The 72,089-nt window shown below is 40.0% G+C and overlaps 1 protein-coding gene across 1 annotated transcript; it reads left to right on the top strand.

Moving 5' to 3' along the window:
• Window positions 1-20,703: 20,703 nt before the first annotated feature.
• CRACR2A (calcium release activated channel regulator 2A) lies at window positions 20,704-71,407 on the top strand (the record flags this gene model as incomplete). The annotated part of the gene is made up of 17 exons (XM_080363419.1): window positions 20,704-20,871; window positions 25,315-25,426; window positions 35,302-35,470; window positions 37,040-37,186; window positions 41,281-41,371; window positions 44,142-44,237; window positions 47,999-48,186; window positions 50,137-50,208; window positions 52,403-52,448; window positions 53,262-53,353; window positions 54,852-55,176; window positions 59,037-59,250; window positions 61,634-61,715; window positions 63,340-63,454; window positions 65,179-65,280; window positions 70,351-70,427; window positions 71,317-71,407. 17 exons carry the CDS (start codon window positions 20,704-20,706, stop codon window positions 71,405-71,407), a joined length of 2,187 nt encoding a protein of 728 aa, XP_080219545.1.
• Between the last annotated feature and the right edge of the window lie 682 nt (window positions 71,408-72,089).

The following is a 72,089-nucleotide window of genomic DNA, read 5'->3' as shown; positions in this document are numbered from 1 at the left end:
CCAAGGGAAGCCTGTCGATGTGATATTTTGGTATTTCAGTAAAGCCTTTGATACTGTCTCTCACAGTATACTCCTGGACAAGATGCCCAGCGTACACCCGGATAAACACACAATATAGTGGGTAAGCAATTGGCTGATGGGCCAGGCTCAAAGCGTTCTAGTAAACTGGGTTATGTTGGGCTGGTGACCAGTCACTAGTGGGGTTCTGCAGGGATCCGTCCTAAGATGGATCAAGACAATTAAATTAAACAGTATTCCCAGAAACTAAAACAAACAGTTTCAGAACAAATATGAGGCCTTGGTACTTATTTAAAAAATGTTCTTTAAGCTCCAGTGACTGTTTGCTGCTACCCTTATCTAGAGTCATGCTGAATAAAGCTATAGCTAAATAGAAAGTTAAATGTATTCACGAGGTGTTAATGTCTACATCCTATTATTTGCAGTCTCTCAGAGAAAGCGAAAGTAACTACAAATAACGCTATGCCAGAAACTGGTTTCTTGACCAAAAATATTGCTTCAGCATGCAATGAACTGGTTCATTCTAAAGTGGTCACAGTTGTTGACGACAAGAGGCTTTGTATTTGAATATGGCATGTCTTTTGGTCCATGTGAAAACAAGTTCGAATGTTAAATATTTTCTGACATTTTGGAGTTACTGTTGCTCTTCCATTTTCTTTAGGTCAACATATGGTTCATGGCAATACTGTACAGCACTCTTCAGTGTCTTCATAAATGACTTGGACACAGGACTTGGGGGAATACTAAGTAAGTTAGCTGATGACACTAAATTGGGAGGAACTGTTGACATTCTTGAGGGCAGAGAGGCCCTGCAGAGGGATCTGGACAAATTGGATACTTGGGCAATCACCAACCACATGAAGTTCAACAATGGCAAGTACCAGATTTTGCGCCTGGGACATGGCAACCCTGGCTGTACATACAGACTGGGAGATGGGATGCTGGAAAGCAGCTCTGCAGAGAGGGACTGGGGGGTTCTGGTCAATGGCAAGTTGACCATGAGCCAGCAGTGTGCCCTGGCACCCAAGAGGGCCAACCATGTCCTGGACACATTAAGCACAGCATAGCCAGCCAGGTGAGGGAGGTGATTGACCCACTCTGCTCTGCACTGATGCGGCCTCACCTGGAGCACTGTGTGCAGTTCTGGGTGCCACTCCTGGAGAGTGCCTGAAGAGGGCTGCAAAGTTGGTTAAAGGTTTGGGGAGGAAGCCATATGAGAAGCAACTAAACTCACTTGGTTTGTTCAACCTGGAGAAGACTGAAGGGAGACCTCATTGTGGTCTACAGCTTCCTCACAAAGGGAGGAGGAAGGGTAGGTTTCAATCTCTTCTTTTTGGTGACCAAGGACAGAATCCAAGAGAATGGCAGAAAGATGTGCCGGGGAGGTTCAGGTTGGACATTAGGAAAAGATTCTTCACCCAGAGGGTGCTGGAGCACTGGAACAGGCTCCCCAGAGAGGTAGTCGTGGCCCCAAGCCTGACAGTATTCGAGAAGATACTGGACAATGCCCTCAGACACATGGTGTAAACTGGGGAGCTGTCATATGCAGGGACAGGAGTTGAACTCAAGGATCCTTGTGGGTTCTTTCCAACTCCGGACATTCTATGATTCTATTATTTAAGTCCATGGACCAGATAGAATGCAGCCAAGGATGCTTTAGGAGCAGGCTGATGCCATTGCAAGGTTGCTCTCTTGCCATTTTCAGAAAGGTCATAGCAATTGTGTTAGCTTTCTGATGCTTAGAAAAAGCATGTCAGACCCATTTTCAACAGGGCAAAAAGGAGAATCCAGGGAACTACAAATACATGGAGTGTTATGGAGCAAATCCCCTTTGAAGACATTTTAAACACAAGAAAAATAAGGTAATAGGAAACAGACAACATGGATTTACTAAGGGCAAATTATGCCTGAGCAACTATGTTACTTTTAGTGATGAAGTTTACTGGTACTATGGACAAAGGGAAATGACCTCCGGAGGTCTCTAACAGCCGAAACAACTCTGTATTTCTATATATTTTTGCTAATAGGTTGGTCATGATGTTTTAAAGTTTTTTTAATTATTCCAGATTGCATACCAGCTGGGGCTGCTGACAAATTTGTCAATTTCTTCTAGTATCTCCTCTTATCAATCTCTGATGTGGTATTATCAGAAGAGAGGAAGTCTCTGGTAGAAAGACTTTCATGCTGAGTGGGAAATATTTGGGGTTAGAAAGGCATGCATGGTGCTCTTGAGGCCCTAAAGTTCATTGTCTGCATGGAAGTGTGATCAAAATAGAGATAATTAAAAAAAAAAAAAAAGGAAAAAAATCAAGAAAAAATAGAAAAAAAAAGAACGTTTCTTCATTGTCCCAAGTATTTCTAGATAAAGCATGAGCCACATCCTGAGCATTTGAGCCATACACTCACATCAACAGAGCAGAATTTAGCACACAAATGAAGTTTTAAATATACACAATACCTACTCTTAAGATTGAATTTGTTTTGTCTGTGAATGCATCCAAACTGCATACGAACCTCAGTATGACGACTGTGTAGCCCTGTATCCTATCTGACAAAGGCTGGTAGCAAATGAATTTAAGAAATGCAACTAGAAACTGACATTTCCTCTTCTGCAATGTGTTGACAGTAAATACTTTCAGGACTTACTATATCCTGAGTTTGCATTTCACATTTAATACATCTTGGTGGACCTTTCTTCCATGAACTTCACTAAACACTTCATAGTATGTTACCAATGAATTCCATAACTTATGTGTCTTCAGAAGCTTCCTAATGTTGGCAGACTGTCTGATTATATTCCTTCTATTCACAGTTTTGGTGAGAATCGTAGTGAAATCAAATGATGGTTCCTTTCTCATAAGAGAAAACATAGTAGGGGAGAGGCGTCATGGGCTATATTGTGAAAAATAAACAACAGGCATTCCTGGTTTGACTTCTCAGTGCTTCTTGGTGATGCTGAATCATTCCTTTGCTAGCGTGAGGGTTCCTAATCTCCTAATTTTTATTTATAAAGAAACTATTTAATTGCCTTTTTAGTCTTTTTCTGTGTCCCTTCTAGTTCTTGCACACTTTCTGAATTGCAATGTCCACTTTATTACTGTGGGAGGTTAGCTAAAATTGAGTTAATTTTCTTCAGGCAATTAGAAACTTCTCATTTAAATAGCTTGCATGGTCTTTGTTTTAGATTTAGTATGAGAATAATGTGATAACACACTGGACAGCTAGGTTGTGTTTTGGAGTTAGTATGTTATATGACTGATACTTTGGCTGTTGCTAAAGAGATCAATGTTTTTTTCAACTTTCCAGCTGCATAGCAGCTGGGAGGGGACACAAACTGGACAGTACCTACATTGGCATCCAGCTTGGTCAATGAAAATAATCCCTACCATTAGCGTTATGCTGTGTACATAACTAAGAGTTGGCTTTTCCCACTCATTAGTTCCATTTGAGAGTTTCATGTTACTTCAATTTTTGGGGTTTTTTTGCTTTTTGACCTTTTGCCTTTTTGCTCTCTCACTGAGGCTGGCTGTTTGGGCCCATGGGCACTCTCTTTTCCAGGACTGGCTGTTCACCATGTCCAGAATTTGTGAGCAATTGCATTGAGTATATTTTATTATATGTATAGTAGTAGTAGTGGTATATATAGTCTTATTAAACTGTTCTTATCTCAAACCATGAGTTTCTCCCTTCCCTTTGATTCTCTCCCCTTTCCCACTTTGGGGAGCCATGGAGGTTGTGAGAGAACAGCCGTAATGGTCTTGGTTGTTAGCTGGGGTTAAACCTCAACAATTACTTAATTAAGTAAGTAGATGCTTATTTCTGTAAGAAGGTACTACTTATCGTACTCCTGTAGGGTTTCATAGTCAATGTAGTTTCTTAATGTATAATTTCGGGAGGCAGATTTTTTGAAGGCAGGCTGTTGCATAGCCTTTTCTGGCTATGTATGTACACTGAACAGGTAATATAATAACTTTAATCATTATATGGCTAGCATGTTATATGCTTTTTTTTTTTTTTTCCACAGAATGTTAGGGATTGGAAGGCACCTTGAAAGATCATCTAGTCCAATCCTCCTGCCAGAGCAGGAACACCTAAATGAGGTCACACGGGAAGGTGTCCAGGCGGCTTTTGAATGTCTCCAGAGGAGGAGACTCCACAACCCCCCTGGGCAGCCTGTTCCAGTGTTCTGTTACCCTTACTGAGAAGAAGTTTCTTCTCAAATTTAAGTGGAACCTCTTGTGTTCCAGTTTGAACCTATTACCCCTTGTCCTACTGTCGGTTGTCACCAAGAAGAGCCTGGCTCCATCCTCATGACACTCACCCTTTTTATATTTGTAAACATTAATAAGGTCACCCCTCAGTCTCCTCCAGGCTAAAGAGACCCAGCTCCCTCAGCTTTTCCTCATAAGGGAGATGCTCCGCTCCCTTAATCATCTTTGTGGCTCTCCACTGGACTCTCTCCAGCAGTTTCCTGTCCTTCTTGAACTGAGGGGCCCAGAACTGGACACAATATTCCAGATGCGGTCTCACCAGGGCAGAGTAGAGGGGAAGGAGAACCTCTCTCAACCTACTAGCCACTCCCCTTCTAATACACCCCAGGATGCCATTGGCCTTGTTGGCCACAAGGGCACAGAGCTGGCTCATGGTCATCCTGCTGTCCACCACGACACCAGGTCCCTCTCCCCTATACTGCTCTCCAATGGGTCCTTCCCCAACTTATATTGGAACCTGGGGTTGTTCCTGCCCAGGAGCAAGACTCTACACTTGCACCTGTTATATTTCACTAAATGTTTCACTGCCCAGCTCTCCAGCCTGTCCAGGTCTTGCTGGATGGCAGCACAGCCTTCTGGCCTGTCAGCCACTCCTTCCAGTTTTGTGTCATCAGCAAACTTGCTGACTCTACTTTATTCCCTCATCCAAGTTGTTGACGAATATATTGAATAATACTGGTCCCAGTATTGACCCTTGAGGCACTCCACTAGATACAGGCCTCCAACTAGACTCTGCCCCATTGACCACAACTCTCTGGCTTCTTTTCTTCAGCCAGTTCACAGTCCACATCACTACCTGATCATGCAGTCCACACTTCCTCAGTTTATCAGTGAGGATGCTGTGGGAGACTGTGTCAAATGCTTTACTGAAATCAAGATAGACTGCTTTGCCATCATCTATCCACCTTATTATGTCTTCATAAAAGTCTATGAGGTTGGTGAAGCATGACTTCCTGTGGTGAAGCCATGTTGACTGCCCCTAATGACCCCCTTATCCTTGATATTTCTTGAGATGGCACCAAGGATAAGTTATTCCATCACCTTTCAAGGGATGGCGGTGAGGCTGACCACTCTATAGTTACCCTGGTCCTCCTTCTTGCCCTTTTTGAAGACTGGATTGACATTTGCTTTCCTCCAGTCCTCAGACACCTCTCCCATTTCCCATGACTTAGCAAAGATGATGGAGAGTGGCTTAGCAATGACGTCAGCCAGCTCCCTCAGCACCCATGGGTGCATCTCATCTGGATCCATGGATTTATGGATGTCCAGATTGCTTAATTGGTCCCTAACCCAATCTTCATCAACCGAGGCAAACTCCTCCATTGTCCTGACTTCCTCTGGGGCCTCAGCAGCACAGGGCTCCTCCAGACAGTCTCTGGCAGTGTAGAAAGAGACAAATAAGGCATTCAGTAACTCTGCCTTCTCTGTATCTTCTGTCATCAGGCCTACATTGCCTCTGGTGTTGGTTTTATCTGCCCTGTATTTGAAGAAGCTCTTTCTGTTGTCCTTGACCCCTGTCACCAGGTTTAATTCTAAGGAGGCCTTAGCTTTCCTAGTTGCCTCCCCACATCCTCTAACAACAGCTTTATACTCTTCCCAAGTGGACAGCCCCTCCTTCCATGATCTGTAAACTCTCTTCTTCCACTTGAGCTTGCTCAGCGGTTCCCTATTTAACCAAGCAGGTCTCCTGGCTCCCTTCCTTGACTTCCTATACATTGGGATGCTCTGATCTTGAGCTTGGAAGAAGCAGCCCCAGAATGCTAACCGACTATCTTGGGCACCTTTAACTTCAAGTACCCTTGCCCATGGGATTTCCCCTAACAATTGTTTGAAAAGGCCGAAGCTGGACCTAGTGATGTCCAGGGTTGCAATTCTGCTTGGTATTCTGTTCCTGCCACATGAGATCCTGAACTCTACAATCTCATGGTCACTGCAACCAAGCCAGCCCTCAACCTTTACCATTTCTACCAGACCCTCCTTGTTACTGAGAATGAGATCCAGCAGGGCTTCTCTCCTAGTTGGCTCATCCACCATTTGCATCAGAAAGTTATCATCAGTGCACTGGAGGAACCTCCTGGACTGTGGATGGCTGGCTGAGCAGACCTTCCAGCAAACATCAGGTTAGTTAAAATCCCCCACAACAACCAGAGCCTGTGACCGCAAGGCCACTCTCAGCTGTCTGTAGAAGGTCTCATCAAATTCCTCATCCTAATCTGGTGGCCTGTAACAGATGCCCACAACAGTGTCACCCCTGCCAGCCTGCCCCTTAATTCTCACCCACCGACTTTCAACTTGCTCCTTATCTGCCCCTGGACAGTACTCAATACATTGTAGTTGCCCTCTCACATAGAGAGCAACTCCACCACCACGCCTGGCTGACCTGTCTTTCCTGAGAAGCACATAGCCATCCATGACCACATTCCACTCATGTGAGCTGTCCCACCATGTCTCTGTAATTGCCACCAGATCATAATCTCCTGACCAAACACAGGTTTCTAACTCCTCCTGCTTATTCCACATGCTGCGTGCATTGGTGTACAGGCATTTCAGGGAGCCAGCTGAGCACACTGATTTCACTCTAGGGGGATGGGAGGCCTCCCAGTCTTTATCAATTCTAGAGTGCTGTCCCACTGGTGCAAGCCCAGCTACAACCCCATCCTCCTTCAAATCTAGTTTAAAGCTCTCCAAATGAGTCCTGCTAATTCCTGTCGCAGCATTCTTTTGCTCCTGTGAGATAAACCTTTCCCACATATCACTGTCTGGACTGGTGTCTTACAAAACCAGCCGTTATGAAAGATTACAAAGCCCTGCCTGTAGCACCGGTCTCGTAGTCAATAATTTATGGAATTTTTCTATTCCATCCCACATTGTCACCCGAAAATGGAAGGAGGGAAGAGAAAATCACTTGCACCTCAGACCCTTCACCAAGACTTTGAAATCTTTCTTCGTTCCCCTCAGACTACTGGATGCAACTTCCTCCTCACCTGTCTAGAAGATCAGCAGTTGGTAGTAGTCTGTTTGGTGCACCAGGCTGGGGAGTGCCCTGGTGATATCCCTGATCTGGGCTCCCGGTATACTACATACTTCCCTACAATGGGGGTCAACTCTGCATATTGGGCCCTCTGTCCCTCTCAGAAGGGAACTGCCTACTACAATTACCCTTCTTTCTTACTTTCTTATCAGAGGCAGTCTTGAGGTGTGGAGTCAACCACCTTTTCCTATGTGACCTTGTAGGTGGGCCTTGCACCACATCCTCACCTACCTCTCCTTTTTGATCCAGGGCCTCAAACCTATTATGGAGGGGCACCTGGGGAAGCAAAGCAGGTAGGGAGGGGGGTTGACCATCACTCCAAACTGAAACTCACTTCCAACCCTCCTCATCGTTTTGGTCCCCTACCTCTGCTCAACAACAACAGGGCAGGGGCTGTCTTGGGTCTCCCCCCTCTGCCTGACAGGGCGCGGGGTTCATCACTTTTAGGGGGTATCTCCCTGGGACCTTTCTTTCTGACTTTGTGCCACTTGTCATTGTATTGTTATTTTGGCTGTCCCTTTAAATTGTCTTCTAATTATTTTTCATCTTGTGAAGACGTGTATTTTGAGGTCAAACACAACTGGATAGATTTGCTCATGGAATATCATGAGCACCATGCCTTAAGAGCTCTCCCACAACTGGGAGTTCTTATAATGATGAACACTATGATGAGGGTTTTTCTCTTACTGTGGGACTACACAGAACCTGATCCCAGATGCAGATATTTATGCATTTTTTCAAAATATACTTTGGGCTAAGTGAAATCTCTGAATCAAATAAATGTGAAATCACTTCTGTCTCCCATTGCCATCTTATGTAACACGTGTAACTAGACTTGGGACAGTTTGAGACAACAAGGCATGGAAAATCCTAGTTGGGCCCTTCTGAATGGTCGCCTCCTTAAGACCTTGCTTCGGCTGAGTGTTCCTGCACCCTTCCAAACCGTTCCGCCTGTAGGAAACAATCATCTTGCCAATATAATAGGCTCAGACAGAATCTCTCAGCAAATAATATTTTATTAACAATTTTGCAAACCTGGTTGTTCTACCTAAAGGTAGGCACACAAAAAGGGCAAAAAGCCCCTGCTTATATCCCCTGAAAATCCCGGCCGCAAATTCCCTCCTCTGTTCCCCATTGGTTGGGTACTTCGGGGTTTACTGATTACCCAGTGCATGCCTCTGTTTACATGATTCATTAATCTAATTCTAACCATCCCCCTTCCCCTTATCGATTTATTTAAAATATGGGTTCCTGGCTCTTTGGCTACCCTTCCCCCATCTTAATTTTTTTTAAATACAGGAATTAGTATGCATTCCGGGATTAGTTTGAAGACACTTTGTTGGACATTAAGGATTCATAGTTTGACATCTCTCGGTCCTTCCCCGCCTCGCTGGAGTCAGGTGCCAGATCAGTTCTAAAAATGTTCCTCCCTCAATGGCTCCTTATATGCCCTGTGCCGTTTAGGTTACAGGGATAACAGCTCCATGCCCACACCCTAAAAAGCCATCGTGCATGTAGTCCCGGCTGCAAGAAGGACCAAGGAAAGCAGTACCTCTTCGACTTCCCTTGGCTCTCCGACCTGACTTGCCGCCGCCGCCAAGTTGGTTCTGCCAAGAGTGAGGAGCGACCCAGCAGTTGCGCCCAAGCTCCGACTGCACTCAGGAGGGAAGGAGGAGGAGGCTGGCCTGGACGGGCTCCCCGTCCCGCCCCCGGGGTGCAGCCCGCCTCTCCCGATGATGCGGTCCGTGTACGAAACAAAGTTTATAAAATTAATTCACTTTTTTTGCGGTCTGCTTTCTCTATCCTGACGTATGGGCAGGCGGACAAGAGCCGCACTGGCCAGCGTGCAGGGCTCATATCGCGCCTTCGCCTGGGCGCCTGCAGAAAACGTCGGGAGGTGAGTCGGAGAAAAGTACTGTGGGCCAAAAGAGTAAGGGGAGGAAAAAGCCTGTGCACAGCCAGATCATTATACTAGCGAAGCTGCTGGAGGAAAGGCACCCACGGCCGCTGCTTCACCCTTTGCAGAGCCCCGATGTCTCTAGAGTTCTTTCCCTGCGCTCCGACTGTTGCAAGCTTTGCTTCCTGCGATGGCTCGTCTGCAAGAGAACATCGCCTTTGCATGCTCTGAGGCGCCGGGCAGTGGCTTAGCAGGTTCGGGGCAGCCGGCAAGGGATAGCCATTACTAACCCATCTCCTGTCCCCACCTGCCAATCGGCATCGCTGGCCTCCTTTTGGAGCGGTGGGCTGCACCCCGCGGCAGGGACTGCGCTGGCAGGAGGGACGGGCGGTGTCTGCCGGAAGGGAGCTTGGAGAAGTTGCTGCGGGTGGAGGAGCACCTCGGTTTCTGGCAGATGCGGGGCTTCCCCGTTGCCAGCGGCGCTTCCCCGTTTCCAGCGGCACTTCCCAGTTTCCAGCGGCGCCGGGTTGGCACAGGAGTGCTTCCGAAGCTGCTGTGGGGGACGCACACTGCATTCGTAGCTCCAGGCTCTTTCGTTAACCCTTAGCTCGCTCTCAGGCTGGAAGGCAGCAGGATTAGAACCGCAGCGGTTGCCAAACAGGCTCTTCCTGCTTCCATGTCACCTGCCTGCCATTGTGAACATGATGAAGTTGCTTAAGCCCACTCTATCTTGTTTCCTTTATTTGTATGGCATTTATACAAGCACTGGAGCAACATGGGTTGAGAAGGTTGCATTCAGAACAACAGCTGAGTGTGCTGGAGTGTGAGGTGTCGTGGCTCCTCCTACACAGAGGATATTTCATAAAGGTCGTGCCCTGAGGTGCTGTTGTTTCTTAGTCTTCACATTTCCACTTCTGCATTCCTCACGTAGCTACATGCTAAGTCTGATAGACAGTCACAGAGAGATCACTTGTGTCCTGGTTACTTCAGGAGCTGCGTGGTTGGTTTCACTGTACAGTTTCCTGCAAATAAAAAAGATAATTGTGTGGCTGGCGTCTGCCTTCAGGGTGGGAGCAGGCCCACCAAGTACTTGGTGAAGATGAAGGCAGTGCTGCTGCTTGTAAAAATGATTCTTGTGTTCCTCTGCAATAGATTGGTGTTGGTTTTACACTACAGTAGCACTAATGTGGTATCTGATTTAGTTCTCTGTTGTTCTTGATACTGAATGCTTATTATGACTGTAAGTGACAGTTATAAAAGAAATTTGCTGCTACCAGGATAGTAGATTTCTTAATATATACCTATAGAACAGATTATGACTGCTTGTAATGAAACTTGGGTAATGCCACAACTGGGACAAATCCTTCCAGAACACCTTGGCTAATTTAACATATTTTTCTATTTTCTTAGTTGCAACTTTGTGGTTTTCAACAATAGTTTCCGTGTTAGTTTAACTTTTCTTTTTATATGGGATGTATGAATTATTATGATGTACTGATAAAACTGTATTGGTTGTCTGTGGGATGTCCTAAGGACTTGGATATCTGGTCCCCAAATTTATCATTAGGGACTTCAGTATTTTACAACTTGAAAGGTAACACATCCAAAAGAGCAAAAATTAAATGTCAGTATTCTCTATACTGAATACTCATCTTTCTTGATATCAAGAAAAGAAATCAAAAGGCAGTGTTTCAAGTACAAAGAGCAGATGCCACTTTCGATTATCTGTCAGCAATCCTGGCTACCTGGGGAGGTGCCAGTTGACTGGAAGTTGGCAAAAGTGATGCCCATCTACAAGAAGGGCCAGAAGGAGGATCCAGAAAACTACAGGCCTGTCAGTCTGACCTTGGTGGCAGGGAAGGTCATGGAGTAGATCATCCTGAGTGACATCACATGGCACGTACAAGAAAACGAAGTGATCAGGCCCAGTCTACATGGGTTTATGAAAGGCAGGTCCTGTTTGACGAACCTGATCTCCTTCTACGACAAGGTGACGCACCTAGTAGATGAGGGAAAAGCTGTGGATGTTATCTACTTAGACTTTGGTAAGGCCTTTGACACCGTATTCCACAGCATTCTCCTGGAGAAGCCGGCAGCTCAGGGCCTGGACGGGTGTGCTCTTCGATGGATAAAGAACTGGCTGGAGGGCCGGACCCAAAGAGTTGTGAATGGAGCCAAATCCAGCTGGCACCCGGTCGTGAGTGGTGTTCCTCAGGGCTCAGTATTTGGGCCAGTTCTGTTTAATCTCTTTATCGATGATCTGGATGAGGGGATTGAGTGCACCCTAAATTTGCAGATGACACCAAGTTGGGTGGAAATGTTCATCTGCTGGAGGGTATGAAGGCCATACAGAGGGTCCTGGACCAGCTGGATCATTGGGCTGAGGCCAATTGTATGAGGTTTAACAAGGCCAAGTGCCAGGTCCTGCACCTGAGTCACAACAACCCCAGGCAGAGCTACAGGCTTGGGGAAGAGTGGCTGAAAAGCTGCCTAGGCGAAAAGGATCTTGTGGTGTTGATTGACAGCCAGCTGAATATGAGCCAGCAGTGTGCCCAGGTGGCCAAAAAGTCCAACATCATCCTGGCTTGTATCAGGAATAGTTTGGCCAGCAGGACTAGCAAAGTGATTGGCACTGGTGAGGCCCTACCTTGAATACTGTGTTCAGTTTTGGGCCCCTCATCATAAGACGGACATTGAGGTACCAGAGAGAGTTCAGAGCAGGATGATGAAGCTGTTGAGGGGCCTGGAGTACAAGTCTTATGAGGAGCGGTTGAGGGAACTGGGGTTGGTTAGACTGGAGAAAAGGAAGCTGAGAGAAGACCTTGCTGTCTACAACTATCTGAAAGGAGGTTGTAGCATGGAGGGTGTTGGTCTCTTCTCCCAAGTAGCAAGTGACAGGACAAGAGGAAATGTCCTCAAATTGCGCCAGGGGAGATTTAGATTGGATATTAGGAAAAATTTCTTCACGGTAAGAGTTGTCAGTCATTAGAACAGGCTGCCCAGGGAAGTGGTGGAGTCACTATCCCTGGAGGTGTTTAAAAGGTGTGTAGACAAGGTTCTTAGGGACATGGTTTAGTCCTAGAGTAGGTTATGGTTGGACTCAATGATCCTGAGTGTCTCTTTCAACCAAAATGATTCTATGATTCGATTCTATGGATTACTCTGAATGGATTAAGTAACAAACAAGATTTAGGGCCATAATAGTTTAGAGTCTCCTGGTCTGTCAGCCCTTGGAGACTTCAGTTCACTGCTGCTAGAATGAAAGAGGTATATTTGGGTCTGTGTGAGACACCTCTCCCTGCCTTTTTCTTACTGTCTTGTGATGGACTAGAAGAGAACTGTAAAGTATGGTGCAGAAGGACCTTGACAAGCTTGAGAGGTGGGCCTTTATGAACCTCATGAAGTTCAACAAGGCCAAAGTGCAAGGTCCCTTTCATGGGCTGAGGCAATCCCAAGCACAAATACAGGATGGGTGGAGAATTGATTGAGAGCAGCGCTGAGGAGAAGGACTTGGAGGTGGTGGTTAGTGAGTTCAACACGATCAGGCAATGTGTGTTTTGAACCCAGAAAGCCAACCATATCCTGGGCTGCATCCAAAGAAGTGTGACCAATAGGTCAAGGGAGATAATTCTCTCCTCTGCTCTCATGCGATGCCATCTGGAGTACTGTGTTCAGCTTTGGCGCCCCCGACATAAAGGGGACCTACAAGAAAGCTGGAGAGGGACTTTTTACAAGGGCGTATAGTGATAGGACAAGGGGTAATGGCTTTAAACTGAAAAAGGATAGGTTTACATTCCATTTAGGGAAGAAACTCTTCACTATGAGGGTGGTGAGGAACAGGTTGCCCTGAGAAGCTGTGGATGCCCCATCCCTGGAAGTGCTCAAGACCAGGTTGGATGGAGCTTTGAGCCACCTGGCCTAGTGGAAGGCGTCCCTGCTGATGGCAATAGGGTTGGAACTAGACAGTCTTTAAGGTCCCTTCCAACCCAAACCATTCTTTAATTCTGTGATAAATTAATGCACTGAAGAGCATTACTCTGTAAGGTTTTCATGTGATCTCTTCAGCCCACAAGATGCATGTGCTGCTTCTAACAGCTCTCTTTTCTTCCTCCTGTTTCTGTTCACTGACAAATGATACACTGTCATGATTTTGTAGATGGGTAAATGGTGGCCATATGAAGGAGTAAAGAATATAGTGGAGGGGTAAAGAATATAGTGGTCTTCCCAGATTCCCTCTCCATTGCTTGCTAATTTGCAGTGTAAGTGTATATGAATGTACATATATATGAGGGAGTAATACATCTTCATGATTTTATTTCTCTTGTTAAAAATCCAGATTTAATCTGTCTAGGTTTAACCTGATATAAAGACATAATTGATTCCACTGTCCATGACCTATCCATGCAGAAGCACCAGGATGCTTATGTCAAGAAGCTCAGTTAAAGACTTGGGAGCTCTCTCCAGACAAAGATCTAACCAGGTCAGGCCTAGAGTTTTCACTCTGAATTTGATTTATTTTTTATCCTAAGAGAAAACAAAAAAATTGGTGATAAATATTTGCCTCAATTTCTAGGCTCCAGTGCCCTTTTCTTGGGTAGCTCTTCCCCGTATTTAGTAAGCTGAACCACCACAGGGTCAGGGTAAGCAAAGTAAAGGATAGCCTACTGGAAGTCTTGTCCAATCTGCCTCATTAGTTGCTATCAGATTTATTGTGTGTTGTGCCTCAGTCTCCTTCTGCTATGCTTCTGTATCTTGTTTGTGCTGTTCTGTCCCAAACTACCCCTTGCTCTGATTTTTGCCAGACAGAAATGATGATACCTGTTGCACAGTGAAAAGTCACCACATTTCTGAGCTGTGGTTAGAATATGTGCCCATTTGAAGAGTCTGTGACCTCCTGAGAGCCACACAAGAAGATATTCTCCCTGTTTGCAGTATCATGCAATAGCCCCTTTTTCCTCACAATGGCTCATCTTATCCCTTAGTCTCACAGACAGGTGACAAGAAAAGTGAACAGTGTTGTTGGGGAACTTCTGTTTGTTAGAGAGCAGCGTAAATGGAGACAGGGTTCCTATACAATTGCAAGAAATTATTGTTGATTTTCAGGCAGATAAAAGGTTTTTATTTTTATTTTTTGTTTTTTTAGAAGTTACATTTTTAGCAAGGACTTTTGGAGGAAGCATGAAATTTCAAGGGTTTTTTTTTGTGAAAATGGTGTACTTTAAAGATGTTCTTGTCAACTAGATTTTACCAGCTGAAAGTAGCTCCATTTAGCAGTGAGTCATTAGGAAACACTGAAAGATAAGACAATTAAAATGAACATATACTGTTTTACTTAAACTTTTCCAGGTCTTTACTTCCTGGGGGGGGGTTGTCTGTTTCCAAAGCAAAAAATTTGTCAAAAATTGAATAGTTCATATGAATTGACAGTACCTTCTACCAGAACATTATGTTTCAGGTTACACCACTTAGTAATATAATGCTGTTATTAATACAGTTATTTTCATTTAATTTCAGTGCTTGGGACAATGCAACACATTAAATCAATGAAGACAGATGGAGTGAGCTCAGTTTAGACTTTGCCATGCTTCGAGTGTGTTGCATATATTGTAAGATACTCCTGTTTAAAAATAGCTTTTACTTTTTGAACTAACATTTTATGTTTTGGAAAGAAGTCAAAATAATGGTGAAATAATTCTTTATAGTTCTATAATAGTTCTGATACAAGTTCTATAACTGTTAATGTCACTACTGTTTACATGGTAACATTTATAAAAACTAATGCTGCAGCCACAAATATTAGTCACAGTTATTGCTCAGAATACATAACTGGCCAAATTGTATTTGTATACAGTAAGGATTTTTTTATAAGTTGGAGAAATAGAGACAGAATTTGTGGGGAAAACACACACTCAGATACACATTCACACTTATACCACCATCCTGCTCAGGTGTTAGATAGGTCAACAGTTTCTCGAAGACTCAAGGTTCTTGAGTTTTCCAGCAACCAGCAGGCAGGTAAGGAATGAGAGGGAGAACAGGTCTTCCTGGAGACAGTGTCCTTGAATAAGGAAGAAGAGCAGGTTGAAGGAGGGAAGGAGAGTGGCTCCTTGAAGCATGGAGAGACTACAGGCAGGGTGCTCTCACGGCTCTGATGATCCTGTGATTATTCTGCAACACTGATTTCTGTGATTATAGTTTCCCCTAAATTCAGTGTCCTTTTATAAGAAGTTTGCATTTCCAGACAGTTCTTAGCCTTTAGTTTCTTAAATACATTAAAAAAGAAGCATCCAAAGCAGTGAAGCAAGAGGAAAAGATGCCTTTCCACTAAAATCCTAACTACTTAGAGTACTACTTCTCAAGGAGCCTAGTAGCACTAAGCAAGTCAATTTAACTTCACCCTACCTTTTCAGTATGATTCCCTTAGAACTGCTAATATTTAGGCAATAGAAATCAGAGAAGATAGTAGTGGAAGGAAAGTCAGAGGTTCTGTGATTCTCGTTGCCTACACATTAGTTGTTTTTCGTTAGTGTTTCCATATTGAAGGAGAAGGATGGGAATACATGAATCTGCCTGCTTGCTTTGCTCTTCTGTTACCTTTGGAAATCTGAATTTTAATACATGGATGATTTTATTTACTACTTCTGTAGAGGCCAGCAAGAAGCCAGACAGGCAATTTTGTTCTTCACCTGTGTGGGAAGCTAGCCTTTGGGAAAGGCTAATTTTCTTACAAACCCAGTGAAAACTAGTTGTTTGGGTGGAAATGCTAAAAATAAAAAAAATTAATGAGGACATGTTCAGCATAGTGTTGGGATCCTGCATCGTTGTGCACGGAAGTGACATAGTTTGGTTTTTTTCCCCAACATTTGCATTTGTGCATTTATCTAGGTACCAATGCCACGTGGGGAGTGAATGATCTCTCTCTGAAGTCTTTGGTACCCTGTTTTGGAATAGTTAATGCTGTCACTTTAAGCATTTCTGTTGTTGTTTGTTTGTTTTCCTGTTTCATATTTTGGAGACTATGCTTCTGGTATATGACCTGTTGTTTTTTTTTTTTTTTTCCTTCTTCTTTAGTTTCAGGTATGTTTTTCTCCTTAAGCAGTCATCTGCTGAAAATAAGGAATTTCATTTATACAATCATGATATTTTCATAACCCACAACACCTTCTCCCAGGTCTTTTCCCTCTTTGATGTCTGCTCAACTCCCTTACCTTGAAATAAATTGGAAGTAATTTTATTAAAATCTGAAAACTTGTTGTGGTATCTAGGAAGCTTTGAGCTTGCATTATGTAGAATATCAAAGGACATGATCCTAATAGTTCTCTTAATCTTTAAAAGCTGTGTTCAGGGCTGGTTGGAGAGTTTCTGTTAAGACTGTTTTTAAACAGAATTTGGTTCTCCCACACAAATATACTCACAGGAAAAAATTTCTACATAATTTAAAGTTTAGGTTTTCCTTTTTTTTTTTAAAAAAAAAAAAAAAAAATCGTGTATGCAGGCTTCCTTTGTTGCCTGCCTTTGCAGTTGCCCTGAAATTATTTTCTTATTATTTCAGACTATCCTGTTGTGGTCCCTCATAGGAACTCCAACCTGCCTCAGATCTCTTTTTCTCCACAGGTAAACTCCTCACACCCACCCCATTGTGCACTGTCTCCTAAGATGAAGAATCATGAGAGACTGTGTGCATCACGAGAGAAGTTACCTAGCCAGTGAATTCAGACTGTGTGGAAGAAAAGAGGCTGTTATGATACATTTTGGTGCCTTTCTGAAGCAAAATCATGAGTGTTGCATGTTTGTACTTGAGAAGTCAAAATTGGAGGAATGGAAGTCCCATTTTTCATCTGGTTCAGTCCAGCTGTTAATATTTTTAGGTCAGACTTTATAAGGTTTCCATGAGAGCTTGAAGGGTAATTGTCTCAGCAGAGGTTTTTTTGGGGGTGCACAACTTTGTATCTCTGATAGTTGCTTTAAATGTGGGACCTGAATTTTTACCTGTCATAAAATCTCTAAAAAAATGTCTAAAAGAAACATTGACTTCCACTGACCTATACATTTTTCTTAAGGAAGGATCATCTATGACTTTATTTATAGATTTGTGTTTGGTCTGTTCTTCCATGATGGCAGTTGCGCTACCTTAGCAGTCAGTGATTGAGTTCTCTACTTTCTTTATCATTGCATGTTTTTTTACATTTAGCACGTCTACCACATTACAACACAAGAGTGTTACTTCTTGTGTATTGCATTATGTGTATGGGGAATATATTTCTCCAATCCTGTATCTAGCAAACTTCTGTGGACTTGAGGATGGTTATTGTGCTCTCTTTGGTCTTAGCAGTCCTATTCCTCTTTCATTCTCTGTAGGTCCTGCTTTTATTGTTTATTCTTGATTTTTCATAAGTGGGTCACTTGGCCTTCATTGAGCTAAATGAATTACAACTTTCCAGATGAATTTGAAAGGATTCTAACAACAGGGTTCACTCCCTGCCTGGATGAACACTTGTCCAAGGATAGGGCACAGTAATAGGGGAGAGAATGACTTATTTCAGCAGGCTTTTGCCAACTTAAAAGAATTGTGGTGGTGTATTTTAGCAGCTTCAGAACCTTTTTAGCATAATGCTAAAAGATAACTAACTCTGACACAAAGTTAGTTCTGAAGAAATCCCTGTTCATGTGTCAGGCATACTACAGCTGTAGGTTATTTTAACAAAGATAATTTGGTTGTAGGAAAAAATATCTCTTGTAGCAAAAGTATGCAGTTTAATTTTTCTTTTCCAGTGTTTGTAAAACATTAATGTTGTCTCTTACAAGAGTGTTTTGTATAAATTCCTGGTGACCTCAGTAGTAAGTAAGCTTACTACATTTTTCTGTAGATTATTTGTGTTTTGAAGAGTGCTGCATAAAGTTTGTACCTATAGACAGATGCTAAAAAAATGTTTTACCAAAACCTAGAAACTCAGAGACATGAGCAGGTAAAACAGCTCTGTAGGTTTTGTAACTATCACAGTTAGGGAGAATGGGATTTGTCAACCTCTTATGACTTATAAAATCTGTGGATCAACAGTTTTCTGTACCTGTAGAGTCTGGTGATTTACAGTACACCTGATTGGAAAATTATGATGAAAACATAATTTGAAATACTAACAGTGACCTGCCCTTTGCAGACCAGTCCAAAAATACCTCATAAAGCCCGCATCCTTGTTTACTATTATTTGGAGCTATGCTTCTTTGCATCAGCTCATGATACAACTTGTTTTGCATAGTGAAGTATTTATTTGTATTATAGTTAAAATAATGGAAATAAAAGGTCTTTCAGAATAGTCTTTTGAATTTATTAGCCTTTTGATTTCTAAAGGAGACAAATGAGTGAACTGAATGAATATGTTAATTAAAACTGGCATCGGAATCTAATTACATTGCTGATTCAGTAACGTGAGGAAAATTACAGTTTTAATCTTTCATGTTATTATTACCATTTTCAAAGTATCAGGACACTCCAGGAATTAAAATGAACTGTACCATTTTTGGAAGATGCCATAAGGGTTAAGAATTTTAATGTATGCTCTAATTTAATTTTCTGCTATATTCAAGACGCTTGCTGTGCAGCAAGTTTTTATGATCTATATGAAAGGTGGGGCAACTTGTAAGAAGGTGAGGCTCCTGTAAGGCATATAATTTCATATTGTGGTATGGAAGTGTTTAGAAAGCATGGTCATGTTTTCTGAATCATATCTGTACTGTTTGGTAAATATAAACAGCTTTATCAAAATCTATATGGTGCTTTTTTGTTCCACCATTTAAAATCTGTATTCATATTTCAATTCTTTCACATGCAATTGACTGTCTATTACTTGCACATTTTTTTCTCATTTATTTTTCTTAATGAAGTCTAATGAAATCTGCAGAAACAACAGGGACTAGCAGCATGATCATGATCACTTGGTGTGTTCCTGCCTTTTGAGAAATTGTTGAGAAGTGAAAAAGTAAAATAAATATGTTACATCTAGTACACTTGGAGTTTGAGACAGATCTTTTCAAGGCCATCTTTAGGCTGCACTTGCCCCACTGTTTTTTTATTTTAAACCTGTTTTTAAGTTAGTGTCACTGCAAAGTTAAAACTGATGGCCTCATTTTGATTACCTCATACACTGGTGTAAATCCAGAATGAGATCGCAGTATCACAGTATTACAGTATGTTTGGTATTGGAAGGGACCTCAAAAGATCATCTAGTCCAATCCCCCTGCTGGAGCAGGAACGCCTAGGTGAGGTCACACAGGAAGATGTCCAGGCAGGTTTTGAATGTCTCCAGAGAAGGAGACTCCACAACTTCCCCGGGCAGCCTGTTCCAGTGCTCTGTTACCCTTACTGAGAAGAAGTTTTTTCTCAAATTTAAGTGGAACCTCTTGTGTTCCAGCTTGATCCCATTACCCTTTGTCCTATCACTGTTTGCCACTGAGAAGAGCCTGGCTCCATCCTCATGGCACTCACCCTTTATATGTTTATAAACATTAATAAGGTCACCCCTCAGTCTCCTCCAAACTAAAGACACCCAGCTCCCTCAGCCTTTCCTCATAAGGGAGGTGCTCCACTCCCTTAATCATCTTTGTTGCCCTACGCTGGACCCTCTCCAGCAGTTCCCTGTCCTTCTTGAACTGAGGGGCCCAGAACTGGACACAATATTCCAGATGTGGTCTCATCAGGGCAGAGTAGAGGGGAAGGAGGACCTCTCTCGATCTACTAACCACCCCCCTTGTAATACAGCCCATGATGCCATTGGCCTTCCTGGACACAAGGGCACAGTGCTGGCTCATGGTCATCCTGTTGTCCAGCAGGACCCCCAGGTCCCTTTCCCCTACACTGCTCTCTAATATGTAATTTCCCAACCTATACTGGACCCTGGGGTTGTTCCTGTCCAGATGCAGGACTCTACACTTTCCCTTGTTAAATTTTATTAGGTTATTCCCCGCCCAACTCTCCAGCCTGTCCAGGTCCCGCTGGATGGCAGCACAGCCTTCTGGCCTGTCAGCCACTCCTCCCAGCTTGTTGTCATCAGCAAACTTGCTGACACTACACTCTATTCCCTCATCTAAATCGTTAATGAATGTATTGAATAATATTGGCCCCAGTACTGACCCCTGAGGTACTCCACTAGATACTGGCCTCCAACTAGACTCCGCACCATTGACTACCACTCTCTGGCTTCTCTCCTTAAGCCAGTTTGCAACCCACCTCACTACTCTATTGTCTAGACCACACCTCCTCAACTTAGCTGTGGGGATGCACATCAAGGGCAGGCATTTTCAAAAAGCTTTTTCTTTTTCTAAGCTTTAGTGACTAATTAAAGAGATGATTGCTAAGATATTGTGGAAAGCAATATTAAGACGTCCTGATTTATTCTTTTCCTTACCTTCCATGTATAGGTTTCAGATCAGAATTTGTGAGTAAATGGGACAGCAGCATCCCAAAGTATTCTTGTGCTGAGATTGTGACAATGGACATAATACAAGGAGACTGTGCCAGTCCTGCAGTACCAAGACAGACAGAGAGGAGCAAGACTGGAGAAGAAGACCCAGGACTAACTGTGGTTGGAAAAGCACATGAGTTCTTTCAGATTTGTGATCTGGAAGGCAAAGGCTTCATCACTCTTCAAGACATGCAGGTAAACCAAAATTGGCTATGTGAAATGCACAGTGAGAGAGGTTCCTAATGCCCTTAATGAGTTGAGAATTATTAATTTAGAGTAAAAAAATTGTAACATGCACCTGATAACTTTAAAGAGATATGTAGGATTTAAAATAATCTCTTTGAAGCCTTACATAATGCTTGCATTTGTTTTCTTAGACAAAACAACAAAAAAGTGGAAAATCAAAGTAAGTGAAGTTTAAAAAAATGACCTAGGAATTTAATTCCATTCTTGTTGAGAAAGTTTAAGCTCCAGAAAATTAATTACTTTGTGGTTTGCTACAGCATCATGAATGTATTCAGTCCACCAATTTTATCCTTCCGTGTTTTTAGCAAAATTGTGTAAATAAAGTCTTTCATTTTGATTTCACCTGCCAGGTAATGGTGAACTCTCAGCTGGAACACATATATATGTAGAAAGTATAGAGGAACAGTATTTTAGCATTATTTGGTGTTCACAATAATATGAGGGTCTGAAATCTGATTTGCTGAAAATGTTGATGAAAAAAAAGCAACTACATAACAAAATCTTTTGAAAGTGGGATTGAGTGCATACTGCAGAAATAATGATTTGAACCAGTATGTGGCAGAAAACGAGAAAGTACTCATGCTTGACAAGCAAAGCATTATTTTTCATCTTACAATTTCAATATGGATCTAAGTGTCTGGTGTATTTAGATACATAAATAAGGGTGCTGTTGCGGTTGATACGGACAAACGACATGGACCAAGTTCTTTCAAGATGAAAGTGATAGGTGCCATTTATTGCTACAAGTGCATTTTTATACAATTCTACCAGTTTGTGTGTCTTTTCACTATTGGTTACAAGTTACAGCACTAGCATCTCATTGGTTAATTTTGCTATCATCCATGTTATTCTTCTATCCCCTTCTCTCTCACGGGTACATCTCTCCTCTCTCACGGGTACAACTCCATATCTCCGGATACTCCTTTACTCCCATCCTTCTCAAGGGTAAATCTTAATATCTTCAAGGCTGATCTCTACTCCCATATTTTCTGTCAAGGATTCCACAGACCCGCTGCAGTTTCCCACAGGGTGCTCAAAACACCTGAGAAGATCTTTCTTTATATTTGCTTTTATTTTCTGCTGATTCAATTAAAAATAATGTTACTAATGCAGACATTATGAAGATACTGGATTATCCTAATTCCACTCAACACTTCAGTAAATCAAGAGTAATTCGGCTGAAATCAATGCATTCCCATTGACAAAAGCTGGGGTGAGACCCATTTCCTCCATTTGACTTTACATTAATTTAGTGACAGTGTATAAAAATTATAAATGAAAGTCTTTTACATTAGTTCCAGCAATTCAGAAACCCTGATTTTTTGGAGCTGGCTATGGTTTTCTCAGTGTCCCTTTTTCCTTTCAATTCAGTAGTGGATTAATAGAGATTTACTTGGACACCAGTTGACAGTAACATATGATGTTTTCTAATGGATTTGGTACCCATTATTTTAGTAATATAGAAAATAATGATGTACTGAACAACTGTACATTAGACATATATTGTTACAGTTATTCATTATGCTTGATTCGAATGTCTAGTTAACTAGAATCCCTGTATTGCAAACATGAGTTTGAAATCAGTATAATTGATTTTGATGGCACTTTTCATGATGTTCACTCCCTATAGCAAAGACATAAATCAATAAAGTAAATCAGTTTTTTCCTTAAAAGGTACCAAGTGTTGATGACTTTTGCATCCTGTTGTTTGTTAGTTCATTACTACTTACCATTAATGAAGCATTCCTTCAAATCCAGAATGCTAACATTAAGCTTTTAAATCTTAATCATGTGATATGAGGCATGCCTTTCTACAGAGTGCTGAGTATCTAAAAAGTGCTGAATATCTAAAATCCAACTTCAGTAGAGCAGATCTTCCAAACAAAGTTTTCTGGTGTGTCTAAAATACAGTAATTATATCAAAGATTTACTCCTTCCCAATTATGTCATGCTGAGATTATGTTAATACTGGTTGTTCTGAATTTTTCATTCCATTTCAAAATATCAAATATTCTCCATTTTCAAACAAAAAAGATTTTCTGAAATTGCAAGAAAGCAAATTCTACCTGAAACTTGAAATCACAGCTTTGCACTTTGGGCCTTGAGTTTATAGTGAATAATGAGAATTAGTATTGTAAAATGTTTTAGTTTAATACACATAGCAGAATTTGGTTCAGATCTTGCTCTTAGCTATCTGACCTCTGTCTTTATTTAGCAGAGTAAAAGCATGTTATTTTCAGATAAGTAAGCATAGACATCATGAACGCACAGAGCACAATGAGTGACAATGCAGATAATTTCTCTTTAAGCTCCAGTGGTATCTTTGGATATGTGTTTTTTGATTGTTTTATTATTTTTAGGAACCTCATATCAAAAGGATCTATTTTTTTTACAGTAAGCCCCAAATGAGCAAATAAACAGTTATGAGACCAATGATAACATTTAGTTTTCCTAACTAAAAAAACAACCAAACAAACAACCAACCAAACACAAAAAAACCCACAATTTTTTTGAAGAATAAAAGCAAGAGGTTGGGAGAACATTGGCTTAATCTCAGTAACAATGGTAAGTGTGGCCCCAGTTCATCAAAGTCAGTAAATTATCCTCAGGGAATTTTGGTACATTCTTCAAAATCTATTTTTTTCATAGTTTTTCAAGAAAATGCAAGTAACTTTGGTGTTTTCTACTGCAAAATTCACATAGTTTGCTTCAGAATATGAACCCTGCAATATGGCTCTCCAGATGTAGTTGGCAAAGCATATATTTATCAAGTAGTTTTGTAGCAAGACCCACAAACAGTTGTATAGGAGTAGCAGGTGAGTCTACGTTTATGATATGGTCAGAAGGGGACAGACAGTTCTCAAGAAACACTCCTTCAGCAGGTCTCAAAGATCTGGCAGTAGAAGCACAATTTCTGTTTTTGTAAGTGTAGGCTGTAAGAATTTTACAAGACAAGCTAATTTTAAGAAGTTTCCTTTTAAAATCAAACGCTTTGAGAAAATGGGTGTGTTTAAATGAGAAACTAAATAATAAGTCGGGTGTATCACTGATGACATAACTCATACTGAATGTACATCAGTTTTCCTTAGGTTTTTTGGAAGCAGGCAACAACGCACAATTAATCCTGCTCAGAAAGCAGGGAACTTGGGAGGCACTTGAGGACTATTCCAGATAGTTCTGTGCTTTAGGAGCTCCATTCCTTTCCCTTCTCAAGATCACCTTGGAATTCCTTTTAAATGCTCTTCTCTTCAATTCATAGAGGTTTATAATTTACACCTTAAAACCTTCACTGCAGCCAGGGAAGTCCTGATTAATGCCCTTATCCAATTCTTGCCTTGACTACATGCCTGATATATTGAGTATTGGTTTCTGTTGTTCATGGGTTGTGGGAGAGACTTCCTTTGGCCTTAAATCCCTTGCCCATGGTGGAAGAGATTAGCACTTTTGTTCTGATGAACTTTATCAACCTATCAGCTTGCAATTTTAATATGTTGTATACACAGTAGGAGTTCAGGGAAGGGATTAAAATATAAACTAATAAAGCCGTGTATATTTATATTGCTTCCCAAGCTGAGGAAAGGTTTCAGTCTTCCTAGTGCTGTCTCCCAGTGGAAATCCTTGCTATTATAGTTTGCCACTCCTCTCCTGTTTCTGGGAGGTTCTGTCTATACTGTTAAAAGAATTACAGTAAAAACATTAGGGCCAGATTTAAGGACTTTTTTTTTTTTTCTCTTTTATGCCTGTCTTTAGATTCTCACGAAAAATTAAGTGATTTTGTGGTGCTAGTTTCTTGAAGTTTTGTCTCTTTTGGTCTACATACTGCATTTCAGAAGTAGACAGTCATGAACTACCTTTAACTCACTATAGGAGCAGCATGTTTGCTCCTTGGAGCATGCAGCTTTCTTAGCTTTGTTTATTTATTTATTTATACATTTTAAAGCAGCTTCAATTAGAACAGTATACCCGCTAGAATGTTCTTGTTTAGAGAGGCTCTTGCTTGACTGCATGACATAGAAGGAACTAGCCATATACTTTAGCTGGCAGGTTTGTCCAGCTGCATGATAATCAAGACATTTCACCAAGATAATCAAGGCATTTCACCAGGATGCTGAGACTCCACCTCAAATTCTACCTCTTCTCTGTATGATTGGAATCTGCGTCACAAGAGATTGTTCTCATTGTTCAGTTGTAAAGGGTTCATAAAGGCAAATAATGAAGTCATAAAAGCATATCTCTCTCAGCTGATGTTGTTTTACCCTGTGATGTATTTGAATTTTCACTCTGGGAAACAAAAGGACCTATCCTTCTGTATTGTGGATGTTCTGCAGTTTTCATCTCTACTAGTACTTCCTGTAGTACTGTGTAAATTTGCTGCATGTCTTGTCATTTCAGAGACTGCATCCTCAGTTACCTCTTAGCCTGGAAGAGCTTGAAAAAGTTTTTGTTACATTGGATGCTGATGGCAATGGCTCACTTACTCCAAAGGAGTTCACCACAGGATTCAGTGAGTATGGAAAGCATGTCTGCTGTATAGACCATTATTAATGTTCTGTACTTTCCACATCAATAAAGAAGCATTTTACCTTAACTGTACACTTAAGGATGTGCACAGGGAGCCAGACTGTTCCCTAGATGTAGCAGATATACATAACAGCTGAAGATGTGGTCAAATTAAGTCTATAGACAAAGGGCTCCAGAGTCTTTCTCCGCTGTGTAAATGACAAGCCATAGCACAATATGAGACATACGATGTAACTATCTGAATTACACTGGTTTTAAGGTGTGGTGTAGATCTGTGAACAAATTTTGTAACAAATTTTGTTTTCCGTTGGGGAAAATATATCTTATGTTTTATATCATACTAGGTCATAAGACCTAAGAAATAATTAGCTTTATCTCTAAGACTAATGTCAGATGATGTTGAAAATGTGTTAATACAACTGTCCTTACAGCTGTGGGAATGCTTTCTACAACAAATTAATTCTTCAAATTATGTTACTTTATTTCAAAACAAAACAGGATGAGGCAATTATTATTACTGCATGATGGGAGATTGTAAGTTCTTTGTAACTCCCTGCTTTGCAACAGCACTCTTACTGTCATGTTCCCTGTGTTTGTGAGTTGTTTTCTCCCCAGCTGTTTTCAATGAGGTGACAATGTTAGTGAGACTCTTTGGTTATTTATGCAGAATCAATTTTGTACTTGAATTTTAGCTCTGCTGACTATAAGCATCAATTTTAAGCATTTTCTCTGGAAAATGGAATCTCTTCTATGTGTGAATTGTAATATAAATTTCCATTTAAATACTACGTATAGGCCCAGCAAATGGCACCTTCATTTTTGAAATCATTTTGAAATTTTAATTCTCTTATGTCCTACCTCTCCCATCTTAGAGCTAGATTGAGAATCTTAATAAAGAGTATGCTTTAATCTGCAAATTGATGTCATTTAAAAATGAAATAATGTATTACTGCCTTACTTTTTGTAGGTAGATTATACATATTTCTTAGTTAAGTAAGTAATCCCTGGAAAAGCAAAATTTTCTGTGAAGGGAACAGCTCCAGAGCCTGGGGTGTCCTCCTGCCCAGCTACTGGAGCACAGTCTAGAGACCCAGGTGGATGTGGTTGCTGCTTTACTGTTTGCAGGGTCAACTTGTAGTGAAGTTAAACATGTATCCCAGAGGCACCCACACATGCACACACACAGATACATGAAGAACATGGATATGGCAGGCTACACAGGCTGCCACAGACAAGGCACTGCCTTCCAAAGCACCTGTGTATAGGATTCACATCAAAAGGGAAGTGAGGTGAAGGGGAGAAAATCAGGCACAGCAGAGAGAAACTTAGGGGGTGGCATGGCAACATTTGGTGGATGGGGTGCTAGCGAGGTCCCTCGGTCTGCAGGCTCAGTGGAGGCAGGGGATCAAGAGCTGTGTGGCAGCAAAAACACAAGGCTTATTGATGTGTTAGAAACCATGGAAGCACCTGAGAATGGTCAAAGGGCTCTTCCCCCCAGGAAGGTGACGGGATCAATAGCCCAACTGAAGTGCATCTATACCAATGCACACAGCATGGGCAACAAACAGGAGAAGTAGCAGAAAAACTATGATATAGTTGCCATCACATAAACATGGAGGGGCAACTCGTACAACTGCAATAGATTGCTATAAGCTTTTCAGAAGGGATAGGCAAAAAAGGAGAGAAGGTGAGATTATGGGAGTGTTTATGGGTAAGAATCAGGGGGAAGGGCAACAAGGCAAGGCATCCTGTTGGGAGTCTGTTACAGACCACACAACCAGGATAAAGAGGCAGATGAAATATTCTACAAGCAGTTGGGAGAAGTGTTATGATCACTAGCCCGTGTTCTCCTGGGGAACTTCAGCTTACCATATGTCTGGTGGAAATAAAATGTGGCAGAGAGGAAACAGTTTAGGAGGCTCCTGGAGTGTGTGGAAGACAAGTTCCTGACACAGCTGGTCAGTGAGCCGACAAGGGGAAGTGCCCCACTGGACCTGTTATTTGTGAACAGAGAAGGACTTCTGGGTGATTTGAGAGACCATCTTGGGCATAGCAATCATGAAATGATAGATTTTTCAGTTTTTGGAGGAACATCAGCAGAACTGCTATCTTGTACTTCTGGAGGGCAGACTTTGACCTCTTCAGGAAACTGGTTGACAGAATCCCTTGGAAGGCAATTCTGAAGGGCAAAGGAGCCCTGGAAGGCTGGTTGCTCTTTGAGAAGGAAATCTGAGCAGCGCAGGAGCAAGTTGTCCCCGTGAGCTGGCAGGGAAGAAGACTGACCTGGCTGAACAGAGCTTTGGCTGGAACTCAGGAATAAAATGAGGCAGTCCACACAGGAGGACTACAAGGATGCTGTGAAGTTATGCAGGGAGAAAAACAGAAGGGCCAAAGCCCAACTAGAGCTGAATCTGGCTACTGCAGTAGAAAGCAAAAGAAAGTTTCAGTAAACACATTCACAACAAAAGGAGGTCTAAGGAGAATCTCCACCCTCTAGTGGTTGCGATAGGAAACACAGTGACAGAGGATGAAGGAAAAGCTGAGGTACTCACTGCCTTCTATGCCTCAGTCTTTAATAGTAAGACCAGTTGTGCTTTAGGTACCCAGACCCCTGAGCCAGAAGACAGGGATGGGGAACAAAATGAAGCCCCAGTAATCCAAGAGGAAACGGTTAGCAACCTGCTACGCCACTTAGATGTACACAAGTCTATGGGGCCACATGGGATCCATCCAAGTGTTCTGAGGGAGCTGGCAGAGGTCCTCACCAAGCCACTTTCCATCATTTATCAGCAGTCCTATCTAACTAGGGAGGTGCCAGTTGACTGGAAGTTGGCAAATGTGATGTTCACCTACAACAAAGCCCAGGAGAAGGATCCAGGTAATCACAGGCCTGTCAGTCTGACCTTGGTGGCAGGGAAGGTCATGGAGTAGATAATCCTGAGTGCCATCACATGGCACATAGAGACGACCAAGCAATCAGATCCAGTCGGCATGGGTTTATGAAAGGCAGGTCCTGCTTGACCAACCTGATCCCCTTCCATGACAAGGAGACCCGCTAAGCGAATGAGGGAAAGGCTGTGGATGTTGTCTACTTAGACTTCAGTAAAGCCTTTGATGCCAATTCCCACAGCATTCTCCCGGAGAAGCTGGCTGCTCGTGGCTTGGATGGCTGTACTCTTCACTGAGTCAAAAAATGGCTGAATGGCCAGGCCCACAGAGTTGTGGTGAATGGAGTCAAATTCACTTGGCATCTTGTCACAAGTGGTGTTCCCCATGGCTCAGTATTGAGGCCAGTTCTATTTAATCTCTTTATCAATGATCTGGATGAGGGGACCGAGTGCACCCTCAGTAAGATGGCAATGACACCAAGTTGGGCGGGAGTGTTCATTTGCTGGAGGGTAGGAAGGCTTTACAGAGGGATCTGGACCAGCTGGATCATTGGGCTGAGGCCAATTCAATAAGGTTCAACAAGACCAAGTGCTGGGTGCTGCACTTGGCTCACAACAACCCCATGCAGAGCTACAGGCTCACAGAAGAGGGGCTGGAAAGCTGCGTGGTGGGAAATAATCTATGAGCTAGCAGTGTGCCCAGGTGGGCAAAAAGACCAATAGCATCCTGGCTTGTATCAAGAGTAGTGTGACTAGCAGGACTAGCAAAGTGATTGTCCCACTGTACTCGGCACTGGCAAGGCCCCACCTTGAGTACTGTGTTCAGTTTTGGGCCCTTCACTACAGGAAAGACATTGACGTGCTGGAGAGAGAGAAGGGTGATGAAGCTGGTGAAGGCTCTGGAGCACAAGTCTTACAAGGAGCGGCTGTGGGAACTGGGACTGTTTAACCTGGAGAATAGGAAGCTGAGGGGGAGACCTCATCACTGTCTTCAACTACCTGAAAGGAGGTTGTAGCATGGAGGGTCTTGGTCTCTTGTCCCAAGTAGTAAGGGATAGGATGAGATGAAAGAGCTTCAAGATGTGCCAGGGGACGTTTAGATTGCATACTTGGAAAAATTTCTTCACAGAAAGGGTTATCAGGCATTAGAACAGACTGCCCAGGGAAGTGGTGGAATCACCATCCATGGAGGTGTTTAAAATATGTATAGATGAGGTTCTTAGCGGCATAGTTCAGTGACTGTTTCAGGTTAACAGTAAAACTTGATGATCTTAAAAGTCTTTTCCAATGAAAATGATTCTATGAAAATATAAGCATAGACAGTGTTGAGCATGCTACATTTTAACCTGCTACACAAGATTGACAGTTATTTTCTAAGGATCCCAGGCTAGGTAGTCATACATTTGGTTAGGTGATGATTGTAGCGTTCCTCGTAGAAGCAGAAACTGTACTACATAAAAGCTACTTTAGAAAAATAAAGAATGGATAAAGCAGAGTAGTGTCTGGATAAAACTTGTATTGCACCAATTAGAATGGGGGAATTTCATTTATATTTCTAAATGGTGACAAATCTGAAATTTACTGTAACCTCTCTGCAATCTATTCTGCTCTTGACATGCATAGCCAAGTGCTATAAGAAAAAAATGCATGATAGAGTAGATAAAACTGTAAAACCACACCAGTATTTCTGTTTTCTGGGGTCTATAATAACTTCTGTACTAGAATTTAAGTACAGCCAAAGATCCTTTGCAGAAAATCACAATCCCCCTTCTACCTATATTTAAAAATTCTGACTTGCAGATGTTCAAATAAAACAGCTGACATGTTTAGAATTTGATGGAATGTATCGGGTCTTCTCCAGCTGAGCACAAGTGCATTGCAAGGGCAACAAAGATGATCAAGGGAGTGGAGCATCTCCCTTATGAGGAAAGGCTGAGGGATCTGGGTCTCTTTAGCTTGGAGAAGAGGAGACAGAAGGGTGACCTTATTAATGTTTACAAATATAAAAAGGGTGAGTGTCATGAGGATGGAGCCAGGCTCTTCTCAGTGACAACCAACAGTAGGACAAGGGGTAATAGGTTCAAACTGGAACACAAGAGGTTCCACTTAAATTTGAGAAGAAACTTCTTCTCAGTAAGGGTAACAGAACACTGGAACAGGCTGCCCGGGGGGATTGTGGAGTCTCCGACTCTGGAGACATTCAAAACCTGCCTGGACATTTTCCTGTGTGACCTCATCTAGGTGCTCCTGCTCCAACAGGGGGATTGGACTAGATGATCTTTCAAGGTGCCTTCCAATCCCTAACGTTCTGTGATTCTGTGGTTCTGTGATTATTCATGTGGCAATTTCACTTCTGCATCCTCACTGTACAACTACTGTAATTCTTCCTTTCTTTTTATGGATGTAGCTGTTTATTTTAGTATTCTTTGCAGGTCTCAGTATTTTTGACTCTCTTATCTATATGTATAATTTTTATCTCTAGTTCTAAGATAGTTTCAAGCATCATCTGTTTGTTAACTTACTTGAACCCTTCAGACCAGTTGAGTTCAGTAATACCTATTCTTGCGTAGCTTCATGTTTAATTTAAACTGAATGAACTAATTTATCAATCCATGGTTATTTCTAATAATCAATACTTTATGGTGTTCTCAACAAATGCAAAATGCAAAGCTAACATCATGTGTTGTTAGCTAGTGAAAAATTGTTGAGAAAGTCTCATGACTTTCATGAAAGTCTCTTATTACTATGATGTGATGTCAAAAGCCAGAAATATATGAATCACAGAACCATAGAATAGTTGCAGTTAGAAGGGATCTCTGAAGGTTGTCAGGTCCAAAGTGCCTGCTCATGCAAGGCCACCTCAAGCCAGTTGTCCAGGGCTACATCCAGATGGCTTCTGAATATCTCCAAGGGGTTAGACTCCACAACCTCCCTGGGCAACCTGTGGCAGTATTGGTTACTCTCAGTAGAAAAGTGTTTGCTGATATTGAGATGGAACCTCCTGTGTTTCAGTTTGTGCCCATTGCCTCTTGTCCTGTCACTAGGCACCACTGCAAAAAGCCTGGCTCTGTCCTCTTTGCACTCTCCCTTCACGTATAAATAAATGTAAATATATTCCTGAGCCTTCTCTTTTCTAGGCTAAACAGTCCCAGCCCTCTCAGGTCTTCCTCACATGAGAGATTCTCCAGTCCCTTAATCATCTTCCTGGCCCTTTGTTACATTCTCTCTAGTATGTCCATGTCTCTCTTGTACTGAGGATCCCAGAATTGGAAACAGGTGTGGTCTCCCCAGCACTGAATAAAGGGGAAGGATCAATTTCCTCAACCTGCTGCCTATACTCTGTCTAATGCAGCTGAAGATACTGTTAGTCTTCTTTGCAGCAAGGGCACATTCCTGTGTTCTGTTCAATTTGGTGCCAGCCAGGATGCCCAGGTCCTTTTCTGCCAAGCCGCTTTCCAGCTGGGTGGCCCTCAGCATATATTGATGCATGGGATTGTGTCCAGGTACACTTGCCCTTGTTGAACTTAATGATATTCCTGTTAGCCCATTTCTCCAGACTGTTGAGGTCCCTCTGGATTGCCACACAACCCTCTGGTGTATCAGCCACTCCTCCCAGTTCGGTGTCCTCTGCAACCTTACTGAAGGTGCACTCTGCCCCGTCATTCAGGTCGTTAATGAAGGTGTTACACTGGATTGGACCCAGTATTGATCCCTGGGGTACATGATAGTCACTGTCCCTCAACTAGACTTTACACCACTGATCACTGCCTTCCGGGCAGAGCCATTCAGTCACTTTTCAATCTACCTCACTGAATGCTTATCCAACCTATACATCAACAGTTTCTCCATATGGATCTTGTTGGAAGTCTTACTGAAGTCTAGGTAGACAATATTCACTGCTCTCATCTACCAGGTCAGTCACTTAATCACAGAAGTTTATCAAGTTGGTCAAGCATGACTTCCCCTTGGTGAATCCATGCTGAGTACTCCCAACGATTTTCTCATCCTTAATGTGTCTGTAAATGGTTTCCATGATTAGGTGCTCCATCACCTTCCCAGGGATCAAGGTTAGGCTGACTAGCCTGTGGTTCCCTGGGTCCTCTTTCTTGCTCTTCTTGAAGACTGAGGTGATGTTTGCTTTCATCCAGTCTTCTGACACTTCTCCCAGTCACCATGATCGATCTAAGATTACCAAGAGTGGTCTCTCAGTGACATCTGCCAGCTCCCTCAGCACTCCTGGGTGTATCCCATCAGGGCCCACGGACATATACATGTCCAGTTTACTTAAGTATTTCCTGACCTGATTGGTCCTCTTCCACAAAGTGTACGTCTTCCTTGTGTCAGGTCCCAACTCAACTGGGGTGAGGGCAAAGGTTAACTTTTGAATACTCTGCGAGATAACTTGAAGTGGCAACAATCACCCAAGAGGTTCAATTAAATCACGAACTTACTAGCCAGCACTCAGTAGGATTACAGTGAATAGTGGCTTGGCAAAAGTTGATAACTATATCATAAAACTTAGCAAGACTGTAACTACAATACCTGCAAGATATTACTCTTATGTGCCCAGAATAAAATTAGAAAAACAGAGAGAGTGGAAAAAGAGAGAGATAGATTAAGATATCAGAAGAAAAGGTAAGATCTCAACACTCCTTTGTTCTCTGTCTTGGTGGTGGGCGCAAAACTAACACCAGAGGCAATGTAGGCCCACTGATGAATGGGGTGGGTGCCCTGGTGGCGGAAGATACAGAGAAGGCAGAATTACTGAATGCCTTCTTTGTCTCTGTCTACTCTGCCGGAGGCTGTCCTGGGGAGCCCTGTACCCCTGAGACCCCGGATGAAGCCAGGTCAATGGAGGAGCTTGCTTTAGTTGATGAGGACTGGGTTAAGGAGCAATTAAATAGACTGGACATCCATAAATCCATGGGTCCAGATGGGATGCATCCGCGGGTGCTGAGGGAGCTGGCTGAGGTCATTGCTGGACCGCTCTCCATCATCTTTGCCAAGTCTTGGGAAACGGGAGAGGTGCCCGAGGATTGGAGGAAAGCAAATGTCACTCCAATCTTCAAAAAGGGCAAGAAGGAGGACCCGGGTAACTATAGACCGGTCAACCTCACCTCTGTCCCTGGGAAAGTAATGGAACAACTTATCCTTGGTGCTATCTCAAGGCATATCAAGGATAAGAAGGTTATTAGGGGCAGTCAGCATGGCTTTACCAAGGGTAAGTCATGCTTGACCAACCTCATAGCCTTTTATGAGAATGTTACAAGGTGGATGGATGATGGCAGAGCAGTGGATGTGGTCTACCTTGACTTCAGTAAAGCCTTTGACACAGTCTCCCACAGCATCCTAGTTGCTAAGTTGCAGAGGTGTGGTCTAGACAATAGAGTAGTGAGGTGGGTTACAAACTGGCTTAAGGAGAGAAGCCAGAGAGTGGTAGTCAATGGTGCGAAGTCTAGTTGGAGACCAGTATCTAGTGGAGTACCTCAGGGGTCAGTACTGGGGCCAGTATTATTCAATATATTCATTAACGACTTAGACGAGGGAATAGAGTGTACTATCAGCAAGTTTGCTGATGACACTAAGCTGGGAGGAGTGGCTGACACGCCAGAAGGCTGTGCTGCCATCCAGCGAGACCTAGACAGGCTGGAGAGTTGGGCGGGGAATAACCTAATAAAATTTAACAAGGAAAAGTGTAGAGTCCTGCATCTGGGCAGGAACAACCCCAGGTTCCAGTATCGGTTGGGAAATTACATATTAGAGAGCAGTGTAGGGGAAAGGGACCTGGGGATCCTGGTGGACAACAGGATGACCATGAGCCAGCACTGTGCCCTTGTGTCCAGGAAGGCCAATGGCATCCTGGGATGTATTAGAAGGGGGGTGGTTAGTAGATCAAGAGAGGTCCTCCTTGCCCTCTACTCTGCCCTGGTGAGACCACATCTGGAATATTGTGTCCAGTTCTGGGCCCCTCAGTTCAAGAAGGACAAGGAACTGCTGGAGAGGGTCCAGCGTAGGGCAACCAAGATGATTAAGGGAGTGGAGCACCTCCCTTATGAGGAAAGGCTGAGGGAGCTGGGTCTCTTTAGTTTGGAGAAGAGGAGACTGAGGGGTGACCTTATTAATGTTTATAAATATATAAAAGGTGAGTGCCATGAGGATGGAGCCAGGCTCTTCTCGTTGGCAAACAATGATAGGACAAGGGGCAATGGGATCAAGCTGGAACACAAGAGGTTCCACTTAAATTTGAGAAGAAACTTCTTCTCAGTAAGGGTGACAGAGCACTGGAACAGGCTGCCCAGTTTGGTTGTGGAGTCTCCTTCTCTGGAGACATTCAAGACCCACCTGGACATGTTCCTGTGCAACCTCACTTAGACGTTCCTGCTCCAGCAGGGGGATTGGACTAGATGATCTTTTGAGGTCCCTTCCAATCCAGAACATACTGTGATACTGAGTCAAATGGGGGAAAATAAGTGTTAATAAAATGTATCTTTCTATATCCAGTTTATACAGGAATTTGAGGTGTGCTTTTGGTCATGCACTAAAAGGAATGTTAAAATTGGAGGTACATTTTATAAGTAGCAATGCTGTGGTTATTTCAGAATCCTAACCTCTATTTAAGTTTATCAAGAAATAAGGCCACAACATTTATAAAGTGCTTGTTGATGCATTTTATGTCTTTTGTTTATGGAGATACAATATTTTCAGTATGTTTGTGAGCTTTGAGGTGAGTGACTTACTGAAGGTTAGACATTAAACTGGGGATAAAGTCATGCATAGTACTCAGGGATCTTCTTGCCAGGCCTCATTGTTTTGTTGTTTCATTATACTCCACTTTCTTGTAAACAAGTATAGGTGTTTCCCTCAAAAAATATATTTACTGTTAAATTTGATCTTTAGTATGTTGCTTTTCAGTAACATTGCTTCTTACAGTAAATTCTGAAAAAGGTAACGTGTGATTTCTGTTTCCTAGGCCAGTTTCTTTTGGGGCAGATTGCTTTGGATAATGAGGTGATGCAGCAATCAGAAGGTGAAACAGCCTGCTCACTTAAATGCAGAGAGACTGTGAGTGATGACGAGGATGAAGAATTCCATTTCTCAAATTTAATGGATCGCCTGGGAGCTAAAAAGATTTTGGATGAGTGAGTTTTCACAGCAATAGTAATAGACTCTATGATCTTTTATAATTCAGCTCTGAGTTTGATATTAATGGAATTCAAGATAAATTATGAGAACCAAGGCTGCTCAGTTACACAGTGATTCCTTAAAAATTAATTTTCTTGATTGTCAGAGATGATAAAATGCCGTTCAACCAAAATATCCAAGAGCAAAGCTATTGTACTCCAGGTATATGAAATGTGTATTTGTGCCACATGAAAGTTATACCATCAACCCACTGATGTACCATGCATTTTGAATATAGATAATTACTAGCATGTAATCCACATGTGCTACAGATTTTCAACCAAACAATGCATGATGACTGCTTTTTTTTTTTTTTTTTTTCCACAAGGGCTGTTTTTAAAGTGTACCAGTTAACCATAAGAATGTTTTATCCCCTTTTTCTGCTTTTTCTTCCTGCCAAGCACACTTGCATATGGTGATTGCTCTTCCAGGACCAGGTTTTGAATACAGAATGCAAAAACTGCTCTGAGAGCTTCTTGTGTGTTGTTCTGGCATGCATTGGTCTATCACAATGAATATTCTAGAACAAAAAAAGGCTGGAGCAAAAATGGGAGAGAATCTGGACAGATAGTAGGGATGTTTAAGAATGCATCAGTGATACTTACCATGAAATAACAGTGCTCATCAGTGCTTCTCTTCACCTGACTGCCTGTTAAGGAAAGAGTATATTGTCAATCATCCTGAAAGACTTTCATAGTGAAGAGGTTTTTATCACACACTTTTTCTATTCTTATCCTCATTTTGTCCTTGAAATATAGCACTCTTTGTTGGCTAGGTCCAGGCTTACAATATGCATGGAAGAGGATGAGTCAGGAAGAAACAAACAAAAGAAGTTGTTCTGGAAATTTTGGCAAAGTATTAAAAAAGCCATTATAATTCACGGTAGAAATTTTTTTTTTTTTTTTTTTTTTTCCCCAATATCTGTTGAGCAGATTTGAAACAAAACATTCTCTTGGTAAATCTTTAAATAAAAAATTTCAAGATGTCATGTTCTGATTATTGTAGCAGTCCCATCATGGAATTGAAAAGGGTTGAAAAGGAAAGAAGACAGTACAAATGCAATTTGTTAAATTGTCTGAGTAACTCAGGAGATTGAGGCTCATCCTTTTCTCATGTTTTTTATTAGCTTTCTCTCTGCCCCCTCCCCACTAGAAGTGTGGAAACTTCTTTACTTCAAATAGAAGTGACAGGCTGGTACAGTGTATCTCATCTGTCTTCTTTCTTATCCATTCCTGTTTAGATGAAGTGTCTGACAAGGCACACACTAAACAAGTAGTTCCTGTGATTCTTTGCAGTCATGCATGGCCAAATTTCATGATGCTTGATTTTTTTAATAAATGCAACTTCCATCGTTTTCCACCCACCTCATCCTTTTCAAATCGGGCACTGCTTAAGTAGCCCTTGTTTTTAATAAGCCTTGTGACTAGCAGTGCCCTGAAGCCTCCATCCTCTAGAGTGCTGTGAACATTTATAACAACCTGAGAAATGTTCTCTCTTAAAGAATGCTTTATGATTTTTTCTTTCAGTGAGAATGAAGTGAAGCATCTTTGGTTGCGGCTGAGAAAAAATGAACCTCATTTACTTTCTGATTTTGAAGAGCTCCTGGTCAGAATTTTTTCCCAGCTCCAAGAAGCAGATAATGAAAAAAATGAGATGGAATGTACTCTAAAAAAGTTAGTACTTCTCTTTCTTGGACTGTTTGAGTAGTTTTACAACTATCTTACCTACTATTTGAACCTTTGAACAAGTCATTTCAGTGCAGAACTGAGGACTATAATCACAGGAGTTCCCATAATGTAAATTTTTTTTAGTCATGAAGAGTACCAGGTAAATTATTTATAGTGCAGAACTAGCTGAAATTAGCTTTTGTCTTCCAGTTAACAGATTTTGTTGTCCAAAATTCTTTTGCAGATGTCTATTCTTATATTGCAGTTTTAAGACAATATTAAGCAATTGGCTTCTAGTTATTCAGTTTGATTCCAGAGGACAGTCAGATTTACCAGTAAATCTGGTAAATTCTCTATGTGCTTTGCAAACATTATGTGTGGAAAAGCTATAAATATGGATTAATTGACCAGAGAGAAGAGAGGTTTAAGATGTTAAAGGAGCACAAAGAACTGACACCAGTGAAAATGTAAGTTAACAAATATACATATAAAGCAAACATATGAAAGATAGTAAACAGTATGTATTAGTTTTATATATAAGAACATATATATAATGTGCATATAGAAACAAATATATAGAACACATATATAAAAATATATAAGAACTAAAAAATAATAGGTTATCCTTTAATATGTAGCTATTTAGAGGGAAAAATTGTGATGCTGAATCTAAATAGAATAAAAAATTATGCTTATAGTTCAAGTTCCCCTGCATTTTCATTATAAAGTGTCACTTCTGAATTTCAGATTCTTGCAGATGGAACAATAAAGGCAAATATGTTGGTGAACATCTACTTCATTTGTTCAGCACTCTCCTGGCTATTCTGAGAATGTCACGAGGCTTTTGAAGAAAGAAAAAAACTAAACATGCATGGTCATTAAAGACAATTGGTTTATATTGAGAGCAGCTTTTAATCTAGGTCTAGAAGTGTGGTTTTAGCCTTCAGACAGCTAGTCAGTTGGAAACAAAGGTTGTTGTGCTGTCTATTGTAGACTAGAGATTATTAACAACCTTGTGTGCTGAGGGGTTTGTCTTGTGATTTTCTCTTTTTTTTTTGTCAGACTCTTGTCACTTGTTTGTGGGAACTGAATGAATAAATTTGTCTGTTTAATAGCTGATAAACACAGAAGTGCCTGGAGAATACATTAGCACTACTTGACATTTCTGGCTGACATCAAATCTCTCCCCTAAAAATGCACTGCATTTTTATACCTTTGTGGGAAAAACAGGTTTTAGCTAATTTCTTCTTTCTGTTGCTCAGGATAACACATCTAATTTCAGTACATAGATCATTGCTTTGTTTGTAATCAATAGCTGGAAGGAGTAAGAACTATCAGAGGAGTAATATTGTCTTTGGTAACAGTGGGGATGAATAACCTCTTTTATTTTAAACATTGTACAAACACTATGTACCCGCTAAGATGGATATGTTCACGAAGTCTGACCAGGATTTACTGTGGGGTCACAGTAGGCTTGATCTCCCTGTGAATTTTTATTTATATATATATTTATTAATATATATACATATATATGAGTGGATACATTTAAAGAAACATTCTATATGCCAAGTAAGATTTTTTTGTAGGAGAAATATGTTGGTAACTTCTAAATATTTGCATATTGCACTGTCTACTGCTGATCCTCTTACAGATACTAGTATTTTTGTCTTAGGAACATGTAAATTACGGCATTGTGCACACTTAGTGTGTGACTGTTTTTATTGCTTAGTAACAGATCATATAAAAAACTTGTCCCTAAATACCTTTTTTTTTCTAGATCTGCTTTAGTATTTCAGGTAAACTGACACACTCTGATGTTGTCAGATATTAACCTCACCTCAGTTTTATGTTTTATTTTAAGCAATTAAGACGATTGTTGGAGAAGAAACTCAAAACCTACCAGTGTGATCTCTCAGCTAAAGAGTTTCAACAGAGATTCCAAACAAGATATAAAATATATTCCTGATACACTCACAGAAGAGGTCTGTCAGCGCATGAGACACATTCTGTGACAATATAACCATGGGCATGCTTCTCCTTTTAGGTGATCCGTAATTCTCATTCAGTAGAACAACAGCCCAAATACTGCAGATGAGTTTTTACATAGAACTGAATATACTTTGAGAAAAGCAAAGCAAACAGCCACACTTTTATCCCAGAACTGTTGTTTTTCTCACTGGTGCTTATCATCATAAAGGAACTGATGATGAGCTGTCACCAATATTGTAAATTTTAAGCCAAGATGAAAATATGAGGTTTAAACCCTTTAAACCTTTTAAAAATACTAATTTGCTTCTTTATTTCATTTAATTCAAACAAAAGTGAGACACTTTTACTACAGTAATGTACTGTACAAATACTGTACAAATACTGTCTGGTGCTGAAATCAGCAGTAGCTAAGCTGTGCACTGAAAGTGTGGACTAGCAGCTCAATACATTCTTCCATCCTGCTTTTGGCATCTACAGAGTAGATACAATTTTTGTTTGCTGAGATATGTTCATTTTCCTTGGTTTTCTGATATTTGTATTTAATTTGAAGTGCTGCTTTAAAATTAGTTGACTTCTTAAATTTAGCAGTGTTGTTTTTTAAATAATAGGGTGATGTATTGAGTGGGCAAAGAATTGATAGATGAACTTAATTGTGGATAAATGTAAGGGAAAAAATAATTTAAGTCATGCTTACTTGATGCTTAGCTCGGACTGGGCAGTTACAGCTCCAGAGAAAGGGCTTCTGCACTGCAGTCACATGAAGAGGCCCTTGTCAGGGCCACTTTTCTCACCTAATTAGAATTTACAAAAATCCAAGTGACAGCATTCATCTTCCTCGAATTGGTGTAACTTGATATTTTTTTATTGCTGCTGTAAATCCTGAGAAAATGCCTTCTCCCTGTCATTTTTCACCTGTGACTGAAAACGCAAACTGGCAATGTCAAATATTCTGATATTTTATAAGGAGAAGGGAAGACTTGTTTCTGGTGTTTCTCACTCCTCTTATGTAAATTTTTGAAATTTCTTTCTGATTTGCTTGAGCATTAGGTACAAAAAAATTAGCAGATACCCAGATTACAAAATTAAAGGCCTTTTTTCCTACTGTATATTTCTTGTCTTGTTCTTATTGATGTGAGTGCCCTAGGAGATGATGTGCTTTGTTTGTAACAGATGCCTTCTGCAGATTTCTCAAATAACAGCTCTAGTAAAAGGAATGATGGGGGAATATGCAGTAGTGTAATGTAAAGGCCTTATTATTCTCTATTAAAAATCTTTCTAGGATGTCGCCTGAATTTGATGCAAAGTGATTTTTACTTTTCAGTTTCTGGATTAATGAAAATAGAACATCATAGAGTAGAGTAGAGTAGAGTAGAGTAGAGTAGACTAGACTAGACTAGACTAGACTAGACTATATTACATGATGTTTCAAAAAGCTGGACCCAGTTTCAAAGCAGTATATTTCATGATGGCAACATGTTACAATTACACAAAAATTTATAAACAGTTTAATGAGCATCTAGTGGTAATCATTTGAAACTCTATGCCCTCTCAAGTGGTGAGTTTCATTCATGAGTGGTTTGTGGTTACAGAGACATAGTGATTTCAAATTGAGTCCAACCTTTTGAAACATCATGTATATTGCTTTGAAATTTGGTCCACCTTTTTGAAACACCCGATAGAACAGACTAGACTGGACTAGACTAAAATAGTAGCAGAACAAAGCAGATGTCTTTTTCCCTGTCAAGAATTCTTTTTTTCTGCCCAAACTAGAGCATCTGCTCAATGTAATTCTTCATGTATCAGTCTTCAGTGATATTAATTGCTATATTCTATTGGAAAAAGTAAGCTTTGTAGGTCTCTCCTTTTTTTATATGGAAACATTAGATGTGTAGCTTTATTCACCTTTGAGTTGTTGAAGCTGTCCTTCCATGAGAAAAAAATAAAAATTTAATCTGTGATCTAATCTGCACAAAAATTCCTATGTTTTTAATCCTAGAACATTCTCTGGAGTCTTTTGTTAAGGCAGGAACATGGGGCTTAGCTTGTTATGTGAGCCGTGACTTGAAGTAATGCTACAAAGACCCACTCAGTATACTTTTATCTCTTATTAGGAAAATTGCTGCTTATGATGAAGAAATTCAACTTCTCTATGAGGAAATGGAACAGCAAATCAAAAAGGAGAAAGAGCAGTTTCTCTTGAAAGTGAGTGTCTCTCTATTATTGTGGGCTTAGATACTGCCGCCACTTCCAGTGGTTTTATACTCATTCTGGGTGTGAAATGAAAGTCCACAAAATGTGTTTCACAAGAGAATAAGAAAAAAAGACTATCATTTGCCTCACTGCTGCTTTTGTACTGATCCAGAATCTGCAGCTTCAAACTAAGTGACTTGTTGGTTGAGACGACTGTCCATGTCCTGTGCTTAGTGGCTGGCATACAATAGCAGCTGGCATTCTTTTGAAAGTGAACTGAACTACAGCCTCATTGTGTTATCAATGCTGCAATAGGTCCAGCTTCTGGTCACAACTGGGAAAAGTGCTCTCTGAGGTTGTTCAGAACATCGCTAATCCCGTTGAGTTCTGCAGTCTCTGCTTTTTGGGAGGAGATATGTTTCCACTGAAGGGCGACAAGAAAAAAATCAAGTGATGGTAATTTCTGAATCCACCACAGGTGTTTGCAAAATAAACATTGGTGAGGTTCTTTTTCCACTGCCATGGTGCTTCCAGAACACCTGACCATGAATTCTCTTTTCCTGTGAAGTTTTCTTTAAAATTCCTCTACTGGTTTTGTAGTTTATTCTTTGGTTTTTCTGCCCTGTTTTTTCTCCTAAATCAAGGAAACTAACAAGAACTACCAGTATACTTCAGGAAACAGTCATTTTAGAATCATTTAGGTGGGAAGGCACCTGTGCTGCTCTTAACTTTCAAACTAAATCAGGTTGCTCAGGGACTTGTCCAACTGGGTTTGAGTATGCAAATGATGGAGATTCCACAGCTTCTCTGGGTGGCCTAGAACAATCACAGAATCATTTAGTTGGAAAAGGCCTTTAGGATCATTGAGTCCAACTGTTAACCTAACACTGAAAGTCCACCTCTAAACCATGTACCCAAGAACCTCATCTAATCATGAGCTATGCCTTTTTGTTGTCTTCAAAGCAATCATATAAATGAAACCAGTATATGGTTTCAAACAACATATGGTGCTCAAAATGTTGCCAAAACTAGTGGATATCCATCAGTTATTGCCTCCATTCTCTCCTTTATATAAAGTCTGTATAGCAACTGAAGGATAAAAGGGATTTGCAACTTTGCCTGACAGCAGTTGTTGTGGAAGAAGTTGTTTATATGCTTTTAATAGCCCACAACTGAAGTTGTATTGAAGATCCTAAACCACCAAAGAATTTTCCATAAGCAATGATTCTTGGATTTCCTAATTAGTTGTATATTTGAGGTAAAACCATTTCTTTCAAGCTTTTTCATGAAAGCTTCCCACTTACAGTTTAGTCAGCATTCACACCAATGGTTGTCAGACAGTCAAGAAGTATTGTTTCTTGGTATTATTAATGTGAGATTTGGGGAGATCTGACTGTTAAATTCTTTCTCTAATGCAAAGTCTTACACAGACTTCACAGTCTGGAGAAATGCATTGATGCCATATAAAAGGGAAATTATTATGGTTTCAGTAAAGAAAAGGTCTTGAAGATACATTTAAATAAATTAGTAGGATACAAATAAGTACAAATTGAAGCTATTTATGATATTTAATACCCTGCTGACTGAAGTTTGTACAAAAGGGGCAGTTAGTCTGTCTTTTTCACTTCGACATTTATTCTTCCACATAAGAAGCCATGCTTTAATTATTTATTATTATTATTTAACATGCTTTTATTTTAACATGCTTTTATTATTTATTATTATTATTTAACATGCTTTTGCTTACCCCATTATGTGTACTGCTGAAGAGGAAAAGCATGTAGGAACCATTGCTGTCTTGAGGGAATTTTTATTTTTATTTAGAGGTGCTTTCCTGGGGAAGTTAGATAGTAGATGCCTGTTGTGGAGGTATAGGACAGATTCTCAGCTGATATGAAACTGCTAGAACCTGATTTTACTCAGGAGAAGCCTGACAATTTGTCTCAGCTGACGAGTATCTGAAGGAGTAATCACAAGTAAGTCTAGGATTTCCCAGTGGTTGCAGGATTCTTAGATAGTGGACAAATTGATATAATTTCTAAGTGAACAGCAGAGCCTGAAGTTCAATTCACTTGCTTATACCTGTGGAACATCCATGATGAACTGTTGTTAGTGATGGATTTTAAAAGCAGTAGGTATTGTTTCTTTTACTTTAAACTGAGTTGCTGTGCTGTGTGTCAGTAGCCTGTATCTCCCATGTCAATCTTCATACCTTAAATGTGAGTTACAGTATGACTCCATAATAATTTACATTTGTCCGGGTTGTTTCCATTCTCATTAATTCTCTGTGTCAGCAGTTGTCTGGTTCAGGAAACCAAATGTACAGAAAGTGATTAACTTTTTTTTTTTAGTGCTTGTTTAGCTCTCTGAAGCAGTTCACTGCTGCAACAGATAAGCATGAATGCTAGCCTATAAGAGGATGAGGACATGTGTAGCCGGAAATGGGAGGATTCATACCAGCTTAATTGATTAAAATTGGCTAGGCTTCTAAGGTTCATCCCTAAGATGACTTTTACCTCCACTTTGTAGATTTGATGCCTACTCATGTGCAATCAGCATATCCTGTAGCAACTCAAGTCATTGAAGTTGCTGGACTACACCAGTCTCAGAGCTCAGAGTCTAAATTAATGAGTAGTACCATCCCTAAACTGAGCTCTATCGGTAGCTTGTTATGTTCACTGTGAGAAGCTTGCCTATTATTTTCATGCCTGATTCCTTCTGTCTCCTCCTGCTGACAAAATTGTGCTGTATTGTTAATCCATTTCCTCTTTGAATTTTGCAGAACGTAGGGAGGTTTCAGTCCTACAGTCAAGAGCTGGAGTGCAAGCTTCTGTCAAAAGAACAAGAACTGGAGCAATTGGTTCAAAAACAGGAACAGGTATTAACCAGTATTCTTCAGAGTTAAAAAACAGATAATTTTTATTTGTTCATATGATTTTTTTAAGATACTATTTTAAACGCCCAAAATACAAGTTGGTGTAATGTGGTTCTGCTGAACTGTGACCATCTGTTGCTTTTGTGTCATGGGTGTAGATACCTGAATGCATGTAAAAGTGGAGTTATGACTGCTGGACTTCTATGCATGTGCTTAGGAGAAATATTACCCTCTATTTCTAAAGCCGTTTTCCTTTTATATGGTAAAATGAAAAAAACCACTCCAAGTATTCTTCCCAGGTACTAAGTTAGTTTTATGAAAACGTAGGAGAATTCCACTGCCTTCAGCATGCTACGAACCAACATAATGCCCAGACAGCCCAAGAGCAGAGAACAATGATGTGGGATGCTCAAAGCTTGTACCAACTACTCCTTTACTTGTTTTGGAGGATTCAGCACTATGACCTTGAAATGCCCTGTCCTGAGCCATCTGCTTCTGATACATCTCTCTGTGATAAGAGTTTCATAGCAGTGTATGGTTCTCTTACATAGTAACAGCTTGTCAAGTTCCCATATTAAAGCCTGATGTGTTTTACTTCTCAAAATGTCTGGCCTGCTTGGGGGAGCAGAGTATTCCTGCATGTGTAAACTTGCTGTAATGAGTCTCTAAGGTCAATGAAGGAAAGACTAGAGATAGGGAAAGGAGGTTGCACTGGAATTTAAAGGGATGAAACGGAATGCTGTGAAACCACCCCCCTCTGTAGAATATGAATATAAACTACATGTAAAACGTCCTTTCCTGGCAGCAGTGCTTGAGAGTGCCAGTCCTGGGAAGTAGGGGAGAAGTAAGAGGAAAGGGAAGGAGGAAGAAAAAAAAGTTTAAGGGCTGTTTCTTAGTTGTGTGTAGTTTCTAGATCGTCTTCTGAGGCATGAATCCAGGTGCTGCTGAAGCTGATGGGAATTGTAGGACTGTACTTGAGGAGTAAAAGGGGAGACAAACTTCTTCTTACTATAATTATGCAAGTTAGGGTTGTAAGGATATAGGACTGAACCATTACATAATTGAAATCAAGTGCCTGATGTTACTTACCTGTGGTCAGTACCACTGTGAATCAGAATAGATGTGGTTTTATGCAGGCTGTTTACCACATTGCAGCACTGTAGTGCTGTACTTTGAATATATCTTTTGGGGCACACAAATAAGGCATTTTTAATCTGAAGCTAAGTGCAAAAATACAAGAAATTATTTATCATAACTTTATCATGATTACATTTAAATATTTTTTTTCCCTTTAAATCAATGTTTAAAACTTAGTTATCAACCAGTAGTTCTGTAAAACCCTTTTCCTGTGGTTGTCTAAAATATATCTGTTCTAAATTTGGTATAAAAACCACAAGCTGTTCAAAGGCTTACACTAAATTTTAAATGTGGTGTAGTCAAGTAATACAGAGAGCAGTATCAGGAAGTTTTATCTTATGATTATTGTCTACATTGTCTATTATCTACTATCGTCTGTGTTGGAGAACATAAAATAATATCTGTGTTGTGGTTTAACCTGAGTTAGCAATACAACCACGATAGCCGCTTGCTCATCCCCTGCTCCACCCCCTGCAACAGGAGAGAATCAAAAGGGAAGGTAGAAACTTGGATTGAGATAAACACAGTTTAATAAAATAACAAAATACTAATACACTACTAGTAAATATATACATATATAAAATAGAAATAAAAAATACTCGAGGCAATTCCTCACAAACTCTGTCCACAACTGAGCAGCCAGTCCCAGCAAGCCACACCTGGTCCTAAAGCCTATCCCAGATTGAGATAAGGGAGGAAAAAGGCAGAAAGGATCAGAGTCCTTTGCAAAATGGCAAAAGCCGCACTAAACGTCCCACACAGACCTCCCCTGGCTGCGCCCCAGAGAGAGAGCAAGAGATAACGGAAGAGCCAACCAGAAAGTCCTGCTCTTTTATCTGAAGCATGATGGAATACTCTCATTGATCAATCTGGATGTCAGTGAAGCTCTGCCCCATCTCTGTGGTTAGAGCACTCAGAATGTCCTTGGCTCTCAGACCAGAGCAATTAAAAACATTAGCTCTGTGCTGAGGTGTTATCTCTTGTTCTCAAACTAAGTCCAAATAATGAGCATGCTAGCTATGAAAAAGAAACGTTTCTAACTGCATGAAGAAAACCCATATTCAGACAAACCAGCTCACTGTGTTATTTTTATTAACATTATTTTTATCTAATTTAATGTTTTCCTTTTCGATTATTTGCATTGTTTAAGAGTATTACTGTGTTTTCTATTTTATTTGTAATTTCTATTATTTATTTTTTCCCCTTTCCCTTATGAATTTGCATGAGTATCAACAAGGGTGCTTTTGGAGGACAAGATCTTCATGCTATCATAAAAATTAGACTATCCCATTTTGTTTTTATGGAAAAAAAGCTATGCTGGACAAATGAAATTTCACAGAATCACAGAGCGTTAGGGATTGGAAGGGACCTCAGAAGACCATCTAGTCCAATCCCCCTGCTGGAGCAGGAGCACTTAGATGAGGCTACACAGATATGTGTCCAGGCAGGTTTTGAATGTCTCCAGAGTAGAAGACTCCACAAGCCCCCTGGGCAGCCTGTTCCAGTGCTCTGTTACCCGCAGGTCCCTTTCCCCTACACTGCTCTCTAATAGGTTATTCCCCAACTTCTACTGGAACCTGGGGTTGTTCCTACCCAGATGCAAGACTCTACACTTTCCCTTGTTATATTTCATTTAATTATTCCCTGCCCAACTCTCCAGCCTGTCCAGGTCTTGCTGGATGGCAGCACAGCCTCTGGCATGTCAGCCACTCCTCCCAGCTTGGTGTCATCAGCAAACAGAAGTATTGTAGAGCGTAAACAGACTGGCAGAGCTCAGTAGGGACAGATTCTGGTTTGGGTGAGCTCCGCTTGTTGGGATGTGCAAAATGAGAATTCTAAAAAATCCTCCATTGTGTCTCAGATCTAAAGGATAGAACTGGTATCATTGTAATGCTCCTAGTACATTTTACCTCCCTTAAAATGCATACTGAAACAGACAAACTAACTATCTTCAGGTCAGCAACACCTTCCCTAATACAAAGCAGACTAATTTTAGTCTACTTAACTTTTGCTCAGTCATCTTAATTTGCTCAGTTAGCCAGGGAGAAGCAGGTGGAACTTCTTTACATACCAGAAACCACTGTCATATGCTGTTATCTGTTTAACAGGGAAAGTGTATCTTTCCTTTGTGTACACTTTGTGTATACTTATTAAAATGAATAAAAATTCACATTTCTTAGCAGATTTAGCTGAGATGGCAGAAAGGTTACTGCTTTTTTATATTACTGGGAATGGGAAGGTTATCAGCTACCAGATTTAAATCTAACAGTTTTTAGGCAGAACTCTGAATCACTCTGTGTCGGCCTTGTCATTGTGGGAAATTGTCTAAAATAGCAGTTGTAAATATCAACTAAGAATTGCTAATCTGCTCTGTAAACACCTTTTTTTGTGGTTTGTACTGGTGCATTTTTGAACTGGATGAAATTCAGTCATCGAGTGGAATGGTTTGGTTTTGTCTAATGTAATTATGTCTGTACACAGAGCAATGGAAGAGCGCTGTGTGTTTTATTCATATGTTGGCTTTGATATAAATAGCTTCCATACTCAACTGACCTCTAAGACTTGAAAGCCTCAAAACCAAGATGCCACAGCCATAATACTTGCTGTTCTCTGTTCTTCTATCCCAGTTAGAGCAGCAATGTACAGAACTTCTCAGTGGCAAAGAAAAAACCAAAGTAGAGAACACCAAGCTGAAGCTGACTAACCAGGAGCTGCTGCGAGACCTGGAGAGAACGTCTCACGAACTAAGCTTGGCTCAACAACAGTTACAGGTGCTTCAAGAAGAGGCATCAAGACTACATGAGGAGAAGGAAATGTAAGTCTTCAGCTGCAGTGGTTCTAGTACATTTACTTACCATGCCAATGAGCCTCCTTCTCAGGGTATTTGGTGCCATGGTTTAAGTTTGTGTGATAAGCAGAAACTACCCGCAAAACCAAGTGCGGTTTAGACATTTTTCCCCAAGTAATTCAATATGTTTTCTGTAGTATATCTGGCTTCTATAGAATCTCTTGCTACTGTTTCCAAATATCAGTGTTCTCCCACCCCCCCACTCTGCATTTGTTGAGTGTGTTTGGAATTAAAAATCAGTTTAATTTGTTAAAAAGTATGCCTTAGTCTTGAAATATGAGTGGGAATCCTTACAGAAATTACAGCTGTGGCACAAGATGCTCCATCTTCCTCAAAGCTAAGTCTATCTGAGCGTGCTTCTCAGAGTGTACTCTGGCTATGAGATGGCTAGGATGTGCTTCTTTTCTTCATCAAAAGCAAGTCTAGTACATCATTTCTGAGCAAGGAGATGGCCAGCAAGATAAAATGTAGCTTATGCAGCTAAATCATTATTCACACAAGGCCTTATGGTGATCCAGAACCATAATTTTGGGGTTACCAGCTCAGAAGCTTTAGATTTCAGGTTCTGACTGTGAATTAAAAACTATTTTTCAAGAAGAAATTTTTACAATTCATATAAATGGCAAATCAATCTACTCGTAGTGCTCCAGTATTCTACACAAAGCAAAAGTTACATTACCCTGAAGCTGTAGTAAGTGGCAGAACTGTTCATTAAAGTCCATTTAATGAAAGATAGTTTTCAAAAAGTACTCAGGGATCTCTTAAACCCTCTTGTTGCCAACGGAGAGCACATGGATGCCAGACTGGTGCCTATCTTGCCAGATTCTACACATTTCAGCAATGAACTACGTAACTCAGAGCTGTGACTATTTGGCATATTTCAGGATAGAGGATAATATTAAATCAGATGGCATATTCTTTTTCTCTTAAGCTTTGTGCCAAACTCTATTTAGTTATTACTAATTTAAGTTTTCTTGAGGTCATAAACAATGAACTTTGTTGATACATAATTGCTAAAGAACTATATTTAGGTTTGCATGTTAGATGTGTGTTTTGGAAGTAGACAGTAGAAGGTTGTGTGTTTCCTCTTTGAAGCCTCTTTCAGATCAAGAGCAAAGACTATGGAATGATCTGGTTTTAGAGCTACAGAGGAAATGTGCCCAGTGGTCAGACTGCTGAATAATACTACTGCATTTACAAAGCACATTGGATTAAATAGTGTTTTATGGAATTAGAGCTCAGACCAACTCAACTGCACCTGCAGTGTTGCTTAAAACATCTGTATCAGTCTGATAAGACCTGAGCTGTTGAAGCAGATGTAGTGTTCTGGCTACACAGGAAGATCTTGAGGCTTCACTGAAAGGCAAAAAACATGTAAGGCCAGACACCGAGTTGCATAAAGTCAAAATAAATGGTGTAAATCTAGTATAAAAATCTGAGACACTGTGTCCAATATCTAAGGCTGCATAACTGTTAAAGTCAGGAACTGAAAAGAAATTTTAGGGAATGTAGATGTCTGAGCCTGACATATGTTTTCAGTAGCAAGATAAACTCTAATTTTGGGTAAAATATTACATGGTTTTCAGTGGCCATGAGTGAGAGATATTTCAGCAGTATGTCTTCTCTGAATGATGCAAGTGCCAGTATCAGCATATATTAAGCTCTCTGGATGAAGAAATTATAAAGCTATAAATTTTTTAAAAATAACCTTTGCTCCTTACTCTGCTAACTCAAACTGCTGTGGTACTGTGGGCCTTGTACTGGTTATCTTTTTAAAAATTAGTAACCATTCATGCAGAATGAAGTCTACAGGTTTGGAGAAGCTGAACTCACAAATGTGGATACCCCTAGGGAGAAGCATTTTAGTGGTGTTGTTACCATGGTTAGAATAATTTTATTTTGTTCTTTTCATTACAGGGAGGTGTATAGAGTGGCAGAAGCCTTACAGAGAGAGAAGTCTGGACTTCAGAAGCAGCTGGATTTTTTAAGGTAATGCAGACCTTACATTCAAGAACTTATTGCATCATTCTGAGGAGGATTAAAGGATGAAATTATGTTGGGATATGTACTGTGCGTAGGTGACCAGGTGTTGCCAGTGGGATGCCACAGAGGCTGCCTCAGTGCCAGAGAGGAGACTGGGAGTGCCTCGTGACAAGCACAGCCGGTTCCAGCCAGCACAGCTGAGCCCCTCAACAAAGATGGTGGTGCCTCAAGGAAAGCCTTTGTAAGAAAGGGTAGAAAACAGTGCACAGCAGTTGAGAGAGAGGAGTAAGAATAAAAATGTGTGAGAAATAGCCCTGCAGACACCGAGGTCTGTGAAGGAGGAGGGAGAGGAGGTGCTCCAGGTGCTGCAGCAGAGCTCATGCAGGAGCAGGCTCCTGCAGGACCTACGGGTCATGGAGAGGAGCCCATACAAGAGCAGGTTTACTGGCAGGAACTGTGACCCATGATGGACCCACACTGGAGTAGTCTGTTCCTGAAGGACTGTGCTCCATGGAAAGGATCCACACTGAAGCAGTTTGTGAAGGACTGTAACCTGTGGGAGAGAACCCACACTGGAGCAAGGCAAAAGTGTGAGGAGGAAGGAGCAGCAGAAAGGAGCTGTAATGGACTGACCACAGCCCCCTTGTTCCCCATCCCCATGTGTCACTGGGGTTGGCAAGGAGGTAAAAGGGTCGAGAGTGCAGGAGTGAAGTTGAGTCTGGGAAGAAGGGAAGGTGGGGAGAAGTTGATTGTAGTTTTTTCTTTGTTTCTCATAATCCTACAGTTGAGTCTGTTTTGTCTGTGATGGTAGTTGGTAAGCAATGTTTCTGTCTTTATCTTGACCCACAAGCTTTTCCATCTTATTTCTTCCCTTGTCCTTTTGAGGGGGTATAGTAAGAGAGCAGCTGTGTATGCATCTGGCAGCCAGCCAAGGTCAACCTGCCACAGGATAGTGACACAACAGACAACAAAAATGGTCCCATTCTTGCACACAGTAGATGGTAGTACATGTGAAAGATTCACTTTGTTTTGACAATTTGGTATTGCAGAACAATCTCCATTCCAAAAGTGAAACAAAACAATGGTGAACTGTTCTAAGCTTGTTCTGTGGTAGAAGCCTGGCCACAGGAGACCTGGAGCTTGGAAAAACGTTCTGTTGTTTTTAAAGTTTCTAAAAGCCAAAACAAAGATTCTTTTGCCAAAATGCTTGTTTATTTATAATTGTATCAAAATATAGCTAGCTAATTTTCTCTGTGACACTTATGTTTTCATAGACTTTAAAGTTTGGAGTTGTTTTCAGGCAATTTTAACACTCTTAATGTGCAGCAACGTTAGTTTTTGTTAGCTCAGTGGTAAGTTTGCATGGGCTATAGATTGTACTTGCCTTTTCTTGCCTTCATTCACTGCATTTCCTTCAGGATGCCTCATTTTAAAGTTACCTAGAAAGCTTCCATGCTTGAGGAGAGTCTCCTGTTTTGAAGTGTGTTTCTCATAGGCCATTCCATGTGCTGTGATCTTGTCTGCTTTTGGGAATGGAGCCATAGATAGAAACATCTGACAGCAGAGCTGTAATGGCTGCTCAGTCTCTTTTGTGGTCAGGCCAGCAATACATGGAGACAATGAATGATGTACCTAGGAGGTGTGTTGTCAGATCTGATCAGAGCTGGCTGATTGCCTGGAGTCTCGATTTCTTGACATTTTAATCTCTTCTGCATAATGAATGGAAGATGGATGTTTTTCTAGGGAGACTTCTCCATCAGACCCACACCTGTAGCCCTCAGAGGGACATAACTGGCCTTCATAGCTCTCACCAGATGAACAGAGAATTCATTACACCCTCTCCACATTGAGAAGTCATCTTTACCATGAAAAGCTTTAAACATTCTAATTTAGAGTAAGTGAATGCATATTGACCAGAACTGATTTCTATGTGTTATGACATTTGTTTTCATAAACTACAGAATGATGGCCAGATACCAGCTGGCTTTAATCAGCACAGCCCTAGTAGAGATTCAATAGCCCATACAGGGAACTGGCTGTGGTGAGAATATAAATAAAGCTTGATCAAGAGTGGAGATATGCCAAATTAAAATGCATTTGACTTACCTTTTACACTGTCGGCTGTCTAGTCTGTCTATTAGTATTGAGTAGAAAAGTCAGCAGTTCTAAATACTTGGCCTCGGTATTTCTTTATTTGCAGGGAGAGGAACAAACATCTCAAAGATGAACGTGACATATTTTTACAGGTAAACAAGTATTATTTTCAAACCCATTGTTGAGCAAACACAGAACAGCCTCAAGAGAAGGGATTCAGAAGGTTGTGCAGGAAATAAGCTCTTGTACTACTTAGATCTTGCCCATTCTTAATTTATATTGTCTTTTTTCTCACTTGTGAGTAAGATTTTTAAATTTGATGAACAATTTTAAGAGCTACATTTTTAGAATTATAAAGCTAGAGCTATCTTGAGGGAGATGAATGTATTTTGTAAGCTAAGGATGCAATTATGACATGATGAAATAAACTAAAAATAGAACAATTGAATTGTGTTAATCTATCCAGTCAAGAATAGCTAATATCCTGAAATGTTTATACAACAGTACAATATCTGTGTACCTGAATCAGTACCTGAATACCTATCGGAACTAGGTAAGAGCAGATCATATTAACTTTTTATCCAGCAGCAGAGAATGGGCCTATAAGAAGTTCCAAACGTACCCTGGCTTAAGGAGACTAAGGCCACTTAGTTTACCCGTGTATTCTTATTCCTACAAGAAGCTGTTAGTGTAAATCACCATCTCTCCATTGACATCTTTTCATTACATTATGCTGTTTTATTGTGGTCCACTTAGTTTACAAAGAAAATGAATTCTATCAGGATCTGGAGTTTCCATGGTCTCATTTTTTATCAGTCAGGATTTTGAAGCATTTATACTCTAGAATTTTTTCTACATTTTTTTTTTTTCATATTCATTGCATTATTTAAGCATTAGGAATGAAGCCAGTTAACCATAATGAACAACAGGAGTAAATTAGTAAGAACTATTCTGTATTTCTGCAGAAATGCAAAACAAGTGTTACGAAAGCCATTTGGAAGCAAAGATCAGGGTCTGTCATTGGGAAATACATAGAGGACAAGATGCTGCCTAACAGGTAAGAACTTTTTTCATGTGTTCCCTGTTTGAGTACGATGGGGATTTTAGAAAGATGACGTGGAATGTTTTCTTTGTGATTTCTTTGGACTTTACAAAGCATGTATTTCTAAAGTGTCTGTCACTATAAGATTAGTGTGTTCCTTGAGAAATTTGGAAATAAAGAGGCAAATTTTCACATAAAACAAGTGTACTGTCTGCAAAGGCAAGAGGCTTACCCATTGTGGATGAGTATACACTGGGAGGCACAAAAGCTTGCCTATTACCCTACGTTGATGTGGTACAACGTTCTTGGTAAGTTCCTGCAAAACTATATCTCTTTCCCTCTCATTCTAGAGCAGAGGTGTTAAACTCACTTTCACTGGGGGCCACATCAGCCTTGCGGTTGCCGTCAAAGAGCGGAATGTTACATTTATACAGTAATAAAATTACATTTGGCCCTTTCAATGCAACTGTGAGGCTGGTATGGCCGCCAGTGAAATTGAGTTTGACAATCCTGTTAGAGGACAGCAGTCCTGTTGTGGAGTATGAGAATTTAAACTAGTAAAACATGGAGAATTTAATTCTCAGCTGTGTGGCTGTAAACTTGAAATCAACAGGAACAAGATGGTGATCTCAGTGAAAAGTTAGCATGTTTCTTTTGAGATGCTTTAAAGAGCAGTTAAGACAATATCACAGCAGGAACAGGGTCATGAAGTGTAAAGAGGGAAAGCTTTCAGAGGTACAGTTTGGTAAGTTCAGTACTGAGAAGTGGAGAACAATTGGCAAAAGCAATTATGGTACAAAAATCACAGAAAAAAAAAAAGTGGGAATGACTTCTACTGTCTCTGGGCCAATCTCCTGTTCAAACAGGGATAACTCCAAAGCTAAGTAAGGTTGCTCAGGGCCTTGAGTTTTTGAACATCTGGATGGAGGTCCCACAGCCTCCTTGGACACCTGTTCTGTTACTGCACCAGTCTCATGAAGAAGTTTTGTTCCCTGTAACAAGTCAGCATTTCTCATATTGCAGCTTGCATCTGTGGTCATTGCATGCACCTGAGAAGACTCTGGATTTATATCATCTACACTTCCCCTCCTATTGAATTCCCACTTAGTCTCCTATTCATGCATATTAGACAAACCCATCTCCTTCCTGCCTGCTAAAGAGAGAATTACATGACACATAGAAAGAGTCTGGTTTGGGAGGTTGTTTTATTCTTCCAGAATAGATAGGGGAGGAGAATAGGAAATCACAGTAGAGAAATTTAGCTATTACATGAGGTTAGAAATTAAGCTAATCTTATGTTTCATATTCTGGTTCAGGTTTTTGCTGTAAGTTATTAACTTTTCCCGTGATACTTACAGTTATCAAGCACGCTATATATATATATATACACACTTTTCAGTAGACATTAGACTGAATCTACTGTGCCTGCTGTGAGTAGTAAAAGAAAGAAGAAAACAATAGGAATTCAGGTCCAATATATTTCTGTGATGTACTTACTTTTTTCTCTGTCTAGCCATTCATTTGAAGAAGAGGATGTGTTCAATAACTCAAAGAGAAGGAATTCTGCTGGACCAAATGGAATTCTCTTGGTAGAGCCTGATGCTAGAGCCACTGAAGGAATGTCTAAAGCATTGCATCTCCAAAGAATAATATCAGTTGAGGAAGATCACTTACCCCATCTTCTTGACAGGCTGGTTGATAAGCAGCTGAACAGATGGACTAGAGAAGATGAGAATACTTCTGAGATGGAAATGGATAAGAAAAACACAGAACAATCGATGGAATACTCACCATCATCTTCTAGAGAGCAGCCTATAGGGAAGGAAACAATGTCAAATGTAAGGGTACAAAGGCGACCTCACTTTGAGCAATATGTGCAGTTCTGAGCCCCACATTTTCCGAAGTGGTTATTGAATGTGTCCAGGGAAGGGCAACAAAGTGTCTGGAAGGGTTAGAAGGCATGTGCTGTGAGGAGTGACTAAGGACTCTGGATTTGTTTAGTTTGGAGAAGAGGAGGCTGAGCGACAACCTCACTGCCTTCTTCAGCTTCCTGAGGAGGAGACGTGGAGAAGGAGGTGCTGATCTCTTCTCCCTGGGATCCAGTGACAGGATTCATTAAAATGGTTCAAAGCTGCATCAGGGAAGGTTCAGACTTGACATTAGGAAACATATCTTTGCTGAGAGGGTGGTCAGACATTGGAACAGGCTTCCTGGAGAGGTGACTGATGCCCCAAGCCTGTCAGTGTTTAAAGGGCATTTGGACAATGCTCTTAATAACATGTTTTAACTTTTGGTGAGCCCTGAAGTGGTCAGGCAGTTGGACTAGATGATTGTTGTAGGTGTCTTCCAACTGGAGCTGTTCTATTCTGTTCTAAAGACCTTGGAAAACATTAAATGGTGTTGAAGGCTAATACATTGTTATTAGAATCTAAAATTATTTAGTTTTCTGGTTTTAAGTTAAAGCATGACAAATTAAACCATTGCATGAAGAGGGAGATGGAAATATATTGCAGATAAATGTTGAAGGTGCAAAGAAGGGAAACTCAAAGTAAAGGAGTGGCATTAATAATTGCAAACAGTGTGTGCATAGACTTATGTCTGAAGGACTGTTTAGGAAAAGTGAAGTTAAACCTTGTAATAGATGACACAATAAGATCCACTGAAATATAGCAACTGTCTAAAAAAAAGGAAGTAACTATTGTTGAAAAGTGAGGGGTTTTGTTTGTTTGTTTGTTCAAAAGAATTATATTTCTCATATGCTGATACTTTTGAGTCATCTTTGGTAGCTGTTACACTATCTGAGGAATGACAGGAGCAAATATCTTTAATTACTTTTGTGAGATGACTTTTAATTAGCAAATTGAAACTCAGGGGTTTTATTATTGTTCTGCTTTGTTTGTTCTTAGCTCTAGTTTTTATGTGCGTGATAACAATGAATTTACCATGCAGTAATAATTCTTAAAACAATATGCTGGAAGATACATTTCTTTGGAGTTTAAAGTCCTTCTTGCACTGCTGTTGCATTAGAGATAACTCCGTGTGTTTTCTAATTTTAGTATCACTGTTAAACATTACTCATTTTTAGATTCTTGAAGTGTATATTAAGAATATTACAGTATAGGAAAAATAGGTATGCTTGGTCATAATTATATAGTTCCTTTAGAAGAAGCAAGCTGATCTTAAAAATTATGATAGAATTATGCCATGGTTACATAATAACTTCTACCTTACATTTTAATAGAAATCTAGAGCACAGAACAGAGCTTCATCCTTTGAAATGAATTAATACAATGCTTATTTTTTACTTCCTGTATGACTTATTTTGTATCATATTTTTGAAGTATGGCATAATTGGATTTTTGAACAGCAAAAGCGAAGTAGGTCATCAGGTCAGCTAGAATAAACCTATCCTGCCTGCTCTGTTTCAGCAGTCACGTCCCTTGAAACTACATCCTCTCAGCTGGGTAGGAACTGGGCAGTCCCTCAGATCTTTTTTCTTACAATTTTTTTTTTCCTCGAAGACAATTGAGAGCAAGCATGAAGGGGAGAGAAGAAATCATAAAATGTCTTTTGCCTAGTTGTTGAAAACATTTTGTTTCAGTTTCTAAAGAAACATCATGAGGGTAATATAAGAAGTGCATTTTCAAAGGTCACTTAGAACTGGGAATTCTTTTTTTCTTTTTTTTTTTTTTTTTCCTATAATTGTCAGTTCCTTAGCCCAGGCCTTAATTTTGGTTGTTTTTTGCTTGTTTTTTAAAATTTAGTTTAAAAAACCACAGCAGAATACTCCTTTCTGATAAACTCTGTCAATGTGGCACTGAAATATGAGCATGGTCCTGCATGGTTCTTTTGGTGTGCTGACTCAGCCTGCCAAGGACTATTCAATTGATGGCATTCCATTGCTTATGGCAGTCTCTAGGCTGTGTGTTTGACCACTGCTACTTTGTATGAGTAGTGCTTCATCTCCTTCCATACACCAGCTGTAGTCTGATGAATTTCTCATACAACTTTGCAATTCCTAAATGATGGCTCTTGAGATTACCACTTCCTGACCATGAAATGTAGATATCAGAAGTGACCTTGTTTCATAACATGCTTGCACATTGATTCCCACTCCTGACAGCATGCCTAGGCTAGGAGGAGTGGTAGTCCATTAGTAAGTGTTTTCAGGGCAGCTCTCTGCACATAATCCTCAGCTGGACCTGAGAAAAAAGCTAACCAGCTGCTTGCTGCATCACGAGTTATGAGGTGTGAGTCTCAGGGCCATATATCAACAGGACTGTCTTCTGCAGCCAGTCCTTCTCTCCCCTCATGTCATGCTGCTCAAAGAATCTGCAGTGTAAAGGAGCCTAATAAGCTGGGAATGTTTTTCAGCAGAACTGAAAATGTGCTTTATGTAGATGTGTGTATTACTAGCAGCCTACAGTTGCAGTGGAGTTTGAGGTTTTAATAGGAAAGGAGAAGTGAACAATAAGAAATCTCTGTATATTTGTAAAGGGCTCTTATCCCAGCTTATGAAAGATACATGTATTTTTGTCCCCAAAATATACAGCAGTGAATTATTTTTTTTCATACTAAGGAAGACAGCAGCTTGAGTTTTTATTTAATTTTTCCCCATCAAGTGCGGCTCTGTATTGTTTCTGCTTCTTTCTGTAAGGCTTCAGTATATTTGTAGAAAAAATTTGCAAAGCCAGACTTCAATGTCACATTCAAAGGACTTGTCAGGCAGTGAGTCCAGTTCTGATGTTTTCTTGAAGTCAAGAGTCTCAGGGATTCTGTACCTCAAATACCTAGCAGAAGGTCTTTCCCTCCCCTTCCTCTCCTCCTCTCCTCTCCCTCCTCACAACTCCATCCCAACAAACTGATACCAAGAGCATCCATGATCTTGCTCCCTTTTGAGGCATTAACAAACGTACTGTCTCCCTCTTCTTCCCCCACCTTTGCACAAAATAAGAGAAGAGGCCAGCTAGGGTATGCCTCGCAGATCAGCTGGTGCTACAGTGTTCTTCCCTAAGCAACTCTTGATGTACATATTATACAATGGTCTGGGGAATAATGACCTAGTTGACATAGGGTATAAATATTCTCTCCAGCATCCACTTAGCTTAGCCCAGAGTAAACAGGACGTGGACAGGCAGAACAAATTGTTCTTGTTTCTGCTTAAAAAGCTAAATGATAGAAACATAGCTGAATGTTTACAGACTGATTATCTGTGTCTAATTCTCTCTCTTTCCCCTATGCTTTTACCTGTAATGTTAAACAGATATAGAAGTGCAGTAGTTACATGGAAACTCTTGGCTCCACAGAAGTCACAAAGAAAAGAATCTGGTGATAGACGGTATAAGCCAAACAATTATGACTTTGCTTTAGTTATCTAGGTGAATATGTGCTGTTTCCACTGTCTCATTGGTACAGGATGAAACTACTGAGCAGAGCTGAGAGAAGTGTTATGGGTTTTGATTTGCAGGGATGAACATAAACCATTTTCTTTTGGAAATAATGATGCATTTTTCAGTGCAGTCTTATGTTCATATTAAGTATATTTCGAGAGCTCAGTCCAAATCACTGCACTTCAAATTATCTGGAGTGACGCATGGCAAACTTCTGAAATTCTGAGTTATTTTAAGAAAGAGTATATCGCTTTAAGAGTAATGGAGAACATATTAGGATGAAATATCTTTTTTTTTTCCCGTCTCAGTTAGCCTTCAAGACAAGACAAAATGGAAAGGCAACAGGATTTGTAGAACAGTTGGAGGCTAATGTTTGCTCTTACTTAAAGGAGAAAAGAGTAAACTCTGTTCCAGACCGTTTATTCAAGATTATTTTTGTGGGCAATTCAAGTGTTGGAAAGACTTCATTTTTAAGACGATTTTGTGAAGATCGTTTTTTCCCAGGCACAGCTGCTACTGTAGGTAAGTTTAAGAAACATTATTACTATTATTATGTTTATTCCAACAGTACTTAGCAGCTTCTACTGAGATCAGGTCTAGTGTTATAAAACAGAAACATACAGATTTGGTAAAAGTCAATTATCCAAAAGCAGAGCAGGAGATGCAAAGTGAGTTCTCCTAAACTGGGAAGCAGATAATTGATGAAGAGATTTCAGAGTAGGTTCCATACTGAAATCGTGGCAGCACTGAAAGAAATCAGAAAAATCCTACTGATTTCAGCGAAGTGAGAATTTCCTTGCAGATCTCACTGTTCTGAAACTGATATCCTGTTCCCTGAACTGCACTGTACTAACCATCCCACCTCCATACTCCATCTCTATCCCTCTAAGTAATCAGATTGTCTTTTAGAGAGAAAGTAGAATATCTGAGTTATGTTTGAAGATTTAGCATTATATTAAGAACCAAAGAAATATGTCAGACCAATGTTTTCAAAGCGAAACATTTCAAAACCTATGTTGTACTTATGTTGCATGAAGTTGTAAACCAAACTGTCAAAAGTCAGACACAAACAAGGTACAAAAACTCAAGTATAGGTTATTGAAATGCAGCTGAGTTACTGCCAATGTTCATTACATTTAGTCTGTATTTGGGCCTTACTTATTCTGTAGCATATATGAAATAAATTTTTTTTCACAATAAAAGGTATTTAAATTAATAGATATGTCTTGCATTTGTGACAATCTAAGAACATCAGGTGAGCAGTTGCTGTCACACCTTCGGCTTACAGGGTAGGTAAAGACACCTAAGTTTAAATTTCTACTGGTATATTGAGTGTCTAAGTTCACATTAGAGTCAGGGAAGATCTGAGATATTAGCATAGGGATTTAAATTAATTTCGGCACTATAAGATATTTCACCTGGCCTTCAGCTGCTGCTTTAGAAGAAAGCAGGTCTGCTGGGCATCTTTCCAGATTGAAACAGATGTTTTGAATACTAAATGACATCTCAGCACTAGGTGCCTAAGAGCAAACAGCTGAATTCTACCCCACCACCCTCTCCAAATCAATCCAGTCAGAGGAGTCTAGCGACCAATTAATCTGACTCTTGGTGCCTACTTCAGGGTAAGCTTCAGCATTTCCTAGACTCCTAGTTCTTCATTGGCTAGATCTTCATTAACTGCAATGGGAGATTAGACATCTATATGCAATTGTCTACATTTAAGAATCTGGTGTTCTGTGCTATCCCTGTTGCCTTGTAAATGGCTGATCCACTTCTTTAGACTCTGAGGTCTTACACAGTGTGTGCAATTCCTGGAGTTTCCAGAAGAAAAGCACAGGAATGCATGAGACCTTTTAATCTTTTGGCTGGTCATCCAGTGTTCTTGCAAATGCAATAGCAAGAAACTATTTGTCATAGCTTTGATCTAGTCTTCACGTCAATGAGTTTCATAAGTGTGGACTATGGCTGGCAAGATACAGACAGTTCAAAAGTTAAGTGAACAACCTAGAGAAGACTGTTCTCTCATAGCTCAAATTTCTTCCCTTAGATTATAAGCAATGGATATATCCTCCATCCAGATTTCTTAATTGCCCATTGATGCTTCTTCATTAATGCCAGCAATAAAAATCCCGTTGATGTGGAAAATGGCTCCAAAGAAATTTTTGATGACCTGCTGAGGTCCCTTCCAACCTGAATTATTCTATTATTCTGTATCTAGGATACCATACAGTGTGATACAAGAAAATGCAGGTTGTCATTAGGAGTAGGCAGTGACTGATTAATATTTAAGATTCTAATTATCATTATAAATATTCAGAAGGTACTTATATGATCTCAGGTTAGGGAAACTTGGAGAGAATACATTTAAAAAAATTAGATAAATTAATTTTGTCTCACTTGCATTTAGCCAGATAAAAATTAGAGGACTAACCTAACTGTAGTCAGCCCATGTTCTATACTCTGAAGAGAGGAGGAAGTTCTCCATATATTCAGTCCATCTATCTTCAGCATTTATCTTAGGTTCCACTGTCCCCTTAGTGTGGTGCCTTGTATTTTTCCAATAACTGTAGAATGTGCCTATGGAGGATACTCAGACTAAACACTGAAATTTCAGACAGCATGAATTCCAGGCTGACTAGCTTCGACTGCTGTGGACTGGCAAATGGACCCTTGACTCATATACACTGATCTTACAGCTTTTACACAATTCATCTGCTCTGTTAACATTCAATATTTTATTACTCAAAACTTCTGGCACATAAAAGCTCTTGTTGATCTGTGATAGCTAGAGAGTATGGACATAATTTTTAATGTAGTATCTAGTTACCTTTCTGCAATTGTTGCTATTTTCTGGATCAGGTTTTCAAAGATCAAAGAGACAACCTACCTTGTATTTCTGTTACAGGTGTAGATTACAATGTGAAAACCATCACAGTAGATAATACCCAGGTAGCCCTGCAACTATGGGACACAGCTGGCCAGGAACGGTAAGACACATTATTTTGTGGTTTAACCTTGGTAGTCAGCTAAACACCACACTTCACTTACTTCCCCATCCAGTGGGATGGAGGAAAGAATTAGAAGGGTGAAAGCGAGAAAACTAATGTGGCAATAAAGACAGTTTAATAATAATAAACCCCCCATCAAACAAACAAACAAACAAACACAACAATTAAGGGGAAAAGAAACAAACCCAAGAAAAACAAGTAATGCAAAAAAACCCCAGTTGCTTACCACCAACTGATCTATGCCCAGCCCGTCCCTGAGCAACTGCAGCCTCAGCCAACCTCTCTTCTCTCCACAGTTTTATTGCTTAGCACAATGTTGTATGGTGTGGAATATCCATTTGGTCAGTTGAGGTCAGCTGTTGCAAGTGTGTTCCCCTCCCAATTTCTTGTGCACCCCAGCCTGCTCACTGGTCCAGGAAACAGAAAAGGCCTTGAAACTGGTGTGTTACCCACACTGTTCTCATCACAAGTCCAAAACATGGCCCTGTATGGCTAGTATGATGAAATTTAACTCTATCCTAGCCAAAACCAATATACATTCTAAGGTTTGCTTCCTTGAATCATCTGTTTGAAGATTAGTAAGCATGGATCTAATCCTGCCTAATCCTGCCTCTCAGGAGAGGAATGAATTCCTAATAGAGCCAGTGAATTCACAATATAGATCCTTCCCTACCAGTGATTATGTGCTCATTTTGTGCTAAGTGTTCATTGAAAAAACTGCCAATCTGTAGAAGAGATTATTAAAGCTGTTAAAAGTTTTGTACCACACAGTTTCTTTAGGAGGAAGGCTTATTTTAAAATGTATCTAGAATTATTCCTATAGCAGAAAATGCCTTAATAGTTTAAAAAAAAAAAAAAAAGTTGTGTTTTTCTTTGCTTGTTTGTTTGTTTTCCACCAAAACAATACCATTGCAGTTGAAGATCTCACAAGTTTTTGTAAGTTTTCAGTGGTAATTTCCTTTCCAATGTCCTCACCTATTGTGTATTTTTCTGTTACTAAAAGCAAGGGTGATAATGATGATCTACATTTCTACAGGAAACTTGGGAAAAAATTCCCAAACAGAATTCTTGCTAGCTTTTGTTAGAGCACTTTGTGAGGGAGAAATTTCTGCTCGAAACTTAAAACGAAAGAGGATGGGAAAAGGTAAGATATGCAGCTGATTATCCAGACTAACTCAGAATCAGTTAAAGAAAGCAGAGGGCACTTTTCCAAGCACTTTTGAATAATATTTTTTTGGAAATAATTTATTTGCTGTTGCAGTAATTTGTGGTGTTAGTAGTGCCCTCTGTGAATCTTCTACTGAATGAGAAAAATGATCTGATGATTCAGGAAGAATGGGATTGTTTACTGCAATTCATAATAAGCCTCACCTTTCAAACAGGATCTGCAGTGAAGATCAGTATTACAGCTTCTCCCTTGTCTAGTTTGTGGAATTTTAGAATACCTATGTAAACCAAATTAACAGGGATTTAATGCTTATGATTAGTGGAAACTGTATGGCAGCATTTTCCTTTGGGAGTGCAAGGTGGGATTATGATAAAACTTATGTTGTCAGATTGCTACTTCTGTTGAAGAGAGTTATAAACAGGTTCTTTCTTGTAGGTACCAAAGTATTACCAAGCAATTTTTCAGAAAAGCAGATGGTGTCATTGTGATGTATGATATAACAGCAAAAGACACGTTCACAGCTGTTAAGCAGTGGCTGATAAGCATTGAGGTAACATGACATAACTTTATATCTAAACTGTGGTGTCATTATTCTCTACCTTCTTCTGGACAGGGAGTGTTAGCAGAGCAAAGCGCAGAGAGCAGCATGTTTATTGTGTAGTCACAATTACATTTTTGTTAGTGATCTTGGTCTGCACAGTTACCAGTAAAGCTGTTTTTAGAATCTCTATGACTATGAAAAGAATCACAGTTCCAGGGTTTTAAGGACTCAAAATGAGTGGTGGGGAAAGCCCAGCATGGAGTCCTCTGATTTCTTCTAAGGATTATCTAGCTGATGACTCCCATTGTATCACCACTAGCACTGGGAAGTGCTTTGGATCAGTGATGATAGTGTGATGATTACTGAGCATCACTACCAGTTTGACAACCAAGTATGTAGTTCACGGGAAATTGACTGTCTTGTGAACATAAGCCATAAACTTAAAGTTATAGTATCTACATTAGTGCTATAAAACTGTCTCGTGGTAGACAGTTCAGTTTCCTGGAATCATCCTTTGAACCACATTAAAACAAAACCATCACTCATGCCACTGAGTGGCTTCAGTTAATTAAAAATTCTCTTTTTGTTTCTTGGTATATCTCTGTAGCTCATAGGCAACATGTTTAGAGTACAAGCAGCTGAATGTGCTTGTGGCCAAAACAGAAAATAAAAATAATACTGAGGCTGCTACCATAAAGGACTGAGTCACTAGACAGAATGAAGTGTGACTTCCTATTTTCTCACTGTTGCAGAGTATTGCTACTGAAAAAGTAGGGAACAAATTGGTAGGTGAAGATCATTTAGTCTGATTTTATTTGGCATGTGTTCTAGTATAATACACAGCTTTCTGTAATGGCAAATAGGTGGCTTTGCAAATTGGAAATAGGACTTAATAATGCAAATGTTTCCAACCGGGTATAGTTATTCCTCATCTGAGTAGCTCTATTGAAGTAATAGTAGCATGTATTTTGTAAGAACAGGTCCTTATTAAATATATGATCTTAACAAATCAGTGATTGTTATAATTCAGTATGGTAAAAACTAGAGGAGAGTTCCAGCTTTTGATCCAGAAAAGTCAAATATTGTGTCCAAAATCTTTTTCCAAGCTGTCATAGTTCATTCATCATTAGTGACTAGCTTTGTTTGCTACAAACTATTGCTAAGTTGAAGACATATGGCTAAGTCCATTTACTGCTGCAGTATTCAGCTTGCTTTATGAATGTACTCATTGTGATAATTCTAACCATTTTCAGAACTAATTTAGATTCATGCTTTTTCTATGTGTTTTGAGGGGCTATTCTGTGTATCTCTCCACTACTTCATATAATTTATTTGTCATAATTGTACCCAGATGTTCTCATTATTTTCCTGTCCATTTAATTAGAAAAGCAGTGCTATAAACACACAATGTCAGAGAATGTGTAGCATGGTAGTTTTCTCTTTCCCATTTTATTATAGTCTGATGAGCTTCTGTGCTGTTATTAAAAAATGTCAAGTTACTGAGGTCTCTGGCATTAAAAAACACCAAGTTAGTGCAATCTGTAACATTCTCTCTTTTTCATGCCTTTTATGCAACTTTAATTCCTGACATGTTTCTAAGTAAAGCAGCATGTACCTGACTCGTGATGTCTTAAACGTCTTGTTGCAGTGTGACAACTGTTATTTTTTATTATCTTGATCTGTGATTTTTTTAAATACAATGCCTCAGTTGATATTTATTCTTTGTTCTGCAGGAGGCAAACGGGGAAAATGTACCTGTGCTCTTGTTGGGTAATAAAACTGATAATGAAAAGGAACGTGAGGTCCCTATGGGAATGGGGGAACATCTTGCTAAGGTACAAAAATTTGAGGGAACTTCTTAAAAAACTTGAAGGTGACGGTTTTAAAATGGAGTCTGAATGTGTCAAAATTCATAGAAACACAGATTCATTTTAATCAGACAAGTTTTTTAAGGATTAGGAACCTCATCACACTCATCAGTTCAGGTCTCAGTGATGTAAGTGCTGATAATTACAGTATTTAAAAAGCTGTCTAGATTAAAAAAAAGTGAGTGGTGAAAAAATATTTATGAATTTACTCTCCTATCTCTACCTCACCTCTTTTCCTTTGTTCTCTCTTTCTATTTTTTCCATCTCTGCTCTTTTTCTTTCTCCTTTTTCCCTCTTTTCTATGGATTCTTAACAGAGAGGTAATTTGAGGATCTTTTCTCCCTCCTACCTCCTGTAGAACCACAGAAGACCATCTGCTATTCCTATGATAGGAGTAGAAAACATGTTTACTTTTAGTAACTTTCCATCAAGGAAATAAAATAACTAGAGTTAACAGTCTGCATCTACCAGACCACTGGTGATCCATAGGCCATAATTTAAGCATTAAGGGACTGCAAATAGCAGATACTTGTTTATATTCCTGTGTACTATGCCCATCAATTTTTGTTTTAAATCTCTCTAGACAATGCGTATAGTTTGAACACCAATGCCTCCATAATATTCATTTATTCAGAAACAAGTCCTTTCAATATTCCTGAGAAATTAACTAGGTTGGTAGGAATTTACCTAAAATAAACAACATGCTGGATTTCATGTATGTACTTTTTTCTCCTTTGAAAGCTGATTTACAGCTCTGCTTGCTGGTAACCAAAAAAAAAAAGGTTTCAAAATTTGAAGTGCAGCTGAATTGTTCTTGGTATATAGGAAAGACTACTGCTAGGCACCTCTCTATAACTGAAAGAATTAGGGCCAGATCTCTTTTTATGTTATTTTGATTATTCATACAGCCTTTTTCAAGCATACCTCTGTTTTCAGCTTTGTATCCATTATTTTGTTTTTATAGGCAAGCAATATCAGCCTTGAACTTCATCCGTCAAAGGTTCTCCCTTTAGGAAATCTGGTTTGTTTTCTTGTATACATGGAAATGCAGATAGCTGTGAGACCCTAGAAGCTAGGACAGACTCCAGGGTGTAACACTGAATCCTTCTGTGAAAAAACAAATGACACATAAATGCTAAATGGACAGAGTAGGTGTCTTATGTGTCATTTAGCTCTTCAAAAAATTGTACTGGTAAAACAAAGATATATTATTCTAATATATAGGGGCATTCCAGCCCAGCTGTGTTTACTCTTACTTTGCTTCAGGCTCACATCTCACAAGTCAATGTAGTACAAATTCGGTCAGTAACACGTGGGCTACCATTATAATGCACATATCACATAATGGCTTTGAAAATCAGGCAGCATAGTTCATTTTTTAAAGGAAGAATGACAGCCTGAAAGGAATTATTTTGATTTCATTTGGGAAGACTGGTAGTTACAGTATATGTGGGATACCCTAGGAAAGGAGAATTAGGATTTTGGAAGGCATCATAGGAAAAAAAGATTGTGATGAATCTGATCTGTACCTGGATGAATTAAAGAGTAAACATCATAGTGGTAAGGAGAATTTTGCAGCATAGACTTTGCAGGGAGAAATAGCGGACACAAACCAAAATGTTCACATGCAGTTCAAGAATGACCTGATGGGAAACATAAAACTCTCTTGATAGAGATACTGGGAATATAAAGAGAAAAGGAGAGAAAGAAGAAGAGAAGAGAAGAGAAGAGAAGAGAAGAGAAGAGAAGAGAAGAGAAGAGAAGAGAAGAGAAGAGAAGAGAAAGAGAAAAGAAAGAATGAGAGGGAAAGGGAAGGGAAGGGAAGGGAAGGGAAGGGAAGGGAAGGGAAGGGAAGGGAAGGAAAGGAAAGGAAAGGAAAGGAAAGGAAAGGAAAGGAAAGGAAAGGAAAGGAAAGGAAAGGAAAGGAAAGGAAAGGAAAGGAAAGGAAAGGAAAGGAAAGGAAAGGAAAGGAAAGGAAAGGAAAGGAAAGGAAAGGACATTTGACTTTTTTAGCAGAAGATCCAGAAGGAAAACTCCATTTAACAAATTTCTGTTCAGCTTAGCTTAATTCACCGATCAAGAATTCATATGAGCACAACACCACCACAGAGAGTATTCAGATCATGTTGTGACCACTCAGGAAGAGCCAATGTTCCGTTTGAGTGGATTAGTGTAACCACTGCAAACTATTTAAATAAAATGGCTTATGATATATGTGCTGCTCAGGCATTCAAGTAGCATGATTTTATTTCGGCCCTTCACAGACTTCTTGAATGGACTTAAATGGGTCAATAAATCCTTCTCTATCTCTGTTCCTCAATTGTAAAATAATAATGCCTTTGTCTGCTTTGACTTTGAAGTCTAGGTGTGCTTCATGGGATAAGGACTGTTACTATGTGTTCATACACTGCCACCTTTATCAATCTGTCAGTGCCATTGTTACACAAATACTGCTAATGAGGGGGCTATTCTTGTTAGAGTGATAGTACTTTACAGGACAGAAATTGCCCAGCTTCCTCTGGTAATTGTTCATTTTCCTCCCTGTTCTTAAGATGCCTGCTGATTTGTATGTAACTTTTGAATGTGAAGTAGTGGCCAGTGGTCTCCCAGCTTCAATAGCTAATTCCTGGATGGAGAGGGATAGCTTTTCCTGGCTTGTTAAATAAATGTATCTTGCCTTCTGCTACTTTGTCCTCTTTGTGTAGGCTATCAATTAAAGTTTATTCCCTGATTCAAAGGAATGACATTTTGCATTTCCAGGCTGACTCCCCCTCCAGAGAGGGACCTGTTTGCCAGACTGACAGAAACAAGAAATTTATATCAACTGAGTATAAATTGTTATCTTTCACCAATGAGAATTTGCCCTACACATGGAATTTGTTGAAAAATTCATTTCGATTCATGGCAGCAAAATTATGTCATCACTGAGAGTTCTCCTCTAGTGAAATTCTGTTGTATGTGGAAAGATGTAGTAGTATCACTCTCTGCTTGACTGACGTAAAGTAGCTAGATACTGACCACAGTAGGTTTCCAATTAGAGCTCTGATCAGCTGAGCAAAAGAAAGGAGGGTAAATTTTATTTCAAACTTCTGTTTGTGTAGCTAGCAAGAAATTTGAGCCAGTCAGACTTTATCTTTTTTCTAAGTAAAGCAAGAGAATCATAGTGTTACATCCTTATAAATATACAAAACCCTGTAGGAAATTATTACCTTGCAAATATAATAGACCCATGCAAGGATCTCTCAGCAAAACATGTTTTATTAATGATTTTGCAAGACCAGGTGTTCTACCTAAAGGTAGGCACACAGAATAGGGCAAAAAGCCCCTGCTTATATTCCCTGCAAATCCCAGCTGCAAATTCCCTCCCTTGTTCCCCATTGGTTGGATACTGCAGAGTTTACCGCCTACCTGATGCCTGCCTCAGTTTACATGATTCATTCATCTAATTCTAACAACACCCTTCCCCTTATTGATTCATTTAAAGTATGGATTCCTGGCTCTTTGGTCTACCCTTCCCCCTAGATTAACTTCTTAAATACAGTAATCAGTTTGCATTCAGGGATTAGTTTGAAGAGACATTAAGGATTCATAGTCTGATGTCTCTCAGTCCTTCTCCCTCAGCTGGGTTCAGGTGCCAGATCAGTTGTAAAAACAACATTCCTCCTTCAATGGTTCCTTACAACACTGTCAAAAAAATCAATAAAATATCCATCCAACACTAACATTGCCTGATTTCTTCCCTTCTCTGCTTTTCTGTGCTTATGTGACCACCCAGAAATCAGTACAAGTGGTTTAATCCTGATGATCATTAGAAAAAAGCATATAGCCATTGATAGCATATTTAAAACTGACATTTGATAACACTGAAGCATTTTTAGAGCTGCTAAAATAGACTACCATATTTATGAAACTTCTTTTCCTCACTTTTTGTCTTTGAACTTTCATGAAAATGATAAAAATTTCAAAAAGCTGTACAATTTTGGAAGCATAGTATGTTAAAAAAAAAAACAACAAAACCCCCACAACACTACCAAAACACTACCAAACAACAACAACAAAACACCACCACCAACAGAAACCAAAACTGAAGTACTTGGTCATTTTAACGGGAACTTTTGTAAACTGAACTGTGTTTTATGAAGGGTTGTTAAGTAAGTACAAGTGTAGTAATCACAATTAATAGCATACAAATGAAAACATGCAGACATGTGATTGTCATTTCCTAAGATACTGAGTTATTTGTTTGAATTTTGACCTACTCTTATAAATATCAATAAGGCACATAGAAAAGCAGAAAGTGAATAGCAAGTTGTAATTTGGATGGGTAAAAGGACATATAGTAATACCATAGAGGCAATGTAGGTGAGCTTCAATCTAATATCTTGTCAAAGTAGTCAGATGTGGAGAGGATAATCTGTCCCTCTCAAACTCCTCTTGCCATCACAACTGCCAGGTCAGGCTTTTGTGCAGATGATCTCGCATTTAACATGATAAGACTTCAGCTGAAGTGCTGAGAACATCCCCAGGGCTTGACCATTTATTTATCCAAACTGCAAAGCTCCCAGGGCTACGAAACCAAATATTCAGACTGACTGTAAAAGAAGGTTCAAAAAAATTTCAGAAGTACAAAAAATGAAATAGAATAAATTTATTGTTATTTTTTGCTGGGGTTTCTAACTGGTCATTTTCTGGAAAAGGTTGGTCTCATCATCACGGGGAAAGTTCACAAGACTTCAGTACCTTACAAGGCATTATTTACATTTGAGCCTTTGGGAGATCAAGCTCTTAAAGCAAAAGCCACTGTATAGATTAAGTATCTGCTGAGAAATGCATATAGTTGTTTCTTAGAGGCACACTTGCACTTACTTTCTTTTGTTACTCTTTACTGTTGGCTCTATAATTAAATCCTAATTTTTCCCAAGATGATCTATTTCTGTTTCTTTATTTGCACATTTCAATATATCTGTTCTGCTTCTTTAAACCTGGAGTGAGATAATGTGCAAAATCAATTGAAATGATCTATCTGTTTGATTCTAGGATTACAATTTAATCTTCTATGAATGCAGTGCATATTCTGGGTACAATACCAAGAAATCTGTGCTTCACTTAGCTAGGTAAGAAGAAAACACAATCTATGAGTTCTCTACAAGCCTGACTTCCCTGTCACTGGTGATAGAGTAAATTCTGTTCACTCAGTTTGATAAGAACTTAAGGTGATGTAATATTTGTTCCTTTTAAAGCGGTCTGGAGCCTGTTGCTTCAACTGAGCAGGTACTCTGGTTCATAAAGAGTCCTGTGAAAACTAATGAAGCTCTGTATAGACCCAGAAACTCCTGAATTGTTGCTAGGGCAGTTGCGGGCCTAGGATGTTGTGATAGTTCTTGCAGGAATTTCTTGAAGGATTGGAGAAATATGCTTGGAAATGGATGCTGCTGAGTCCTTGAAGTAAGACATTGGATGTGCTGCTTTCTTCCCTCTGCTCATTACAGCTCAAATTCCGCTGTCTGCTTGGGGGCTAGGAAAAGAGAGAGGTGGATTTTTGAAGCTTTATAAAGGCTAGGGGTAAAAACACAGGTAAATCTGTCCCTTCTGAGCTGCTTACAGAAGTGAAAACTCTGGTAATAAATTAGCAGATCTTTAATATTTTTGCTGGAGTTAGTGAAATTTTGTGAATGTGTCAAGTAATTGATAAATGTCTAGGTAGCCAGATGTGGTTTTGTTTTGCTCCAGCCTCAAAAATAACAAATGAAAGTCACAGTTTTGAGTCTCTGTAATATACAATAAATTCTAACAGTCAGCACCAACTACATTTTTCTAACTAAATGAATGAAGACGGCTTTGTGATGGAGCCATCATAGCTGTTCGTTTGTTATTTCACAAAATTCTGTCATTTTCTGTTAATCTCTGGACAATTCAATAGGCTTGAGTAAATGTTTTCTTGTTTTGATGTCTTATGGGTATCATTGACTTTTTTTCCTCAAAAGTATTGTTTCTTTCCCCCAGGATTTTAAAGGAACACGAAGATAAAGTGAAAGAGAAAACCATTGAGCTTCAATCTGATATGAATAAAAAGTCTTGCTGTATCAGGCCATAACATAGTGGGGCATGTTTAGACAGATCATACATTTATACAACACTACATGGCACCATCAGATTTGCTTGATCTTCCAAATATTCTGCTGTGTTCTGAGTGTAGGTGTAAGTGAATCTTAAAATCCTCTGATCTTCACTTTTACAAATATTGTCTTCAGTTAGTTGACAATGTACTTGGGACAGTAACAGTCTTTTATTCTGTTTGACATCTAACACCACTGAATCCTACTTTGTGATCAGGATTGTAGAAGTAGCCACATTGTTAATAATAAGAAATAATTTTATAGGAAGAAAGATACTTGGAATGTGAAGTAAAATCTTACTGATGATGACTTGTCTTCTGAATAGTCCTGTTTATTTCAGTGCTTTTTAGATCCTGATTTTGGCTGACCTTTGATACAGGTTTTAAAAATTGAAATAGGTTGGTTGTTTAAAAGCAACATATCAACAATTGCAAAGTATAAGGCGATATTTTAAAGCCTAGTGAAAAGTATACATGGACAAAGGATTTCAAGAACTATGAAGATTTTCATAAGTCGTACTAACTTATTTATACTACACGTTGTTGCGTATAGGTCTCTGATAAGAAACCCTGCCTTCCACTTGCATGTCATGAATTAGGTATGTTTAGATAGGTCACTGAGATGATACCACACAGGCTTGCCTGAGCTGTTGCTGAATAA

This window comes from Nesoenas mayeri (genome assembly GCF_963082525.1).
Source record: "Nesoenas mayeri genome assembly, chromosome: 1".
NCBI lineage: Eukaryota > Metazoa > Chordata > Aves > Columbiformes > Columbidae > Nesoenas > Nesoenas mayeri.
Note: the sequence above shows the minus strand (reverse complement) of the source record. Positions and strands in the feature narration are given on the sequence as shown.